The sequence below is a fragment of the Chionomys nivalis genome, chromosome 15, assembly GCF_950005125.1.
Source record: "Chionomys nivalis chromosome 15, mChiNiv1.1, whole genome shotgun sequence".
NCBI classification, from domain to species: domain Eukaryota; kingdom Metazoa; phylum Chordata; class Mammalia; order Rodentia; family Cricetidae; genus Chionomys; species Chionomys nivalis.
Window position 1 is genome coordinate 27,419,866 of NC_080100.1, and position 72,089 is coordinate 27,491,954.

General features: G+C 37.6%; 1 pseudogene; it reads right to left on the minus strand.

Annotated features, from left to right (window-relative positions):
* Window positions 1-32,042: 32,042 nt before the first annotated feature.
* On the minus strand, window positions 32,043-51,006 carry LOC130887132 (mediator of RNA polymerase II transcription subunit 27-like; annotated as a pseudogene).
* Window positions 51,007-72,089: the final 21,083 nt, after the last annotated feature.

A 72,089-nucleotide genomic window follows, 5' to 3' on the forward strand; every position in this document is an offset into this window, starting at 1 on the left:
AAATTAAAATGATATAATAAATGTAAAAAAAGCTCATAGTAAAAAGACAAACCCGAGTTGGAAATAAAGAATAGCTTCAACCACTTACTAATCTTTCCACCTTTTCCTTACTGTGGACGAACAGGCCATGACATTCATACTAAAGACTTTTTTATGCACAGAACATTTTTATGACCCTGGTTCAGTGTTTTACAAACATCTTATGTAGATGTAGACTTAGCAGTACAGTCAGTTATGACATTGATATTGTCTCAAAAATTCTACCCTTACTCTACATTTAAAAATTGATGTTTGACACACTAGATTATAAACTTTCTTAACTACTAATTAATTAATACAATTAATGAAATATTTTAAATATAATAACTTCCTAAGAATTCTTCGTAGGATTTGGGGGCATTTTGATTTTTTTTCTGTACTGTTTAATGTAGATTATTTGAAAATTTCCAGACAACCAGGTTCTGAAGTTTCATGTAATTGATATTTTTCAGATCTTTAAAGAGGAAATTTAGTTGCTATTTTCCATCATAAGTGACAATCAGCCCACTTGTCATTTTTTATACGTTCTTATTCATGATGTTTTGTTTTGCGCGTGTAGCTTTATACTGCTTATATTTTCATATGACCTGATATAAAGTATTCTTTCTATTTCTTCCATGGGGCCATTTAGAATTATACTGTACTTACCATCAGAAAGGAAAAGTAAAAAAAAAAAAAAAAATAAAAAAAAAAAAAAAAAAAAAGTAAAAAAAAAAAAAAAAAAAAAAAAAGAAAGGAAAAGTAAATGTTAAGCCCACAATAAACTATAAATATTAAAGGTTAGAAAGTGAGATATGCAATCAGAATCAGGAAATACTATTGTTCGTACTTTTCAGGCTAAGTTTAGCATTAATCTTCTAACAGCTAAGGCATGAAAGGAGATGTGATGAGGTTCTGGCCTTTTCAGAATAAAGGGATAAATCTGGAACCATCTCATGGGATTTATCTTTTCCTTTGCTTCAGCTGACACAAAAGACAAATATGCTGCTAATGATTCATTATAATAAAAATATATTACAAGAGCTAAAATGTGATGTAGTGTACAAATGTCCCAATATCAACCATAGGCAGCCCCAGTACCAATATCAGCCATAGGCAGCCCCAGTGCAGGGACTCAGTTTCTCGGCCAGTGACTTCAGAGCTCCTGTTCCTACTCTCTCCGGCATGAGTTTATGTTGTGTGATCCATCTCTACTTACATCCTCTTTTCCACTTGTACCCATGACTCCTGTTTTTGTCCATTGAGGGCCACTGTCTACCAGCTTCTGTCTGGGATGCTGATTTTGTACTTCCCCGTCCTGTCTCTTCTACATTTAAAAATTGTCATTTGAGTTGCATTCCAGGAGAGGCAGAGCTGGCCAGATTTCTCTTCCAATGCCCCGACAGTTGTCTTGCCCCCTGTAGATCTGACTTAGACCTTGGCACCTTTGAGACCAATGTTAGTTCTGAATCCACTCAGTGACCTAAATTGTAGAGTAATAGGGGTATGTGTTTCTTCTTCCCTTTGTACTAGGTGAAAAGGTTTATACCTGGGTTGAAGGACTACTTCTGATTGTGTAACCTTACTCTCTGAACACAAGTTTCATGAGTAATATTGTCAACTGTTATCTGTGGCATAATGTTATGAATTATTATAACTTGCTTCAGTTACTTTTCATAACTGAAAATCGTTCTATTAAAACGTGAGTTTATGTCTACATATAAACATAATGTATGTCACCCACTTTATTGTACAGCAGCAGTGTTTTTTTGTGCAATGCATACTTTTTATACAAGATATTAAAATTTTACATGCTCATAGGTTTAGTTTAAAAAATAATTTATCTGGATGACTCATAAAGCACATTTTTAAACTGAAGCTGACTGACAGTTTTCCTGAGAGAGCATGACACTAAAGGACGAAAATGCTGTTTACAAATTCAGGTGAGGCACTTGATTCATGGAGCACTGTCAGGTTTAATCTACCCCCAATTTTGCACCATCCATTCAAATGCTAACATAGAGAAAAAGATAAAAAGCTTCTTGGTTTTTTTTTTCTTATAAAAATGCTTTTAACCAAAACTGTTCTAAGGCTCTCTGAGGTATGAGACATTGTACTTTTTTGAGCTAATAAATTAGGCTGTACATGACAGCTTCATAAAATACACAGCATTGAAACACAATTCAATTAGAAGCAATGAAAGGAAAATAACCAACTGTATTTGACTAGACAGTGAATTATGCCATACATAGAACTTGACTGTGGAGAATTCTCGAAATTCAAATAGATGCAAAATTTGCCTACAGACTCCACAAGATGAATGTCTGGATTACAGGTTAAAATGTTCTCACTGGAAACTGTGACTCTCATGGTCTAATGATTTTTATCTTTCTCAATTTCCTTCCAGCTTGCCTTTGTTGGTTTTAATAAAAATTTAAATCTCAGTATTTCATAAAATGGACTTTGAAGGATGCTTCATCATGATGACTGTTTTGTTCCATTTGCTTTTGGAGAACTGACTTTAAGAAAGAGATATATTTTCTTCTGTGTTCACCTCACTTCTCTGTGATCCCCATACTGAGCAATCGCCCTGCTCTGTCCCTGCTTCCCACCCCAGCCATATTTACTAGGAAAGATCAGATCTTCATTCCCACAAAATCACACTTCCTGTCAACACTGAACCTGCATCCACATGCTTCATTTCTCTGGATCATCCACCATTCCACCTCAATGCTGAAATCCAAATAACAAGCTTGAGTGAGTAACATTTTTCTTTCTCTAAAACTTACATTTATTTACACATGTGTGTAGATGCGTGCATGTGCATGCGCACGCACACACACACACATATAGTCCAAGTGTGCAGTTCAAATAACAACTTTTGAAAGACTCCTTCCCCCTTCTTCTACACATTCTCATGAAGTTCCAGATAGCCTCAAAACTGCTATACACCCACCAATGACCACAAATTACTGGTCTTCTTGCCTAACCAAAGAACTGGAACTACAGCCATGTACCTTCCTTCATGAAACACTCTTAAAGGGGCTAAGTAGTTGACTCTGTCAGTAAGGTGCCTATGACAGAAGTGTGAGGACCTGAGTCTGTATCCACAGAACCCAGGTAAAATCCAGGCATGGCAGTGTGCTTCAACGATGTCAGCATGGGGGTGAAAGTGTGTAGTAGGGGGCTACTTGTTTGTTTCCCCACTGCCTTGACTCCTGGAATAACCACACAGAAACTGTATTAATAAAACCACTGCTTGGCCCATTAGTTCTGGCTTCTAATTGGCTAACTCTTATATGTTAATTTAACCCATTTCTGTTAATCTGTGTATCACCACAAGGCTGTGACTTACCAGGTAAAGTTCCGGAATCTGTTTCCAGCGGGCTACATGACTTCTCTCTGACTCCACCTCCTTTCTCCCAGAATTCAGTTTAGTTTTTCCTGCCTAGTTCTACTCTACCCTATCACGGGCCTAAGGCAGTTTCTTTATTAACCAGTTGTATTCACAGCATACAGAGGGGAATCCCACATTACCTCCCCTTTTCTGTTTAAATAAAAAGGAAGGTTTTAACTTTAACATAGTGAAATTACATATAACAAAATAGGTATCAAGCAAGAATTACAGTTACAATGTTTATATTTACTTTATTTTTATCATAACTAAGAAAAACTATAAATATACTATAAATTTTTCAAATCTATCAAAGACTCCAGAAGAATAAAATATTACCTAAATAAACAGAAAGTGCCTTGTAGGCAACTTCCAAAACTTAGAATTGACAGACATATCCTGCTGTCTGGACAGTCACCCAAATTTCTTCTGTAACGTTGCAGGCACCCATCTTCAGCCTAGAGGTTAATAGTATTTTGCAGACTTTTCCATGAAGCAGGAAATTTCAAAGACAGTTCCACCTATATTGGCAGTTCATCAGTCACTTTCTTCCGTATCCTTCACAATGTCTGGCAATCTCTTTCATGAAGCAGATACCCCAAATAATCATCTCACCTTTAGGCAAGTTTAGCAGTCATTTCTCTGTGGGTCCTGCATGTCCAGTTCACATAGACTACCGTAAAGCAGTCCAGTTAAGAGCAGTTTTTGCCCAAGTGGATAGCAAGCTCCATAAGGAGCTTCTTTGATGCCCATCATCCTCTTGAAGTAGATTGGTGCTACCAGGAGCAGATGTGTCTCATTGTCATGAAAAGTTATCACTTTTTAAATGCCATTTTCTGATGGTCTCTGAAAGATTTGAAGAATATCTAACTGAAATGTATCTCTATATATCTAGAAAACCTAACTAACATGACTAGAAGCTTGACTATTTTAGATGACTATTAACCTATATTTCTTAATTATGCATTACATTTTTAAATGAACTGCACAAACACAATACATTAATCAAGAGCAGAAATAAACATATAACAAAATTGACCTTAAATTTGTATAAATAGAGCAAGATCCATACCAATGCAAATCTTTATAGAATATCTCCTTTAAATATAAACAAACATTTATGAACAATTTTGGGAATTTGGACGTAGTTCTCTCCAAACTGCTTCCTGATTTTTGTTAGGTAAAGTAATTTTTGGGGGTGTTCATGACGACCTTTTGAGGGGGGCATTCTTGGTCCATCAAACCACATTATTCTGGAAGGATTCCACAGGTTCTCATCCTCTATGAAAAGAAAAGAAGAACCTCTTTTCCAAAGCAACATATCCTTAGATTGATATTTTGAAATCAAGATACCTTTAAAGTATATATGTTGGTTAAGCTTAGCAATCCTCAGAATCAAATGTCTCTCTGTAGTCAAAAATTTCAAAGAAAACACAACAGTATACATAATCCAGACTCTCTGTGTATATTCCATCTTTATGTGGCTTATTTGTTTTTATTCTATTACTTTTTCTATAAGTTTAATGTTTATTTTATTATCTTTACTTCTTTAATCTATGACTGTCTTTACTCTTTTATATTACAATTCCTGTCTCTTTACTCTTTTTCTTCTCTCTCTCAAGCCTACCTACATTTTTTTAAACACATTGTGTCTCATTTAGAGGTATTTTATGTCTGAATCTGTCCTTATTGCGTATCTGCAATCCTTTTCTGAGCAGGACTGCTTCTTACAATGCTAAGCGACAGCACAACAAGTACCAAGGCTGCTTTGCCTTTTGGCTCTGCCCAGTCGAGCATGGCAGAGGCATATTCAATGCCTCTGTAAGCCAAGCACACGCTCCAGTTCCAAGTATGCAGCAGGTCTATGTTGAGCCATTAAGCACTCTGCACACAAACCCTATTTAAATTCTCGGTCTCCTGAAAGAGCTAGAGTTCATGCTGGCAGTATGGCTCAGGAAGCCACCTTTTCAAAACCATGTGGCTTTTTTCTGCTACCACTAAATTAGGAAGATCTGTCTTAAAGGAGCTACAGCATGCTGCCAGCAAAATGCTGACCACCAAGAAGCCATGCTTAACTCTGTTCTTTTGTGTCTAGAATAACTTTTTGAGCTTTCTCAGGTTTTATGTGGATATAGTTGACCACATTGGTGTGGCAATTTGTAGTAGAAGGCCACTTGTTCATTTCCCAGCCACCCAGACTCCTGAAATAACCACACAGAAATTGTATTAATTAAATCCCTGCTTGGTCCATTAGCTCTGGCTTCTTATTGACTAACACTTACATCTGAATTTAACCCATTTCTATTAATTGCCACGAGACTGTGGCTTACTAGGTAAAGTTCTGGCATCTGTCTCTGATGGGCTACATGGCTTCTCTCTGACTCTGCCTCATTTCTCCTAGCATTCAGTTTAGTTTTCCCTGCCTAGCTCTATTCTACCTTATCACAAGCCCAAGACAGTTTCTTTATTAATCAATGGTATTCACAGCATACAGAGGGGAATCCCACATCAGAGATGGGAGCAAGGACAAGCAGATCCCTGAGCTCATTGCACAGCCAGTCAACCTGAATCTATGAACTTCAGGCTAAGTGAAACAATCTGTCTCAAAAATAAAGGTGTAGAGTGATTGAGGAAAGAGATTGATGCTGATACTGGGCCTCCCCATGCATTTGTACTCATGTGCACATGAATAAGTATAAACACCATACACATAAACATACACATAAAAGAAATGCTTAGCATGTAAGGACTGATTTGGGAACTCCTATAGCCAATAACCTATAAGATACTGGCCCACTTTGGGTGTGGTCTCAAGTACTATAAGTTCAGATGAAAAGCATGCATGGTTCCTTTTTATTTTGACTGGATTCAGTTCCAGTTCCCAGTGCATGCAGAAGACTGTGTATTGTTACTCTTACTATGAGTTTATCTCCAAATAAGTAAACCTTTGTTATATTACATTCCAGGCTATTGTGGAACTCTGATACTATTACAATTTGGTGCCCAACATGGATGGTGGTGATACACACACTTAACCCTGGCACTTGGGAAACAGAGGCAGATATATCTATGAGTTCAAGGTCAGCCTGGTCTACAGAGTGAGTTCCAGGACAGCCAAGGCTACATAGAGAAAACCTGTATCAAAAGGCAACATGGAATATGGTAGCCTTTAAATAAAATCCCAAGTTTGCAGAAATGGAGTAAAACTAAATTTGAGACATCATTAAATGTTTCATGGAAATGCAGAATTTGACCATAGCCTGAAGAGCTGCACCAATCATGCATGAGTGATGAAAATCAAGCAAAATCTAGACAAATGGCTGGAACATCAAGGGTGTTCTGGGAAGAAGGTGTCATTTCCAAAGCACAGCACTCAATTCATAGCAACATACAGTAAGTATGTGCTGAATGAAAGATGAAAGTCAAAATTAATTTTTGCACAGGAAGAATAGTGGTAGGATTATTTGCCTGATGCTGTCAAAATTGTGTGAGTTTCTTATTTCAACATAAAAAATTTAACTGTTAAACTGTTTCTGTTCTGGTTTCCAGTGTTCTTTTGCAAAAATTCCTATTTTGCAATTTTGAAACTTTGCCATGTTCCAAGAGTTTTGGGTCAGACACACTTAATGTGGTACCTTGGGAAACATATCCCCTAGGCATAATTTTTAAAGTTTCATTTGGTATGAAGCAAATTTAGGATTTCTGAGTTTATAAAAACACACGAGTCAAGTGTTTCACCACAACCCCAAGAGAACCCTCATTGCTCAGTCACCTCTTAAAGGCCCCACTTCATCATGCCATCACTTTTGTGATTAAGTTTCAACTCATGAACATGGAAAGACAATCACATCACATAGAACATATGTAATCCAAGGCCTGGAAGTAAATGTGATTGATGGCATTTTAGTTTACCTGAGGTATCTAAGTGAGAGAAGGACCTGGGAGGCAATTCTTCTTTAAAAACAACAAAAAAGCCAAGCAAACAAACAAACGAAACATTGAATATGGTAGCCAACAAGAGAGAAGCATCTGGAAATGTCTAAGGATCACTTGGACCCAGTTTTAGGAAACCATGTGAAAGACTGTCAAGGCAAATCTTGTGAGATGTTCAGCATATCCAGCTGGTGTAGGGATTGAAACATTCTCTAGAATGTGGCTGGATATACAGTCTTATTTTTCTAATTGTATACAAACCTTGTCCCACTAGAAAAGTCAATAACCTAAATATTGAAAGTTGCATCTGGGAATGGGTAATTTGAAAAAGTTTTTTTTTTTTTTCCAGAGATTTGAATGCCATACTTAGAACTATCCAGGAATGATCAACTGGGGGCATTGGATATAAATAGGATACTTAGCCAATCTTATTCATTTGTCTTGGAGAGTGATCTGGATTGGGTTCCCCAATGGAAAAAAAAATGAAGTTCAGGATCATTTGGATGGCTTCCTAAGGAACTTGGTAAAAGACATGAATGAAGCTCAGTCTAGGGAACATTGAATGCAGTCAGACAGTGGCTACAAAGCTCTAAGTCTGGATGTTTCTGTGTTAAGGGACTGAACCAGGTGGAAGAAGCAAAGGAAGAGGCCAGTGTATACATTCCACCTTACAATTTCTTTTGGATAGCAACAGGAAAGAAAAGGTCACTTTGTCAGTTCATGTTGGACAAGGACCTTCTCTGTGGCCGATGCAGCAGGAATTCTGTAGCAATGGCCAGTAATAACACTAGTGTAAATTGAACTACCTTCAAATTCCATGCTTGATCCTGGGCTTCAGACACCGGGAAAGCTAAAGGAACAGTAAAATCTTCTATACCTGGAATCTTGTTAAAGGGAAGGAAGTTTCTGTGGCGGTTACTGGGGCTGAAATTATGACCTTATTGCAGTTGTCTCAAGAAATTCAGTTCTTGTACATTCTTCTCGACATAAATATAAGTTTCTTGTCATACATTTAAATTAAAATTTAAACTAAACTTAAACTTTAATTTTTTTAAGATGATAGAAAATGTTTGTTGAAATTTCTCCCATAACTTCATGTTTCTTTGGGAACTATGGGTCATGAGGGCCTCAATGACAGACACAGGTCACTAGAAAAGAGTTCTTGAAGTTTAGCACCCTGTTCTGACCTTTCTTTCTTCATCCTGGCTTGCCATAATATGACTAGCCTCCCCTAAATGCTACCACCACAATGACCTGAGTGGTTCCTCCATGATTTTAGCCACCATGGACAGAATGGTGAGCCAAAGCAAATCTTTCTTTTCTCAAATGCTTCTATTGAGTATTGTGTTCAGTGTAGCATACAACTACATATAGTGCTCTAAAGTTGTGATACATGGTTTACAATGCAAGTTAGTCTTGGTAGAATCTTCCCACATAGATGAGCATTTATTCAACAAATATTAATTTAAAAGCTGTATCTTAAAATATCTAGTCATTAATCTTGATGAACTTCCATTTTATGTTCTAAATATATTAGACATAACATGGTTAATTTGAGGCAGATTTCTGAATATATTCTTCCAGTGGAAGCAACTTTTTCCAAATCATTGACTTGACCAAAAATCTACTAGGAAACAAGGTTAGTGTCATTTCCTTGATTTTATATAGAAACATAAAATAATGTATGTATATGCTATGTAAATGTAGAAACAGAAATGCCCAAGAGTGCTGTGGAAGCTCTTTCAGTCAATAGCCTTTAAGATATCAGCCCACGTGGGCATGGTCTCTTATACTATAAATCCAGCTGTGAAGCATGTGCTCACTCTTTTGCTTCTGGCTGCTGGATTTGGTTCCTGTTCCCCATTTGTGCAGAGGACTGTGATCTAGGACTGTGATCTGTGAGTCTACCCCTAAATAAATAGCCCTTTATTTATACGTTCTGAGCAAGTGTGGGATTATTTTTGTAACTTCCATCATCATCTGGTACCTGAACGTGGGGATCAGGGTTGGTTTGCCACCCCATAGTGCATTGGGCACTGACTCCCACCTGTGGCTCCAACCAGCACTCAGGCACAGCAGGCTACTGCTGAGTGCTCCCCAGCTTGAGTGCTCCCCAGCTCGTGACCCACTTGTTACATGCCACTGCCTGCCATCCCTGCAGCACACACAGTCCGCAACTTGCACTGATGGAAAACTTTGGGTTTTCTCTTTATCCCAGTCTCCAACTCTCAGAGTCATTTGATTGTCTTAATAATTGTTCTTAATTTGTTAAACAAAGCATATTTTTCAGTACCTAAGTAAACAACAAGTGCTGTTCACACAAATACACAGACAAAGGCATATATACACATGTGGACACACAGATAGACATATATACAGGCACAGACAAATACATAGATACACACAAGCACAAACACAGACACAAATACACATACACAGATACACATACATACCACAGAGAAACATAACAAAAATATATCTTTAAAAACTATTACATGAATTTTCCTGCATCTATGTATATAAGATATACATGAAACAAACAAAATTTTGGTTTATATTTGAGTACTATACCCAAAAATATATCAGTATCAATATTCAAATACTATAAAACTTGAAAAACCCCAAATATGGAAAACTATCACTTACAAGTATTTTCCTTCCTTGTTTATGTATGCATGTTGCGAGAGCTCCTTCGGCTCCTTCATCCAATAGCTGCTGAGATACAAGCCCATTGGGGCGTGGTCTCTCTCTTTAAAAAAAGCAGCAACTGCTCTCCGCTCTCTCTCTCTGGCTTCCGGCTCCGCTTCTGGCGTCTAGGCTCCCTTCCTGATTGCACAGAGGGCTGTTGTCTGGGACGGTGATCTGTAAGTTTTCCCCACCTTAAATAAATAACCATTCTATTGATCATAATTCCAAGTTGGTGTGGGATGGTTTGTGACTTACGCCTTCATATGCATGTATAGTATAGAGTATGTATATCCTCCTGCGAGTGGATACGTGTGTGAAGAAGTGCACAGAGGACAAAGCTACAGTGGGCATCTTCGACCGCTGTCCTCACTAAGCTTTTGAGATAGAGTCTCGCACTAAACCTAGAGGTCACTGTCAGCTTGAGTGGCTGCCAGCAAGTTCCAACATCAGGGCTGGAGTGGCAGATGCATGCTGCCATGCCCAGCTTTTCCCAGATGGGTGTTGAAGATCTAAATTCAAGGTTCCTGTTTATACAGCAAGCAATACACTGAGCCCTCTCACCAGTATTTTTATTTATTTATTTATTTATTTATTTATTTATTTATTTATTTAAGATTTCTGCCTCCTCCCCGACACCACCTCCCATTTCCCTCCCCCTCCCCCAGTCAAGTTCCCGTCCCTCGTCAGCCTGAAGAGCAATCAGGGTTCCCTGCCCTGTGGGAAGTCCAAGGACCACCCACCTCCATCCCGGTCTAGTAAGGTCTCACAAGTATTTTAAATAACATATACTACTTATCTATATCTATACTTGTGTGTACATATATATTTACTTACAGATTTCAACATATGATGTCATTAAAAATATGACTGTAAGATTTAGAGCAGGAATCAATCCAAAATATCTGTATTGGGTAGTCTTATGTCAACTTGTCAACACAAACTAGAGTTATTTGAATGGACAGAACCTTAATTGAGAAAATGCCTCTATAAGGTGTAAGACATTTTCTTACTTAGTTATTGATAGGGGAGTGCCCGCTCCATTGTGGATGGTATCATCCCTGGGCTGGTGGTTCTGGATTCTATAAAAATCAACCCCCTATGTCATCTGCATCAGCTCCTGCCTCCTGGTTCCTGCCCTGTTTGCATTACTATCCTGACTTTCTTCAATGATGTACAGCAATATAGAAGTGTGAGCCAAATAAACCCTTTCCTTCTAACTTGCTTTTTGGTCATGGTGTTTTATAGCAGCAATAGAAATTAAATTAAAACAATAACTTGATAAAATTAGGTTTATTTCTGAGATGTAAATATATATCAATTATGAAATAATTAATGATAAAATTCACACTAGAATAAAAGAATAATAAAATAGTTTGTGGAAATAGAAGACATTAAGTTCATGTGAACTTACAAAGGCAAAGAATGGCTATCATATTTCATAGGAGGATGGCCATGGAGAAATAAATATTAGTATCACTTATAAAGCTTCATAAATTAAAACCATGTTAAACTGGCATCAGATTATACAAAATAACCAATGAGATAGAGAAGAACAGCCCTGAAAACCTTACACAAAATCTGCATACACAATGTATACATGTATGCAGATACTGTGTTAATACTGAGGGAGACATGAAAGAATAAACTTTGTTTTATGTAGATTGCCCTGGGGCAATTGAAGTTCTCTAAGGGAAAAATAACTCAACTCCAATCTTACACCATAGAAAAGCAATTTTGAACTAGAATTAAAAATGAGGGCAGTATAGGGAAATAGTTTCATTAAATCAAGGTTAGGAGATACTTGTAGTGAAACATTAATGTCAGAATAAAACACTTATAAACTTGCTCACAGTAAAAATTGAATTATCTTCTCATCAAAAGAGAGCAAGCGGCACCATAAGAGTACTATGAGAAACGAGACAATGGGAGAGGATATGGGCTGCGTACGTAATTCACAGACTTCTGTCAAGCAGCATTCTTACAAACCAACGAGACAGAGTCACTAAGTAAAAACATAGAAAAATATATCAGGGACTCACAAGGCATTTCCTAAAGTAGAAAAACAAAATAACCTAAACATACATGGAAAAGTGCTTAGATGAGGAGACCAAAGATTACAACTGATCAAGTCATGAAAACGTAGTTAGTATGAAGAGGCCGAAGAAGTGACCAAGAGAGATAAGAAAGAATGTATATGGAGGCATTGTTCATAAAGTTACAATCATTATCAAATGTAGCGCACAACACCTGTCTGTGCTCTATGCACTACCATACAGGTCCTGGGCTTCCTGGCAAGGGGCTGGAGACTGAAACACATAAAGACACACAGAAAGAGGCACGAACCTCTAGACACTGATAAGAAGCCCTTGATTGACTAGCGCCACCGAGGCTTATATACTCAACACAGTCAGGTGGGCCAGCAGGTGAAAACCGTATCCTCTGATCCTCGAGGCAAGGCAACGCGTGCCCGGGAAGGAGGGCTGGTAAACAACTTTGACACAGCTTTCAGTAACTCAGATCAGAAAGAAAGTAAAGGTCACTAGCAAAGAAGAGCAGCTGGAGGCCAGGACTCCAAATGGTCCCAACAATCAAAAGTGCTACCGTCCTTTAGAAGTGCAATGCATAGATGCATTTTGGCAATTGACTTCTGTTTAGTAAAGATACATGAAATATGGATATAACATGCATGATATGAGAGAAGATAAGTGAGCACAAAGGACAATTCCATTTAGCTAAAGTTTAAGTAATAGTAGACAAAACAGATTAAGGATTAATATTCCAGGGATAAAGAGTTAGAGAATAATAAACAGTATGACAAACATGGAGGCAAATTTTCTCCTATTTGTCTGCAGAACAAATCACTAAAACTCTCATCCTCATTTATTAAATCAGATTTAAAACTCTCCTTATCTTAAAGCTGGCACAACAGTGAAGTGGGATTAATAAAGATGAAATCTGAGCAAAGAAGAGTCTGGTGTTAGAAGCTTAGTACACAGGGGTTATTTTGACCACTGGATCTCATAACTCCAAACTAAGTAACCTCAGAAAGAAGTGAAAACATGATTACTGCGAAATCTCATAAGCATGGCTAAACCCACAATAAATCTAGCCTTTTGAGATAGATGATGATAGATAGATAGATAGATAGATAGATAGATAGATAGATAGATGGATGGATGGATGGATGGATGGATGGATGGATGGATGGGTAAGTGGGTGGGTGGGTGGGTGGGTGGACGGACGGACAGACAGACAGAAAGAATTTAAAGAGCCAGTCTTGAAGTGTTTAGTGTCTTGAGAGTGGGGACAGAAAACTTCAGAACACATATTTTGACATCTTTAGTTCATCTAGAAACAGACACCAAACAAATAGATCAGAATATTTGTATTCAAATACAGTAGACCTGCTCATTCCACAGGGGACTGAAATATCATTTAGTCTCCATACATAAACAAGAGGGAAGTTTTCCCAAATACCTAAGAAGTAGTTAAGACTCAAATGATACTGTAACAGCTGTGGTAATACAAGTATTGGTCACACTCAGCTGATCCATTCTTAAAATTTATTTATTTTTATTTTATGTGCATTGGTGTTTTGCCTGCATGTATCTATGTATGTGTGAGGATGTCATATTCCTTGGAACTGGACTGGTACTGACAGTTGTGAGCTGCCATGTGAGTGCTGGAAATTGAACCTTGATCCTCTGGAAGAACAGACAAATGTTTCTAACTGCTGAGTCATCTCTCCAGCCCCAATGATTTTTACAATTAAAATATCATACCCACTCAATAAAAGACTTGTAAATTATAGCTTTGTAATCAATTTAAAAAACATGGAAGGAGCCAAATGGACAAAGTGTTTCACAAGCACGGATGTTCTAATCATAACTTAAGAAAGAACTCTTTGCACAATCAATCAGTGTGAATAGTCAGTCATCTGCAGCTACAATGGAAGAATTCTGAGGAGTCCTACTGAAAAGTGTATCCTGATTCCTTGTCTAACAGCATTTTGTGTGTGTGTGTGTGAGTGTGTGTGAGTGTGTGTGTGTGTGTGTGTGTGTGTGTGCCTAAGTTTTCTCTAACACCCTTTCCATTTCTGTGGGCTGGAGAAATATTCCTTTTAGCTTATGAGTCCCACCAGTGTCTATAAAAGTAGCCACTGTCTTAGGAAACAAAATAGAGAATTGGGCACAGAGTAGTGATGAGCCTGTAGCTGGAAACGAATGAGAAGTGTGGGTAGGAAAGTTCTAGAATGTTGGGAAATGGCTTCTTGGAAATATGTAAAGTGTGCTGCCCAGGAGAAGATCTGTCAGGGTATCTAGGGTAAACAGAAAACAGCCTGTACTTCATGGGTAGGCCAAGGGTTATTCCCACTTTGACCTATTAGCTTTTAAAGCTCTGATGTTTTAAATCTGCACACAGACAATCAATACTTCATGGATATGAAGTGGTGCAGCTTATTGCTTCTCTGGTTTATGGCTCTTTGCTGGGAAGACTGTAGAACCCTGCAGAGCATCTACCTCAGAAAAGCTTAATGTAAGGACAGAGTAGAGCACGTGTCTATTGTTAAGTCATTTCCTTTATATCTGAGCTCTGTCTTCATGTTTTCTTCAGTTTTGCCCTTAAGAACAACTTACCAAACTCTACAGACCCAGGAATCGAACCAACAAACTCTCTGATGAGCATGATTATAATTTCTGAAACTTGGACAAGTGTGAGAAGAGTGCTTGCTTCAAGCAGAACGAGCATTTTGAAATATAGAGAACAGGTTTAAATTCAAAAGGAAATAGAAAATAGAAAGATACTTTTACCTGGTACATATATTTCACTCAAATGATAGACACAAGAATGAAAATGATAACTTCAAGAGAGGAAAATAAAATCCACGTTCCAACAACTGAGCCAAAAGCTGAATGTGCTAGACACACACTATGTAAAACTTCAACCATCTTTTCTTTAAGGGAAAAATTTCCGTGCTTGGCACAGAATGGGTTCACACAGCAGGGTGCTTCCCTACTATGTACTGTGATGCGAAGTGAGACCAGACATCTCCCTGGAATAAAATGAGTCCTTGCCTCTGCTCATAGCTTACTCAAATCAATGCTCCATTCCCTAGCCTCAGCTGGTAGAGGATCTTGTATAGTGGTTAGCTCCACATCCAGACCACCATCAGCTCCAACTGGCCGGAAATACAGCACTGGTTATGACATCACTTAAGACTGCATAGCTAAAAGTGAGTTGTCTTCCTTATATAGCACACAAGAAGCTATGTCCTTTGGGCCCTCATAATTTTCTGTTAAGATTATCCCAGACTGGGTGAGAGTGTTTCATTTGCTTTCCAGGCCAGGTTTCTCGGTGGAGAATCCACTACTCTGCTACTCACTAGAAAGCCTTTCAGTTCACCAGAGGCAGAGGTCCAGACAGGCTTCTTTCCTTCAGTCTTCCCTTCAGGGGCTGCTCCGCAAAATGGCACTTTGTACTTGCTATCTGGAGATAAATGGAAACAAATACATGGTTGCAACAAATATTACAGATGCAATTCAGGAAATTCACTCTTTCATGGTTTTAAAAACAGATGTAACTGCATTTGACATAAGTGTAAGATAAAGCATGAGAACAATTTTATCAGTTGTATGTGGACACCTAACAGAAAACTCTATGGTTAAAGCAACAGGAGACATAAAGTTTCGAATTTAACAATACGAACAGTTGTTTCTTTGGGGGGGTCTTAGAACAACATCTGATGAGATCTGAGTTTTTCCTCTTATAAGAATCAGGAGGGAGAGAAAGTATCCTGTAAATTATAGACAACATGGTAAACACTATCACAATTCAGATTTTGAAGTCTCTTTTTAATGGTATTTATGCTGTATGAAAAATTTTCATTTACAACACAATATATTACATTAATAATTAGAAAAATAAGTGTATTGGTATGACTTGGTGGTAGAGTGTTCAGTTCACTTTCATAAGGCTTGTGTTAAACCGCCCACATTGCAAAAGCAAGTTAATTAATACAATGGATGAAATAAAATGCATTTATCGAGACCTAACACAGATAATTTTTTTGTTAAGAGTCTTTAACAATTAAATTATAACAGGGGAATGCTTACACAACATTATTTTTTTAATTGATTTTATTGAGGTCTACATTTTTCTCTGCTTCCCTCCCTTCCTCTCCCATCCCCTTCAACCCTCTCTCATGGTCCCCATGCTCCCAATTTACTCAGGAGATCTTGTCTGTATTTACTTCCCATGTAGGTTAGATACATGTATATTTCTTTTAGGCTCCTCACTGACACAGCACTGCTTTTGTCCTCAGGAATACAGCCACCCTACTTCAGATGTTCCATTTTGAGAAAAAAAAACCTATTTGACTTTCCAGTTCACCACCACCTCTGGTGACTTCTATATTTGATTTTCTGGGGCATTTTTACTTCATTTTGGACATTTCAAAGCTCTTCTTTTTGTAGTATTGCCACTCACAGTTAGACAGATATTTGTCAGGTCATAAGTTCCTGAAAGTGAAGCCGTCTTTCATCTGCAAGCTGGTTGAGGGGCTAAAATCAGTCTTACGGTACATGAAAGACTTTCTTCTATAAGTCACGTGACTACTTTCAGGACACCACAGCTTCCATCTCTTAGGCTTTTAAGCACAGAACACATTCTCGAGCATCAGCAAATGCTGGGGATGAAATTGAGATACATGGGTAAAAGGAAACTCGTTTGAATGATTACAACACAATATTCTGAGAATTCAGTGAGCACATAGTCTATCAGCTAATTGCTCCATTGGCTTGAGAGCAAAGCATTTTGACTAACCCTCCGAGAAGAGGATGCTGGATATGTTTTCAAATGGTCAATGGGTATCATGGTCAAATCCACATGGCTAGCACAGAGGATAAAAACAATGGCTATAGATCTTAAATGTCAGCAATAAAATCCTGATTGTCATGTGCTAGCTATATGAACACAGATGTTCAGTTTCATGAGGATAATGCCTGTACCTGCCTCATGTACTGGTCATGAAGCATAGTCATTACATGTACCTGTGTATAAAATATCTGATATACAAGAAAATGTGCTACAAAACATTTGACTGCATTTTAAATGCATATTTTCAAATAACAAATCTAAAAAAAAAATACTTGAACAAAATGAGAAAAGAATATACTATATTTGTAAGAAGCAGAGCAAAAGGGACATCATCCATATAATTAGAAGAATGCTGGGAATAATGTCCTATAGGAACCAGAGAAAATATCCAGAAATCTGCTTAGGATGCCCCCAATGAACTGTGGTGTGTAGCATATTCCATCAGAGCAGGTGCTTCTGCCTCGTTCTGACTATGAGTAACCCCAAGCATAAAGCTACTGTATCTAACCAAGCAGGGGACAAGAAGCATGAATATCCAATGGAGTACCATGGATGTTGTAGAAATAAACACGAGGGAATATCCCCAGGGAATCTTAGAGACACTATGGGACTCAGGATCAGGAATCTTATAGGAATTCATAGATACTTATTTACCAAGGGTCGCTGCCAGAAATAGTTGGATCCAGGTTCTTATATAAATCATTTGCACTCAGATTAATAAACCCTTAGAACATTGGATTGCCTGAAGGTCAACATCACAGATTTTTTTAAAGTATCTTTCATTGTTTTACTTTATGGTCACTAACTTTCACATTTTATTTTACTCTTGTTCTCTGAGGTATCAATAATCATAACTAGAATTAGGTGCCGTTATAAAAATGGCTCCAAGATTATTAAATACATTCTCAAAGTAAGCATAGAACTATTCCTGGTCTCTCATTCTCATCAGGAAATGTGCTCCATTTCCATCAAGAAGTGGTGCTATCCTCTGTCATCACCTCCACCGTTTGGAAGCTAGACTGGCTTTTGTGGTTGCCTTGATAAACAGAATAAAACAAATGCAGCACTGTGTGATTCCTCAGGCTGCAGCAGAAGCAGAAAAGGCTTCTCTTGAGCTCTACCTCTGCATGTGTCTGTGGAATTGCCTGCCATGTTACAGGGAAATGGAAGCACCTGAAAAAAGGCACAAACAGACATTATAGTCACGAGCTGCAATTTAAGTCTCAGTTGGCAGTCAGTGTCAACTGCCAGGCGTGTGTGAGGAAACCCGTGGGTGATGCCACTTACACCAAGAACAACCATCTTTGTAAGGCCTCGCTCAAATTGCAGGTTCACGAACAAAAAATACTGGGAACACGCAGCTTTGAAATCCTTTTATGATGCATACAATGAGCAGAAATCAGTCATTTGATTGACTGGAAATCTGTGATTAAATCAATTTATAGAAGGGAAAGTATTGGTCTTCTAACACATGCCAGCTCTAAGCTTAGCAATCTTTCTACTTAGTCACTTTAGAATTTAATATGTATGCCACTTATTGGTACTTGACATATATGTGATATGTGGAGGCTGATTATTTTATTTGTAGGCATTTATTTTTATATTTCTTCGGTTATATTTTTTCTTTCTTTGAGGGGAGAAACAATTACTCCTTACCTTATAACATGTTATCTGGATCCATTTTTTAAATTCATAACAGATCTTCCCTGGTTCCCTGCCATAGACATGTATGACCTACTAATACACCACCTAATTTACTTAGTATTTACTAAGTATCTCATCATAGTATAAGCTTAATAGGCACAGGAGTCTTGGAATATTCATTGATGTAGTTTTACATACCAACAGAGTGCTTGGTGAATATTAGACACTCAATATAGGTATAATAAATAAATTGCTGGACTTTTCTTTATCAAGAAGGTCATTCTCAAATTCATGGCCTCTTTTTTCACCGATGGTTACATACCTAAATACACAAGTACTAACTGCCTAGTCTGTATCATTTTCTTGTACGTGTGTTTTCACAGATGACCATTTGGTATGAGATGTTGTGTGCTCTCCTGCTGTCAGCATGTCTTAATCCTTTGTGTAGGGTTGAGATTCCTGGGCTTTGCCCTGTCCACTTTAGCATGTCTATTATTGTTGTCTGTATGTAGCTCGTGTTTAGGCAGTTATGAACAAGACTTTATAGATGTAGCTTCTGCAGTTCTTACAATGGTCTTTTAGCCTTAGATGTGAGACGTGAAAGCTCCCCAACTCTGCACTTTGATTGGCTGTGGTTTTCTAAAACTTGTCTGTTGCAAAGACAGGTTTTCTTGATGAGGAGTAAGAACTACTTTTCTGTTAGCATGAGAACAAATATTTAGTATGTACTTAAGGATTATGATTGCTTAGGAAAAGCGATGGTTGTAGGCTCTCCTCCAAGATCCATAACTTCGCGAACCCTAGGTACTTGGCTCAAACTCATAACCGGGCACGATTTCTTTCCTGTTGAGTGGGTCCTAAGTTCAGTTAGATAACTGTTGATTACCATAAGATATGTTGTACCACTACTGAGCCCTGAGAGTTATAATGTGGTTAAATCAAGATTTGAGATTTAGCCAATAAGAGGCTAGAGATAATGAGCCAAGCAGTAATTTAATGAATACAGTTTTTGTGTGATTATTTTGGGTGTAAGCTAGCCCGGCGGCTGGAACAAACAAAGGGCCCCGCTCTCCCTATAATAATAATGTGCTGTGCTGATCATTGTGGTTCATAGTTATCTAACAAGAGCCTTTGGGGTCCAGCCTCAAGACTCTTCAGGGTTCAGAACGGACACAAGAGCAAATGAAAGAACTTAGCTCATCTGAGGGCAAATGAACTCTCTCACCATGGGCTTTCCCAAATCACTCTCTTTATTGTTCTCTCTTTATTCTTCTGTTGTTCTGCATAATTTTCAGTTTACACACACACACACACACACACAAAATCAGCAATTCTCTGGCAATAGCAAGATTACAAGATCATAAAACAGAGCCGCCCAAAGCAACAGTTATCAGCTTATTTAATAGCTCAAGGAAGTTGTGGCTTATAAAATACCCCCGGCAACGGCGAAAGGGTCAATTAAGGACCTTTAAATTTTAAGAAGGGAAAAGGGGAGTTTGTGCGCTATATTACATTCCTCAGTGTGACTAATTAAACTAGAAGTTTGTAATTGATAAACGTTGTTGAGACTAATTGAGTCCTGGCTTTCAGCTGCTCTTCCCTGTCTAGCGCCTTCTAATGAAAGTTACTAGAAGCTGTGCTTTGCCTAGAGTATCAGAGGATGGGATTTTCACCTGTTGGCCATTGACTGCAGGGTATTTAAGCCTCCATGGTGCTATTAAAGAGGGGCTTTTTGGTGCCAGTGTTGGAAGGTCTGTGTGTCGGTCTGTCTCTGCCTGTGTATTCTCAACCTCCAGTCCCTTGCCCAAAGCTCGTGAACTGGGTTCTAGCGCATAGAGCGCAGATGGGGGCCGTAGTGCGCAGCAAAACCTAAAAAGAGGGGAAAATGCAGCAACACTGTCTCACTCTTGGTTCTCGCTTGGCTCATAGGGAACTGTAGTTCTGAGAACAGCATCAGGGTAGCCATTCTAACTGGTGTAAAACTGCAGAGGGGAAACATGCGGTGTTTGTTCCGCATTATCATTTTCGCCAAATGTTAGCTGGCTAAAGGGGACCTTGCAGATCTAAGAATTACATCTTTTGCTCTACGCAATTAGAACAAAGAGGAGGCCTATAGTTGCATATCATGAAATCTGGAATCTGACACTTTCCAGCTGCCCAGGCTAAACGGTGGTATTTATTTCCATGGTGTCTCTTTGAAAAGGATTCCCTTTCTCTGGAGCTGGTTAAATGATCAATAGCCTTTTCCTGTTATCTCTCAGGGTTAAGACACAAACAGTTAATCTCCTAGACTTGTATCCATAAACCGAGATGAAAGTAAGTACAGAGTATTAACAGCCTGTTAAGGTGAGAGCGGGTTAACTGAGGTTACACTTCCCTGTATCGGCTGAGGGTGAATCCAGGGCACCCAGTCCTCCTTATCTGAGAGGGTTAGAAATCAACAAACTCAGATATGCTGTATTTTGTCCTTGTGCCTATATGGGAGGTCCCATTTGTGATCTATTTGCAAGACTCTTTGTCTTGCCAAATGCCCTGCCATAAAAGATCATTGTAGGGAACTGATTTCTTCACTTATATCAGGGGATGGAGTAGAGATTTAACTATAGGAACAAAGGTTTTTGACCGTGAGACTTACTTTCTCACCAGAGTCCCACAGTGTACCAGTGCATGGTCAAAATTGTGCCCAACAGTTGATTAATACACTGTTGAAGCTTTTGGGATGACTGCTTCTATAGAGTGGGAGCGCTATGGCGTCACAAGGAATCTTACAGCAAGAACAGCCACTATTCAAAGGGCAGTATTCCGACACCTTGCATCTAAGCTCGTCTCCATCAGAATGCATATTTCTGGTGGGTGACCTTCGAAATTGTCAACTGAAATCTCACTGCATGATCCTTCAGACCACGCAGCTATCATAGCGGGGCAGGACTGTTGGCTGCTCTCCTCCTTGGAAGCTTGCATGCCACTTTCTGGTACATTAAAGAAACGCATAAGGCAGGAGGCTGTTGGGTCAGTTCCATGTCAGGGGCCTCTGAGCCCTAGGTCTGAAGTGCATGGTGTCTTCAGCATTAGGGACTTAGCTTCCATCTTCTGGGTACAACCAAGGGCAATGCCAATAGCCTGTACTATTTGGGAAGTCCCTTGAACAACACTGACCAACTACTCAAAATAGGATTTCTCATGCCTTGCTGTTGGAGTTTGGGTTAGAGGGCTTTGGCTCTGGAAAGGAACATTGCCAGTTCATATAGAAAAATTTAATTTAAACTATACATGAATACTTGTAGATCAATTTACTTGTATTATAGGTACTTTTAGGTAGAGTGTTAATATTATGGCTCCTAATGACTTTTCAGGCATGTTTATAGTTATTTTACCTTTCTCTACTCTTCTTCTGTATTTATCTTTCTGCTTCCTCCTTTTAATAAAGGAATGAGCTCCCAACCGATTTCGAGAAAATGCTTTTTAAAGTTTTTCTGACTATTTGCCTTTTTCTCTTGAGAATTTCATGTTCAGATCCATAGCCCTCTTTTTAAAAAAAAAAAAAAACTGTTGTTTTCTACATGTTCAGTTTATTTTGATTCTTTATATATTTAAATAATAATCCCGTGTTAGTATATCTAGTAAATCACTTGCCATGTTCTTTTTCTCTATAGAAACTTCCGTCTCATGAAATCCATTTTATCATTTGCTGGTTTTATTTCAGAAAGTCCTGGCCTATATCTGTAAGTTGAAATGTGCTTTCACTTTTTCACTTTTTTAGGATGTAATATCGTATATGGAGGCCTTTGATCCACTTGTAGCTGATTTTTGTATAAAGTGAGACATAAGCACCTAATTTCCTATTTCTACATGTTTAAGTCCATGTTTCCCAATACCATTTGTTGATTTTTTTTCTCTAGTGTGTATTTTGATATCTTTACCAAGAGCAGGTAATTGTAGTTTTGTGAACTTACTGCTGAGTCTTCTGTTCTATTCCACTGATTTATATGTCTGTTTTCTGTGCCAGTACCTCACTGTTTTTATTACTCTGGTTCTGCAGTATAATACCTTCTTTCTATTGTACTCCTTTTATTACTCTGGTTCTGCAGTATAATACCTTCTTTCTATTGTACTCCTTTTATTCAGGATTGTTTTGTCTGTCTTTGGCCTTCAGTGCTTCTACATAGTTTTTGGACTTTTAAAATATCTTCGAGGAAAAGTTCTGGTAGTTTGATTGGGATCCAATACACGTTTTAATGCAAAGTGTTTTCTTAAAATCTAAGACTTTAAGACATTGACAATCAGCATTAAAATAAGCACCAAGCTCTCCAAGCACAGGTGTGCAAACATGGGGGCCTGTATCCATGAGCTGTCTGTTTCTGTTGGCAACTCATTTAATCTATTCTAAAATTTCACTTGACATTCACCATATGAAACAGCCAGCAAGAGAGGTAAATACAAACATGATCAAAAATCCAATTTTCCCCCATAGTAACACCTAACAAAATATTATTGAGACTTACATTATAATTTTAAAAACAATGTGTTCACCAAAGTGTAAGACGTTGCAAGAAAAAGTGTTTCTCATATCTACTCATTGGTAAATGTTTAGAAATAAATGCAATATATGGGTCAGGGGTGGGAAAAATGTGTGTTCACCCCATATTCCCAGCTATCAGTTGAAAGGAGCCTAGTTAACATGTGTGGACACATTTCATAGATAATGTATTCCTCTAAAGATTCTTCCTCTCAAGAAATCAAGAATTCTTGTTTTCCCTTGTATAAAAATTAGATCAGAATACAGTTTTTACTAAAGAAGAAAGAATATTTGGGAAATAGAAACATGTAAGACAAGATTTATAACCATAAGAAGTCATTCTGTAAGACAGTGTTTCATGACAAGCAGAGTTTCTTAATTAATCATTGGCATTTTACTGTTTAATTGGATACAATTAATTGTATGAAACAGACAGTAAATAAGTTATATTTTGAGTTCTTGTATTTGTTTTCATCCTAATTAGTGCATTTTGTGGTTAGTTCTTCCATTAATCATTTATTTTGTACCATCCAAGGCTTACATTTCTTCTTTTTAAAAGCACAAAGTTTTAGCTAGTTGAGTTCTGAAAACTCACCTACCTCTGATGAGATTCTGAATTGCTTATTGCTAGCACACTGCCTGCAAACTCTTTAGTGGGAGGTTTCAGGATATACAAGGTAAACCACCACTCCCGACTACACAGTTAATCATCATGATGGGAAAGCGGAAAGGCAGAAAATAATCGTATCACAAGACCACTACCAGGTTCTAAATATCTAATTCTAAAATCCACAAAATCGTTTTACCAAAAAACTACAGCATCTCTCGAGGTTTGAATATGTGATCAAATTGATGAATTGAAATATATACCACAAGTTAATCAATCCCCTTAAGAATTAGAGGTCCATGTTAAGAGCTTAAAGAGGTGATTTAAGACAGTATATAATGAGAGTCTGTATCTTCTGTTACCATGACACCCAAATAATGCTCAGAGACAATATTGCCTTTCAAACTAGCATTCTTGCTATCAGGTCTAATTGACTGATAGCATGGACACAATGTCCGATCACACTTATCTTCCTCAGTGACTATTGCAGTATCATGGCTTTTAGACAAAATTCTAGCTTCCTTAATTCATGTTTTTAAAATCTTTTGTCTGGCTGTTTTTGCAACATTGCATCTGCTTTCATCTTATATATTTGGCTCAGCAGATTGCATTGAGGTTATAATGCTTTCATTTATCTTTTAATAAACATTGAAAATAAGAATGATTAAAAAGCAGATTTAAATGGGGGCATAAAATACAACCAGCCCAGCTGAAATCGTGTTAGTGTGGCTTTAACGTGATTTAAAAAGGTCTCCTGCATGGTCTTTGTACCCAATTTCCTGGATAGCCTAAAATGAGACTTTAAATAATGTGCCCAAGTAGAGATCATAATTTATGGCTGACCTAGTAAACCTGTGAGCAGAAAGGTAACAATAGGTGGTAAGCAATATCCTAACTTCAAAATAATCCAGGGCATATTTTATAATAAAAAATGTGCATAAAAGGGTTCCCAAATGATCCGTCTTTACCACTGAGTAGAAATCCTAAAGGGTTAAAATCAGTTTAGTATAGAGATCACAGCCATGGTTACTGCAGCACTGTAGACAATCGTTCACTTAAGGAATCAGCTTAAGTGATAGTCAAGAGATGAGTGGATAAAAAATGGAGTTTTTTTTTTATTTAGGCACAAAAATAGATGAAATTATATCATTTTCAGGAAAATAGATATAACTAGAAATCATCACTTAAGTGAAGTAGCCAGAAAGATGAATGTACATCACAAAATATAGAATTTGGAGAGGAAAAAATAGGGCACATGAATAAAAGAAAAACTATAATGGAAGGAATAGTGGGAAGGGAACATTAGGGTGGAAAAGAGAGGGGTGAACGTGATTAAATGTATTATCTGCAGGTATAAAATATTGCAACGGGAGTTGTCAGTTTGTAAAGTGAAATACACCAACTAAGCACGTGGACTTGACAAAAGATTTAAAATAGCACTCCTCTAATAATCTGTAACTAGAAGTATTCACTGTCTTGCTAGTCCCATGGACCAGTTTCTCTCTGTCCACCTGTTTCCAAATAGTCACTCAGAGGCTTAATGGCTTAGGCTATTACTGGCTAGTTCTCTCTCTAAATTCATTTCTATTAGTTTATATTTTACCATGAGGCTCATGACTTGTTACCTCACATCTTGCTTTTTGTGCAGCTACATGGCATCTCCCCAGCTCAGTCTACCCTCTGTATCTTTGTTTGAACTTCCCATCTAGCTTTACTCTGCTAAGTTGTTAGCTGAAACAACTTTATTCATCAACTAATAAAGTGACACATATACAGAAGGACATCCCACATCATCTCCCCATTTTAAAAAGGAAGGTTTTAACTTTAACATAGTAAGATTACATATAACAAAACAGTTATCAAGCAAGAATTACAATTACAACATTTAATATATTTGTATTATGCAAAATTAAAGAAAATACTCTATCACCCGTCTTATCTCTGTGAGTCTAAGATTTTATATCTAATTTATCTTTTATGATAACTAAAAAAAACTATAACTAATCAACTATGAAATATTATAATCCAGATGCCATTGGTTTGGCTGCAAATAAAATAGACCTTGGGGAGGAGATTTGCAAACTTGTGGGGAGTGTTTTCAGCAAGCATAACCATGTATTTATGAGGAAAGAAAGATCAGGAATGGAGAGAAACTGAACTATAAGAACTGAGTTGTTTGCCCAATATCTGCCGACAGTACATTGGACTTTTGGTAGTATCTACAGTTTCCTTATAGTCTAAGACTAAAGAGAAATATGTTGACCTCTTGATTATCGGATTGTGTTCTGAATATAATAAAAGCTGGAATGATAAATTCTAAAATTATTTTCTATTAGATTATACAAAAGTAGAGTCTCTATTGGTTTAGAGGTTTGAGTTGTCAGAGTCCTTCGTAATGTATACAAGTGACTAATCAAGAGGTCTTAAGCAGTAGATGGGATCTAGATGAATCTTACTGTGATTTAATATGCTTCTGCATTGGAGACTAACTTTCTCCGTGCAATAAATATAAACCAGTCAGTCAGTTTTCTGTCTTTTAAATTTTTAAAATTTTAATTAAAATATACTTACATCATTTCTTCCTTCTCTTTCCTCCCTCTAACCTTCTTATATTCTCTCCCTCCAACCACTCCTATGTTCAATCCCTTATTTCCTCTCAAATTCATGGGCTGTTTTTCTTATTGTTAATATCACTATAAATATATGCAAACACAGAAGCAGAAACACATATATGCGAATAAATATACAAATGCAGCCTACTGAGCCCATTTAGTGTTCCTTGTTGAATTTATGATTTCAAGACTCATTCCTTGGTGTTGAATGACCTATTAATAATTTTTCTTTTAACTGCTTGAAGGCATTATAGAGATTTAAAAGCACCAAATACTTAGAACACCATTTCCCCAGAAAGAAGTTCAGAGAAGTCAATACAGAATATGACTCTGTTCTTCCAGAGGATTTATACACAGAACTAAGGGCTTTTCCAATATCTTGGCAGCCTCAAGATACAGGGAAAAAAGATGAAAATCAAGTTCTGTTAAGAAGAAGCTCTGAAAAGTATACCAGCTGTTCTGTTGAGTCTCCAAAAGGCATAACACAAGGGATAAATAAAAGTGATCAACATCCATGAAGGCCAACACCCAGGTACAAGCTTTGCCATTCCTTGTTATTCATTGCTGCAGTGAACTGAACTGTAACTCACTATGTGGAAGAAACATGGCCCATTAAATCACTTGCTTGTTTCATACATGTGTTTATTACGCCAAAAGGTTGGGACTATGTTAAAATATATTTGATAGAGTTAAAATTTTCAGAAATGTCAGGGAATGAAAGGGAAAATTTACAGCTTGACTTCCCATCAGTCATAGCATTGTGCTGCAAGTTCGGTTTTAAATGTCTTCAGTTTGATTAGAGAAACAGAAAAATAGAGATTTCTGTTTGCTCAAGACTACACATGTCAGAAGAAGACTGTCACACTTAACAAATAAAAATTCAACTAGTTTGAATTTCAGATTAACAACAGATTACAATACAGAATTTAAAATTAGGAAAATCTAATACTTCTCTCATTGCATAGCTTTTGGAAAATTTCCTTTTATAAATGAAAGGATGGTTTTAGAAACAATAAAATGATAGTAAATAATAATATTGGCTCATACTTACTAAGGACTTTTATGTTCATAGGACAAGCAGCAATGCCAACTTCTTCATATTCATCATTTAAAATACCTTCATGGGGATGGAGCGATGGCTCAGCAGTAAAGAGGGCATACTTCTCTTGCAGAAGAACCAGCTTCCTGTCGAGTGGCTTATAATTTATTGCCTGTAAGTACAGCTCCAGGAAGATCATTGCCCTGGCCTCCGCAAGCACCCACACTCAAATGCATGCCACTACACATACACATAATTAAAAATAATATGAACCTTTAAAAAATGTCCCCTATAGGTTCAGATGTTTGAATACTTGGTTCCCCGTTGGTGACACTGTTTGATTAAATTTAGGAGGTATGACCTTGCTGGAGGAAAGTATGTTGCTGGAGACAGCCTTTGAGGTTTCAAAAGCCATAACCATTCCTACTTTGCTCTCTGTGTTTTCAGTTCATAATATAAAACCAGGCCACAGCTTTTACCTTTTCGCTCCAGTTACCACGTGTAGCATTATACCACTATGGACCCTAACCTTCAGGAGCTATAAGCTCAAGTAAACCCATTCTTTGATAAACTGCCATGGTCATGAAGTTTTATCACAGAGGTAGAAAATTAACTAAAACATTCCTCAAACCTATGACATTGTATTACTGTCCAGATGAGGACTCAATAGGAGAGGTTAATATGTTGCAAGGGAAAAAATGTTCATTATCTAGAGTAGCTTTCAAAATGGCGTCATATACCAATAGTTATAAAGTAAATTTTTTGTTTTGATGTTTCAGGATGGGGATTCTCTGTGTAGCCTTGGCTGTCCTGGAACTCACTATGTAGACCAGGCTGACCTCATAATCAGAGATCCACCTGTCTCTGCCTCCTGAGTGCTGGAATTTAAGAGTGTGCCACCACCACCTCACTGATAATAAATTTTTGTTTAATCATACAAAAGCTGTTAAATCTGTCTGGATTCCGTATCATGCAAAGCAATATTTTCAGTTAGGACAGACTTTTGAAGACCCAATAACGTAAAAGCATTGCAGTCCTTGTGATGCAGTTCAGTGGTAAAACGATTGCCTTGCATGTACAAGGCCTCGAGTTCAAGTCTCTACACCACAAAAACCAAACAAAACTTAGAAACCATTTAGTTGCTGCTAATGATAGATCACCTTCAGAGCTGAGTCTGAAAATGAGCAAACCAACAACCACTTGGGGAAGATTATTTGGAGAGCTAAAAACTGTACTCTCCATGACTTTTTTAAAATTCAAACTCTGTTAAATAAATAAAAATTTTGATCATTTCTAGAAATATGTTGGGAGCCAATAGTTATTGTCACTAACAATTTGCTTTAAAAATCAATTGTCTCTCAGTTCTATGAAATCTCAGTTTTTTCTCAATGACTCACTTGGTTGAGGTCATTGCCCAAAGCAATAGATTTGTAGTGAAGACACATCAGGATTTAGCTGAGGTTCAAACTGGTGGTGTCATTTCTTGTTTATTAACAGTGCATCAGAGTCTCCTGGGAGCTTGAGAACATGGCTACTAAGAAGAACATAGGAGGCACCATGAAGAGACATTTTAATCAGATGATATTCTGAAAAATATCATTCTAGAGAACATTCAAAGAACATCTTTCTTAAAATTGGGGGGGGGGGATAAAGATGCACCTAGCAATGTCTTCCATTTAGAGGAACAGAGAAATGAGGATTTCTGTTTGTTAAAGCCCACATTTGGAAGAAAGCACTGCTAGATTTATTGCATAAAAATGCTAAATCCAGTTAAACCGAATTTTAAATTAACAATGGATAAGATTTATTGCTCAGATTTCTCAAGCACAGAGACACCTGCGGGGTGGGGGAAATCCTTTAACAGAAAGTCAAATACTGAGTATACAGTATTTTTCCCTCTGAAAGAGCTGTGACAGAGAAGGCAATGAGGCAATTCCATGTGTTTCAAGGTTGGGTTCATATTTGCCTTGGATTCCTTGGAATTTAACCTTTTTGAAATTAAAAATTTTGAAATTAAAATATAAAATTACACCATTTTTCCCCTTCCCTGTCCCCCCTCCAACCCTTCCGATACCTTCTCCTTTTCAAGCTCTCCCATGCATCTTTTCACTCACAATCTCTTAAATTGATGCTCTTTTTGTATTATGATACATGTCATAAATATATATTATATATACATATTTCATATATAAATACAACGTGCTGAGTCCGTTCAATGTGGCTTGTGTGTATAGGATTTCAGGAATACTTTGTGTTGAATAAACAATTAGGGGACTAATCCCTGAGAGAGTTTGAGCTGTTTAAATTCCCCCCCTCTACCTCTTGTTCTCTTTTACTCTCTCAGCAGTCATTGGTTGCCTGTAACTCTTGGTCTAGGGATGGTACCCTGGGATAATTCTCCTTCTTCATTAATATGTCTATTGATATGAGTACTGTTCAGACCTTGCGTAGGCAACAATATTATAAAAATTCCCAAGATGAAATAAGAAAATACCCAAACCAAAACCAAATACATTCCATAACTGCAGACAAGTTTTAGGTGTTTTCTTCTGGGTAAGTGTAGTTCAGTGTGAAAAAGGTCACTAAAAGAGAATCCACTAGCTTATTCCATAATTTGTAGGATGGTCTGTTTCCCGAACCAGTTCTTGCTGCCCATCTCATCACCAGCGCTGCCAAAATGAGATCGTGAAAAAGAGAATGGAATGTATTTCAAATAGTAAATTTTATAGATACTTATTTTCTGGGTTAAAAATGTAAAAATACTACGTAATTTTGATACTAAACTTTGAACCAATTGCATCACCTATTAAACAGTTGTAAATTCACAATTAAAGGGGTGGGGGTAATTCTAGGAGATATCTGGGGTACCTCTGACCTATTGACATGGGACTCAGAGAAAACTCACTCTTCTTGTCTTTGAAAATGTGGTCATGATTTGCTCTGGTCTGTGAATTAGATACAGCAGTTGGATGTTGCCTAACCACAAGACTCCAATGCCCTGGAGAATTGAAGTAAAGCGTACAAATCTGCAGGCTAAAAAAAAAAAAAAAAAGGCCATCCCAGGCCATTCTTTCCCAATGTGTGTGCCAAACGCTTCCCACACATTGAGGCATGTTTTAATGTGGTCAAGATACTTGTTTATTAGAAGTAGGTGACCCCAGACTATCACTGTTCTTACTGTATTTATATGAGATGATTCCTGGGGAGATGTTAGCAGATGTATATTCATCAGAAAGGACATCAGTGAAAGACCAACTTAATAAGTCCAAATTCCAACTTGGAAAACCAATGTGTTCATTGGGCTACTTACAGAAACATGGAGGACACAAAGGCAGCTGCATCACTGGAGACTCTACCTCAGCCTAGGTAACGACGAACAAAACCTACATCCTGGAGTTCTCTGCAGAGCATGCAAGCATTTTGAAAGGCATCAATGATTATATAACCTTACGGAGGACAATTATGAATCTTGTCAGTTTCAGGAACTTCCTGAGGCATGCAAGAACTTCCTGAGATTATGTATGCAATGATATATGTATATAACTATATATATAATATATTTGTGTGTATGTATATAATTATGCTCATACAAATAAACACACACAATTTAGAATAGTTTTCTGATTATACAAAGTACTAAAACATATATGGGAAGCAAAGACACTTATGATTTATATATCAGCATAGACTTCCTATTTATCTTTCAAACTACTCTCTTATTTACAACAAAGGAAAAATTATGCCTCAGTCGAACAAGTATTTGTCTTGGAAACTAGAGGGAATGGAGACCCAAATATGTTACTATTTATTGTTTCCCCAGAATATACAAGGTTTCTGTGTTAGAGGAAAGGGAATTTATTACTCACTGTAGAGCAAGCCATACACCATCAGAATATCTGCCAGCTCCCCTTGTCTCTGTGTCTCATGGAGTCCAAGTAGTTGCTACCCATGCAGAGGATTTGTATCACAGCTAAGGATCACAGAGCTTGAGAGCTCATCACTGTGTAACAAATGGAAACCAGGACTGATCTTTGCCTTGAAATCACTGTCTAACCCTCCAAGGCTGCTGGCTGCAAATACAGTTGCAGTAAATGTTAGGCAATAAGTATTGGTATTTTTGTACACCTAGAATGCCCACCAAAAGTATGATGAGATATTAAGGATTCACAGTCATTTCCTTTCTGAACAGTGACAGTGTGCCCTGACCTGTACCAAAAGGTCATTCTCAAAAGCAGGATGCATCCAGAATTGGTGGCACTGTAGAAACAATACTTATGTGATAAAATATTATATGTTATTAGTATAAATATATGTATATATATATGGCATATGAAAACTGATACTATATAGGAATCCCCTTTCATGTGATAACTTTCTTTTCAGGGTAGAAAAAATTTATTGTTTGCAAAAATAAGTTACAAAACTCAGTCAAACAACCCCAACATGAAGAATAAAGGACTCATCCTAGTCAGCTTAAGAAAACAATAGACCCAGGTAGGAGTGGGGTGGCAACTCACAGGGATGCTGATACACACGGGAGAAGATCATGTGACAGACCATTCTGTGATGTACAGCTAAAAGGTGACAGTTTTGCCTGCAGGGATGGGGAGAAGGAGAATGCCCTACAGACATCTGTGGAAAGGTGTTGGGGCTATGAGCAGGACAATTGCTGGGCTGTGGTCACTGCTGGCAGGTATTTGGAAGGTTTCCAGAGCTCAAGAAGTCTCTCCATGACTGGGTGGAAAGTCATCTTGCAGAAACTTCCTGTAGCATTGGCATGGGCCTGAAACAGCTTTATGCAGCCTCCCACAAAGGGCCTGCCTGAACACAATGTCTAGCACCTTGGGTAGGTGATAGTGGATCCAGGCAGTGGTGGCATGGTCTGTCACCTTCTGGAATTCTTGATAGTTGCATTTGGACCACATGTCAAGCTTGCCATCTTCTGTGCACTTGTCATCACATCCCTTCAGTACTGGGCAGCTGGTGCCCAGCTCTCCACAGTGATGATCACTTCGGACACCTTTCCTAAGGTCCTCAGAGGCTTTGCTGAAGTGTCCTGGGGTCTGGAGAAGTGGATGGACTTTTCCAGAAACATCATATCAATGTGGCTGATCACATCATTTTTGTACTGAGGCCATAGAGCCAGAGTGGTGGGCGGAGCCTCCAGTCAATGCTTGGCAGACAAGCCCATCTGCTTTGCAGAGCTCTTCCAGGACCGTTGGTTCAAAAGGCTAGATGCTAGGCCTGCGTGGTACTGCGGTTTCTTGGGCCATTTGTATGTGTGCAGAAGTTGGCTATAAGAGTTTTGTCCTGCACAAGATTTTGGCTCAACAGCCCAGAGTTGTGAATTGTGTATTCTCTGATGGCTTGTCTACTAAGCTGCTAAGATGTTCCAGCTTCTTTATTTCCTGGTTCATTGAATGAAAGCTGTCCTGGAAGTGCATGATGAAGACTTTCTTCTGGTCCTCCATTGTCTCTTGTGCTTGCCATCCGTCAGGCTGTCTAACACCCTACTCTTATTGGAGCAGAGTGCTTCTACGACACTAATGGCCTGCAAAAAGGCCTTCGGATTCACTCCAATGCTTAGAATAACTACCTTGTGGTTTGCAGCCACTCAAGTGATATCTTAGTCACTCCCTAAGGGGCACTTTATTGCATGCCCTACATTATTCTAAATCATTTGTGCACATTTTATTCAACAACTTATGGTTCCGTGTTATTATTAATATGCTAGAAATGACATTATATAATCGAGGCTCATGACTTAGGAGAAATCAAATCATTTACTCAGCTATAAGGTAAGAGACATGGGGGCTGTTGGGAGAGATTCCAAGTCTCTGCATATGACTGTGATCTGCATCATTATGAGCTTGGAAGGGCTTGCAGTGGGCAGAAGGGGGGCAGATGGAAAGAGAGCGCAATGCAGGAGACAGATGGAAAAGGCATTACAAAGATGAATTGAGAGAACTGGGAACAGGGTGGACTTGAGGAGCTAAAAGAAGTTGGCAGGATCCACTCTGAAGTTTGAAGCTGTGTGAGCAGAGAATGATGACAACAATGACAGGCCTGAGAACATTCAGTGAGAGACAGAACACATGCAAGAGAGCAAGTGAGCCACTCGGGGCAGAAGAGGAGGGGTAGGGGATCTCAGAATCAGGCATGCCCTACCTGGGCCTCCTCATCCCAGACAGCCAGAGAGACCGCAGGGCCATCCCTGGGCACAGATGCGGAGGAGAGAATCAAGTGTTGCAACAGAAAAGAATTGGAAGGAATGAAAAACATCAGGTTTAAATTTCCCCAGTCTTGAGTTTTGAGGGCTTTTTCTTGCAGAAAACCACTTCAATTGTGTTTACTGATGACTGGTGTGAGGGTGGGGTGTGAATTATATTGGCTCACCACTTCCCAGTCAAACTTTATCTTTTGAGCGCAGACACCCACTTTTCTCCCAAGAAAAAGGCAAAACAACTAAATCACAAAACATCCAAGAAAAATAAGCCTCTATTCTATTAGTTTTCTTAGTCATCAAAAATAAAGGGAACTTAGCATTTTCTTTGTCTTGTTTCTGGTTTGTTTAATGATATGTTTAATGTAATTTTGTTCTTATGTTGTAAAAGGACCTTGTGACCAATAGCAGCATTTTCAGACTGTTTGGTCACAAAACCAATTGAGTTCTCCCTTGTAATTTTTTTCTGTCTGAATGTTTGCACAAAACTACTTATAACTAATTCAGATTTACACGAGGGGAAAAGATAGCATTTGATGAACTTTCAAAGCTTCAGTTCAGGCATCGGAAAGTGCTGAGACTAAACATCTGGATTTACAGGCCTTTCACCTCCTCACCTAAGCTTGCTGACATTCCTGCCTTCTGCTGTCTGATCTGTCTTTGCTTCCTTCACCTGTGATAACTAAGGCTTGTTTGTGTGTTGTTTTCTTTTACTTAATTGATACTTTGTGGTATTTTAAAGGAATTCCCCTGAAAGAGACTGGTGTAAGGTCTTTATGATTATCTACTGATAAATGGTGAATAGCAATGACTGAGCTGGCGTTAAAGTACTAAAAGTTCCAACACATAAGAGGGACAAAAATAATCATTCCCAGCTTTATTTGAGGAGACTTTTAAGCGTCACCTCTAAACTAGCATTATCATTATCACTCAGAAAACTTACTAGAAATGCGGCTTCTTGAGGGTCACTCTAGGCTCACTGTATCAGCAACATCAGGGAAAAGAGGGACTTAGTCCACCAATTCACTTTTTAATAAGTCCTATAATATTTACACACACTGACATTTGAGAACCATTAGATAACTTAATTTACTAAGCACAGAAGACTAATGAGACAAAATTAATATAGTTTTGACTCAGATGGGGTTTTCTGGGATTTTCATTAGGAGAATTGGTGTCCTTTCCAGTGGCCAAAGTTGGGTACATGTGGGCAAACTCCTCAACATACTTGGGTCCTATTTTTCTAGTCTGTAAAAGTAGTACCTAAAATTGTGTAATCACCATGGTTTCCTAACAATGCTAGATTTTGTTCCGTCGATTTCTCTTGTGGCTAATAGCATTTATTTATAGGAAGGAAGAAGCTGGAGTGATCATCATGAGGGAATGCTAACATATGTACATGGCAATGAGGCCAACATCTGTGTCCTATTTAGTTGAACGTCAAGCACACTTTGTACCAAAAAAATAACAGAACAAAAAATAAATAAATAAATACAAGTCACACATCTAAAATTAAGGTAAACTTGTGTGTGTGTGTGTGTGTGTGTGTGCTATGTATGTAAAAGGCCATGTAATGAACATTTTAGACTTAGAGGCCATTAGTCTCTGTCATTATTACTCAAATCTTGCCACTGTAATATTAAAAACTGCAATAAATAATATGTAAGGCAACTCAGCTAACATCCTTTGTTTCCAAAACCAGATGGCAGATTGGATGCAGTATATAAGCCATAGCTTGTCAATCTCCAGTTAATAATATTTCCATTTGTTTTTATATTAAAACAAGGGCCTTAAATATTTTCTGGTTGATTATTTACTCATTTATCAAATATTTAGTAGCTAATATTCTGACAGCCCATTAACTGATTGCAATCTTCAAAGTTCCTAAAGCTCAAACTTCCTTGTGTTAATCTATAAACAATCAATCAAAACACAATCTTGGTCAGATCCATCTCCATGCATGGGTTTCCTCCTTAATGTCCAGAGGAAGACAGCGTTGTACTTTTACCAGTATACTTTTAATAGTTTAGGTTAGACATTCCTATTGCCCCAGTGCACACCAAAGAAGAAAACATTGTCTCCAAATGTATTGCTAATATAGCAATCATTGTAACTGTACAATAAACACTTCTTCCATATATCCTTGTCTGAAGGTTATCTCTTTAAAGTAAGGGCATAGAAAAATGAAACCGTTCGGTTAGTTCTATAAAACAATGGTGAGCATTGGTTACTAAAACATACATGAAACTTTCTCCCCATCAGTGAACAGCAGCTCTGTGTCTCCTAATTTGATTTTGTTCTGTACTTTCTACTTAGAGATGATTTTGTACCCCACAAAGTCAAGGCTCAGCCTCCAATACTTCCCCACTAGTTCATACCGCAGTCACAAGAATGGGCCTCTAACTTCTTGACTAAACACCAAAGTTCCTGGCCACCCTGCTTAGGTATAATAAGTTTACTGGAGTGATTCACAGAAATCAGGAAACTATTTATCTTCCATGGCAATGGATGTCTCAAAGGGCACAGGCAGGTGGAAGAGATGCACACGACAAGGGATGTGGAGAGGGCTGCAAAGCTTCCATGTTTTCTCTGAAGTACCACATCCCAGGAACCTCCATGTGTTCGGATATCAGAACACTCCATCTTCCCTAATCCACTCCCTTTTGATTTCTTTTCATTAAAATTCAAAGTCTTTAGGCATGATTTATTTGTTCACAGTCAGTTAGCAATCAGTTCAGTCTTGAGCAGGGCTCCCCTCCCCAGAGACTGATGGGTTTGGCAGAACATTCCAACCCTCTACATATGCCTTGGTTATTCCCCTGACTCGACTTCATTCTAAAGCTACCATGGGATGGCCTTCCATCAGGTGACTCAACTCATTAACAACATTAACAAGCAGGGGCCTCTCTTAGGACTCTAGAGCCTTCAAAGTTTCCAGGACCTTTATATCAGAAATGGATATAAAAGAAAATTACATATATATATACACACACATACATATATATTACCCAACATATTCTCTTATTGTAATTGGAAAAAGACCTAGTGGGTTTTTTTTGTTTTCTTTTCTTTTTCCCACTTAGGAGCCAGATGTGTGTGTTGTGCAGTTGCAACCACATAGTAAAAAATTAAACATTGTCGGGAGACCATTGTGTTTCTCCAACCAGACTACTATTGGGGGGTATTGATCAGGTAAGGCTGATGTTAATATTCTAGTGTTCTGGCCTGTCCCACCATGTGAGGCATGTTTATGTGTGTATGTATGTCACAAAATCATAGTAGATCACTGATACTCTATTATATGCAAAGCTATCTTTAATAGTCCTCCTTTATTTAATGTCTTAACTGGGCGGATTAAAAGGTCATTGCATTTTTGTTGTAACATATTATCATGTGTAAACAATTTGAAATGATTCAACATGTCTTATATCTTTCCATAAATTAGTAAGGTTTGATGTCCCCAAACAATGTCTGAAGTTTTTTCTGTGCGGTTTCAACCCAGCAACATATACAACTGGCTCTTAAGTGGGAAAAGAAAAGAAAAACAATCACTAGACTTCTTTCCAATTACAATAAGAAAACATGTTGGGTAATTTTGAAATTTCCCACCCTTCATTCTGGTCCCAAGTGAAAGCATATGCCAGAGTAATAATCTGAACTGACTCTGAACTTCGAGCTCGATTCAGGCTAATTTTCCTTATTATCATTCGCCTTCCACTCATATTATCCTCCGGTGCCTGCCCATGTTAGATTCGTACTCAACTGATTTTTGAAGAATGAAAACATGAAGTGAGCCAAGTCTCGATTGTTGATGGCTCCAGCAACTCCATAAACATCTTGTCCTTGTGCACTGAGTGAAGGGCCGACACCATGGAGATGATGATCTGCTGTGTTTTGAAATGACTTACAACAGACCCCATTGAAATATAAAGAATGAGATGAGACTGGAATGGTGGGAATTTTTGTATGTGCCTCTTCATATGCTGAAAGGTGTCTGAGGCCTATCTCCTGTGGCCTGAGGATGTAAAATAGTTTATCACTTTACTCCTTTAAGGATATTTCATTGGGTAAATATGACTTTTCAGTTTCATGATTCATGGGTGGTTACTATTACTATTATGAGAGATGCAACAGTGGTCATCACTCATATTCCCTTTATACTCATTATTCATGCCAACATCATTCTACTACAGCAAGCAGTCATGTGACTTATACTCATGCTTGGGTTGGTTGATGATGTTGTCTACATCTCTTAAGATAAGATAGTAATCAAGTAAGGTTGATGCCAATATCCTAGCTTTTTGGCTTGCCATATGTGATAAAAACCAGTTGTGATTTGTACTAGATTCTCAAATAAACGAAGTTCCAGTTGCTCACAGAATAGCCTGCTTGATCATACACTTTCTCTACATGCTGGTCTTTCTATTTATCTCCCTATTAATGATACCCTTTGTGGTCACCTACAAAACAAACAAACAAAAACAAACAAACAAAACCAAAACACAAAAACAAAAACAAGACCTTTTTCTCATATATGTTTCTGGGGAAATCCATCTTAAAGAAATCTTTTACTTGTTGCTACTGGCATCCAACAAATCCAAGGGTGACTTTCTTTGATCTTTCTATCAGTGAGATAAACTGAGAAGATTATGGGGTTTAGAGGCCATAAATGAGTTCCCTAAAGAACTCTCAAAGCTCTGTCTGCAGAATGTTACAAATCAAGATAGATATATTGATACTGGGGATAATTTCTATCTTTGGGGAAAAACTTTGATTTCCAGTTTATATATCTGATAGGACTGGGCACTTTAAAAAAAAGTGTGTGGGGGGAAACAAGTCAGATTCCTGGAATTATTTTTGGATCTTTTCCCTACAACTGAATCTTCTTGGCTAAAAATAAGAAGTAGGAAGTCTCAGTATTAAAATTTAAGTCCACTTACGTTTATCAAAACTAGGGAGGGTAATTATTCTGAAACATAGGGAATTTGTTTTATGTTCCAGAGTCTTGTTTGAATAAAAATTATCAAAATACAAAACTAATAGATGAGCACTCCCAGGATCTTAGAAATTTGCTGAAGTAGATACAGGGAATAGAACTTCATCTTTTTGGTTTTCCTGTAGTCTCAATGTAAAAAATCTTCTTCCTATTATCGCATATTTGGAATCTTTTCTGCCACAGTTCTGATATCCCAAGTGGATTAAACCACACAAACAATGTGCCGTCTTTGTAGGACTTTTTCCAGATCTGTTGCAGCTTACAGAAGTGCACTGCCAATGAAGTCCCCACTTTTGACAACAGATGGCTTTTAATAATTTCACTATAAAACAGCCTCTACATAGAGTCTATAGATCATTGTACTCACTCAGTGACACGGGGGGAAAAGTCTTAGAAATAGCCTGTCTGTCCCATAACATAATTGTTTGCTCTTGAATGATTGTCGAATAGTTTATGTCTGTCAAAACCTGAAATAAGCCAAAGTAAAAATTTACAATTCTAGATGTGACCTCACTTGATTACATTTACCCCCCAGAGTCTCAGAGGCATAGAGAATAAGGCCATTTCTATTTCTAGCATGCCCCAAACTCACAGTTGTTTGGTCTTTTCTTGTTTGGGTTTCAGATTGCGGAATTCAGTCCTTGTGCACGCTTATGAATGTTTTGGAGCAATATTCTTTACCAGGTGTCTTTTTTCATTGGAATATTTGTGGTGTGTAGGGTTGTTTTTTTCCAAGTGCATTAGTAAACGGATTTCAATTTATTCTATTCTGCCAAGGACACTTGTCTGTACCTCATGGGCTCAAGCTGCTTGTTGGTTCAGCTGCAGGCTTTGCTCTCTGACTATTACACTGTTTTCCAGCAGCTCAATTACGAGCACTTTCAGTGAAAGTGGCTTGCACACTGCCTTCTCAGAAACCTAACTAACCTCAGGCTACTAGAATTGTGTGCTGCATTTGTGTCCTGTTGTTTGTAGAAATTCTCCTTTTTATGTCTCAGGATAAGCTTGCATGGAGGTGATTTCATTACTTAGACTTGCCATGTGGGGTTTTTGGGTTGTTCGTATTTATTTTTGTTTTCAAAATCTCCTAAAAAGATAAAAACTGAATGAAGGCTCAGTTCAGGGACAAATGATGACAGAGCAAGCTGCCTATCCTGTCCTTCAGTATGACTGTAACATTCTCTATGTCTCTCTGTGCTATATCAAGTTCCCACCATAAGGAAGGGGATGACCTAACTCTAATTTGATGTGAAGGCAATGACTTGATTCTTCCTTGGGGTGCTTTACCCTTCAGGGGACATTTGATAGTGTCTGGGCACATTTTTGGTTGCCATAACTTAGGGCGAGGGTTACTGTTAACATCTACTAACTAGAGAACAGTGAGGTTGCCAAACTCCCCACAATCTTACTGTGCACAGATAATTTCCCTCAGCAGAGGAATAATCTGCTCAGATATATTAGTGATGTTGCCTTGAACTTACATTTTTTAAGATATAAATTGAACACAAGGCCCAAGTGCTTTCATAGCTTCAAACATAATCAAAGATTTCTATAACTGCTCGTGCAATCCCTGACTCTTACCTCCAACACACATGCGCTAGAGTTTCAACCCCATGAGAGGGTGGGAACAAGAATCTGTGACTACCACCTAATATCTGAGTTCTCCTCTTTGCACTTAGAAACACTTCCTCCCAGCCCCAAAAGAAACTACCACTTCCTCTCACCCGGATGGAGAAAATTCATCATAAATCAAGAATTTATGCAATAAACTATGTACCAACTATCATTTTTATATTAAAAGATCGTGAAAGTCTGTGTTTTTCTTTAAAAAAAGTTTAAAATAAGTGGCAAATTTGTGGTTCCTCTCTCAAATGCTTAGTGTTTGTTATTGAGCTCATGATAACAGTTATAACCTCTGCTAGAGATGCAGATGTCTGTAACAATCCAAAAATGAGGCTTTGGCTCTTATTTTTCCCGATTCGTTCCTATCCTGATGATTATGATGGGAGAAAAACTTTACCGCCATCATTTGGTGAAAAAAATGTAAAAAAATTAAAAATCATTAAATATGTTCTTTAATAACAAAACACACTGCACAAATTTACCTCTAATTTTGTTCACAGACTACCACAAAGGGTATTTAATCTCATGCTATTTCTTCTTGTCTAATGTCACCTAATGTCCATCTGCCCCCAGTGACTGTTGTTCCAAATTGCTCCAGGCTCTCTAACATTATCTGTCAGGGTTGGGGTCTGGATGAGATGCCCATCTCTCGCCTGCAGATCTTACTCTTCTCAATTACCCAAATTAAAGATCCCATTCAAGAGCAGAGAGCCTCCTGCCTGTAAGACTGATTCCTTCATTTTCACAGATAAAGAGTGAAAAAAATTACTGCTCAAATTCGGGCCTTATCATAAAAGTAGCTGCCAGATGATCCTGGCTGTTGAGGCTGTGCTTTCCCTCTGACATCCAGAGACCTCTAGATCGCCATTATCTTCTAAGCAGTTACTCATTCCCGTCATGATAAAGGCAGTTTCAGTCTCCCTCTCTCTCTCTCTCTCTCTCTCTCTCTCTCTCTCTCTCTCTCTCTCTCTCTCTCTCTCTCACACACACACACACACACACACAATGGGAAATAAACCAAACCAGCAAAAGAGAAGAAGGGGATAATGAAACTCTCACTGCTTACAGTGGAAGGACTCCCCTCCGAGTACTCTTATCTTATCATAGACCCAACTCCATTACCAATCTTTTCTTTTAAAGGAGAACTTCAATTTTCAATTGTCATATTTCACAGAAGTTTTAATTTTTTAAATACTTCTTCTATGCACCTTAAACACCACACACATACACACAAGTATATTTCTCAACTTCAATCATTCCCCAGAGATTTAAAGTATCACGCAGAACACTCAACCCAGTGTTTACAGCTCCACTTTTCTAAAATTAAAAACATCATAAAAATGATTTTTCTCATCACACAATTGTTTCTCTCACAGTGGCTTCTAGCCCTCTTCCTCCAGTTCTTGTGTATGGTTCGAGATAGTCTGTGGCACACAAGCAAATTTCAAATGCTAGTCTGATGTCCTCTGAAGAAATAAAATGAAGTGGCAAAAAATAAATGTAATGCCTTCAGGTAATTTCGTTATACCTAGCACAGAATTCTCTTCCCCTTACATGGGTAAGAAGCTTTCAGAAGTAGAAGACATCTAGATAGGACTAGTAAAAACGTTCCTTGCTGGGTAATATTAGACGGTAACGAAGTCATTTCTACATAATATGCTCTATTCTTTTTAGTTGTTGTCTTTACCCACAGTGATTTCATAGTTCTTCCACTTAAAGTATTAGTGATTGTTTATTTCTCATTTTATTATCCAGAAAAGGAGGGTGGACGTATCTTAAAGTTAAGGTGTAGACTAAGTTTCTGAATGGCCTGTGTTCAACAGATAGCCTGGAAACTATGTTAAGTGCCAGGGTCTGTGGGAAGAAAAGATATTTTTGTTTTATTTGTTTGGTTTCACTTTCTGAAATTCCAGTGGCTTAGCTTTCCAAAGCCAGAAGGAAACTGGAAGCTAGACTATAAAGTTTCAAAAATAAACAGTAAAATTGAAGTATTTACAGGATGATAATGTTACCTATTCTCTTGCCCAAACAAAAATCAATTAAAAACAGGATACGGGGAATTAAAGGAGATATACAGAAGATTTGTATTCTATAGTCAGCACCCACAAGAGAGAAGAGGAAGGGTAAACATAGCTTTTCTAGTTTATCTTGATCATGCAGGAAACAGATGTCCAAATGCAATTGGATGTGAAAGAGGTTTAATAGGGGAAAATTTTAGTGAGGTATAGAGAAGATGCCAAGAGGGTCAGACTATGATGAATACTGAGAAAGAAGGTCAGAGGAGATGGAGATGGAGCAGGAAGGGGGAAGGGAGGAGAGGACCTATGTGAGAGGAAGGGGTCTTCACAAAGTGACACATGGCAGTGTGACAGAATGTTCAAAGAGCTGATTAGGAAGGACAGGAGTCGGAGGCAATATGAATACAACACTAAATGATCCGGCGACCACAGGCACCGGCAAAGGCCAATTAATTACCAAAGTGAGGACAGTGTTGAAAGACCAGGCACGACAAGACACATTTAAGAAGGTATCAGAGTGCATAACACAACATGCAGGATTGAGAATGAATCAGACCAGAGAAAAGGCCAATATGGAGAGTAGGTACTGCAGCGCTTGTCCCAGTAAGTGCTCAGTGAGTGAGTGTGGAGGGTAGGGAAGCTACACCGATGGTTTCATTTGGTGCACATCTGTATTCTTGATGGTTTTTCCTAATCTTGAACCAAAATGAGTGTTAACCAGTTATTGGAGAAGAATTTAAATGCACAAGTCACATTTTTGAAAACTCTTACATTGCTATACTAATCATGCTTTGTATATATCTAAGTCATCAGAATGTTAAGTTCAGAAGGCTCATCTGGTGTCTTTAGAAAACCATCAAGGACTGAATTGAAACATTTATTTGCTTTTTTATATTATATGAAATTACTTAAGAATTATTTTGATGGCATTATATCTAAATTATTCATAAGTTGTTAATATAAATTTGATTTGAAGAAAAAAACAATTTCAATAGAAGAGTCAAAGGTTTGCAAAAGTTAAGCGTTAATCCTATTGCCAAAATGCTCTGTTTCAGAAAACAGAGAATGATTTTTGACATTTCAGGCATTGCCAAAACAATGGGAAATAATAGGAAATGGAGAGACCACAGCTGAAAGAATGACAGTCTCAAAGATGCTGGTGTTTTATAGAATCTAGAAAACTATGATAGAAGTTAGTAAAGAAAGTGGTTTTCCACGTGCATTAAGTGTGTGCTTTTCTTATCTACAATCTTTTCTTTTATAAGATGTAAAACCACATTTCACAATAGATACACGAGTAAAATTATCCTACTTCTGTCTTTATTTACATATAATGTTTGAAAGGAACAGATTAGAAGTAGGTAAACTGTAACTACAAGTCCACTGCCTTCCTACAAAATACAGCTGCCCTCTTAGGAAGTGTCCTTTTTTATTTTCGGGCGGGTCTACAAGTCTTCCTGGAACAAACTAAGGAATACCAGAGATCCACATCGTTTCTTTGCTATCTGGAGATTTCCCTTGTGAAAGATTTCATTGTTGCTAAGTCAAAGCAGATTTACACCGGTGTCTGAATCCATCCCAGTGGATCTTTGAGGTGACAATGAGATCACAGGCATCATTCACAGATGCCGGAGCGCAGTTAAGGATCAGAAACATGACTAAATCATTAAATTTTATACAATCTGCCATTGGATTCATCACTCAGCTACTGTTTTTCTTACATTGTAGCCTTCAAACGTGCCTGCTGATAATAAACCCAAAACCACAGCAGCTGCAAAGAAGGCAGCAAAGACAGAGGACAGTGGAAAAAATGGTTCCAAGGTATAAAGAGGCACTTTTTATAAATTCTGAACACCAGGCTCATTATGTGTGTTCTTTTGCATCTTGATAAAATCTATAGATAAATTTTGTTCCGTTCATTGTAATTGTGTCAGCCCTGGGCTTAAACAGAGGGAGGGTGACTGTTCATTATCATCACACAGCAGATCAGTTTTTAGGTCTACAAGGCAGCATTGCCTTCCTTCTAACTGTATTCTTGGAAAAAAAAAACAATACTCAAACAAAAAAAATGAACTTATTGCCTTACATAAAAGCATTTACAAAATTTGCAATAAAAATATCTCAAAGACTAACTTCAGTACTTAAATGTTGTAACTTCAGAAAATCTAAGACTAAAATAAAAGATACTACTGTGTTTTGTACTTTCCCTCTGAGACTGTTTTTGGTGCATCTTTGCTCAAAAGCCAGTTCTAAAAGAGTGACTTTAATTGAGGCATATTTTAATTAAAGGCAGTTTTTATTTTAGCTGATTGGATAAAATTTAAGACTAGTTCAGAAATAACTTTTCTCAACAAAGACTTTATAAGCCCAAATTTTTATAGTTTTATTATCATGAAGAGTAGAACCCTTCAGGGAGATACATAGGAGTCTCAACAGATGAGTAACCCAAGAGATGCAACTTAAGCTCCCTGGAAAATATCTCAGTGGGTCCAGAATGACACTGAACAAGGGGATAGGAAAGGTGGAGGGGGCTCTGTAACTTTCTTTTTATAAGAAAAAAGATCTCTCTTCTAGTGCCCTATTTCTAGACTCTCCTTTCTTCCCAGCTTCCTCCCTTTTTTCTTAATCATCCATTCTTTTCTCTCTTCTTCTTCTTCTTCTTCTTCTTCTTCTTCTTCTTCTTCTTCTTCTTCTTCTTCTTCTTCTTCTTCTTCTTCCTCCTCCTCCTCCTCCTCCTCCTCCTCCTCCTCCTCCTCCTCCTCTTCCTCTTCTTTTCTTCTTCTTCTTCCTTTTCTTTTTTCAAATGGTATGTGTGTTCATTCTTTGTTTTATTTTTTGTACTCATCTGTTTCCTTTTCCTCCACAATTTTCTTAACATCTTCAGTATTTTCAGAAATCCTCTTAACTCTTTCTAAAAAATATTATATACTCATAGAATTTTGTTGTTAGACTTGGTGTAGGAAGCCCTAATCTTCCTTCTATTCTTCTCAAACGGAATTTTTAAAATAATTTCCTAACTATAGTCTAAGTCTTTCATCTTATGATGGTAGCCTAGAAGCCATCTTTGTTCTTTATGGCTAAAGATGGAACATTTCTAACACAATGATCTTCCTTTATGAAAGTAGTAAACTCAATTCCCAATTTTACACACTCTCAAGAGTACAAATTCTTTACATATAATGCAAATTTAATCAAGTCTACAAACTAATAAGGGAGAGATGTAATTTTGTAGAATGTGTTTATTCTTTTATTTATTTTCTTTTCTAGCCAGTGTATACACAAACTCTAACATCATGTCAAAATGATAAAAAAAATTTATGAGTAAAATGATAAAATAGTTAAAATTCTATGGTTTGGAAGTCTACAATTTCTAACTCAGAGCAAAACCCTAAAAAATTTGAAACTCAAAAGACATTAAATTAGATAACCAGTCTGAAAATAATTGGTTCCATATGTTATTTGTTAATATTTCTCTGTTTTCAACTGTAATGAAAAGAATGTAAATTCAAAAACATATATTGTATTACATCACTTATCAAGAATATCAAGAATATATAATCAATGAACTTTTTAAATTGTTTTTATTGAGCTACATATTTTTTTCTACTCCTCTCTTTTACTTTCCCCTCCTCTTCTACCCTCTCCCATGGTCTCCATGCTCCTAATTCACTCAGGAGTTCTACTTCCCATGTAGATTAGATTCATATATGTCTCTCTTAGGGTCCTCATTGTTTTCTAGGTTCTCTGGGGTTGTGAATTGTAGGCTCATTTCTTTGCTTTATGTCTAAAAGCCACTTATGAGTGAGTACATATGATATTTGTCTTCCAGGGTCTGGGCAACCTCACTCAATATGATGCTTTCTAGAGCCATCCATTTGCCCGTAAATTTCAAGATGTTGTTATTTTTTTCCTGATTTGTAGTACTCCATTGTATAAATGTACCACATTTTCCTTATTCATTCTTTGGTCAAGGGGTATTTAGATTGTTTTCAGTTTCTGGCTATGACAAACAATGCTTATATGAACATAGTTGAACACATGTCCTTGTGGTACGATTGAGCATCATTTGGGTATATACCCAAAAGTGGTATTGCTGGATCTTGAGGTAAGTTGTTTCCTAATTTTCTGAGGAATTGCCACACTGATATCCAAAGGGGCTGTACCAGCTTGCACTCCCACCAGCAATGCAGGAATGTTCCCTTTACCCGACATCCTTTCCAGCATAAGCTGTCATTAGTGTTTTTGATCTAGGCAATCCTTACAGGTGTAAAATGGAATTTCAGAGTTGTTTAATTAATGAGCTCTTAATTGTTTGATTACCCCCCAAATTTCATATTCCCCTACTCATTCTTCCATCTTTCCCACAAACTGAAACTTTTTGAAAAACAGTTTAAAATAAATTATCACAAAATAGTTATCTATAAGTTAAAAGAAATTCAATTCAATCTTTACTTCACGCCAAACACAAAATCAATCACAAATTGGCTAGAGCTCTATTTTATTTTATTTTTGTGGTGCAAGGGATAGTACCTAGGGTCTTGCACATGTTAAGTAAATACTCTGACACTTAGTCCCTAAAGGCCCAAGTTCAAGAGCAAAACTATACTTTAAAGAAATATTGTAAAAATTTGTCTTTATGTCTCCCTGGTATAGACAGATTTCATAAACAGAGTAAAATTTGCAAACCATGAAGAAACAGTGGTCAAATTTAGCTGTATTAAAATTAAGACATTGCTCATAAAACAACATTGAGAAGTATAAATATAAATCATGTAAAAGAAGGTAAATATTTCTATCAATATAATCAATAATGAATAGTAATATTCTAAGAAAGTCTAAAGAAAAAAATAAATCAATCCTAAAAGGACAGTAAGACCAATCCTTTTATATTAGCAGAAGTCTACCAGAGATATTTCATGAAATAAAATATATGAAGAGCCAAAACTATATTTTAAACAGTCTAATATCAACTACATATTCTAGAAAGTGAAAACAAAACAAAACTGTGAATGTAGCTAAAATCTGAAAGTCAGCTATATCAAGGACTATCAAACACATAAAGCATCAGAAACTTCATTATCGTAGTGGTTGGCTGGAAACACTTGAACTTACTGAATGAATGCCTAAATTTTTCCGTTACATAAGCAATCCCACACCTATATTTGTAGTCACAGTAAGAGAGACTCTTAAAAACCAGGAGGTTGGTATAATATCTACATACCTGTTTTAAAATTGCATAAAGCTAAAAACAGTAGATTGGACATAGTGTATTATAGTCATGCAGTGGCACACTGTGCAGCATTGCAAACAGATGAACTACAGAGATTCATATTAAATTGGGTGTCTCAAATATATTCAAGGATAGGTAAGAATGAATATTTATATGAATATTAATATTTCCAGATTAATTTTTATAAAATGCAAAAGCAGTCAAAACTTACTATTTAAGGATACATTAAGAAGTAAGGGCATTCTGGTATTAAAGTTAATGGCAGCTGTTACAGGGAGAAAAAGCAAATTGTTAATGGGGAAGAAAGGAAACACTGGGGATTTATTGAACACCATAAAAGTTCTATGTCTTGGCATAAGAGTTCACATCAGATATATATTTAAAGTGGTAGAGATATAGGTTATACACACTTACATGTTTTATAGTATGTGTCATTAAAATAATAACTTAAAATGTGAATTAATAGAAAATATATATGCTAATTCTTTTCAGTTAATTGTAGCCATAACTCTTATAATTAAAAATATTTAATTGGGCTGGCTTATAATTTCAGAGGTTTAGTCCATTATCATCATGGTGCAACATGATAACATGAAGTCAGACATGGTACTCAAGGAGTTGAGATTCTCACATCTTGACCTGTTAGAAACAGGAAGTAGTCTGAGACAATGGACATGATTTGAGCATATAGGAAACCTCAAAGCCCACTCACACAGTGACAGACTTTCTCCAACAAGGCTATACCTACTCCAACAAGCCACAGCTCCTAATAGTGCCACTCTCTTTGAGTTTATGGGGGCCAATTACATTCACACTACCACAAAGACAACGGCTGAAAGGTTAGCTGTTGTTTGTACAATGAGAGTGAAGACTACATTAAATAATGTAACCACAAGCTAAACAGAACCTACATGCAACAGTGATATGGAACCCTTCTGTATGTTGTAAATATGTTTAATTACTATTGGTTAATAAAGAAGCAACTTTGGTCTATGGCAGGGCAGAATATAGGTAGGTGGGAAAATTTACTGACTGCAAGAAAAAAGAAGGCAGAGTCAGGTAGATGCCAAGTAGCTGCAGAAGGAGAAAGATGCCAGAACCTTAATGGTAAGCCACAGCCTAGTGGTAATTCACAGATTAATAAAAATGGGTTAATTTAAGATATAAGAGCTAGCTAGGAATACTCCTGAGCCGTTGGGCAAGCAGTTTATAATTAATATAAGCCTCTGTGTGTTTCTTTGGGACTGAATGGCTGCAGAACTAGGTGGGTCAGAAACTTCCATCTGCACAACAACATTTCAAGAGTGCATATGAAATGTTGGCCTAGTACTTCTTGTCTCTAGGAGTATCCTAAACAAGCAAATAATCATTAAGATTATGCTATCTGAAATTTTGCCAGGCACATGGACAGCCTAATTCTACATGGATCACAGATAAAAGTATAATATTAAATTTTTCAGTTCATACTGTGCTTTGATTTTTCTTACTTGGCACTATTTACCTGTTTTAATATAATTGTCCTTCTTCTTCAGGCATATGCATTCACATATATACACAGAAAAATGAAACTATATAAGGTTATAGATTAATTTTCTTTGAACGTTTAACAAATTCAGAGATGAAAATATCCAGAAAGTCTGTCTTTTAAACTAAGTTATATATGAGAGTCATCTGGAAAGTTTTAAAAAGTAGATTAATGTCTGAGTCATATCTAAAGCAATTCTAACATAGGGCAAAACTGAGACATAGTGTTTTTATAGCTTCTAGGAATATAAGAAAGTGATCTGGAAATTATGGGATATACCAAATAAGTACAAGAGCCAAGTTGGAGCAGCTTTCAGTAAGCAAATCTGGAGTGAACGGATGAAGATATTAATGATGATTTAGGTAATAAAATGCATGTGTCCATGTTAATATAAACAAATACTTTTAAAAAATTGAACACCTAGGGACAATTCTATAAAATAAAATCCCAAATAGTAAACATATAAAGATAATAGTGAGGAGGTCTACTATGTGATAATAATGGTGGTCAACAAGAATCACAAATGGATATGAAAACAGTGGGGAAGTATAATAAGAATGAGTATATCTCTACATGTCTCTTAGTATCTCACCAATATAAAAAAAACAATGACATCTTCTGGGAGAAGACATTAAGTGATCAAAGTTTGCCTTGTCACATAGTGTTGTATCAACATCATGTACCTCTTGATATGATGCATTGGTCAGGACAAGTTATCCTTTTAGGAAATCTTATTTTAAAATGTACCCTCTATTTGAACTGTAAAGAAACTACTGAACCACTCCAAATTAAGGAGCATTCTACAAAACAATTGGCCGGTACTGTTCAAATGTGCCAAGGACCTAAAACATAAAGACAAAGGGACTCCTCTCTATGTCAAAAAGACAGATAAAAATTAAATGAAAAATTGTGACCTGGATTGAATACTGAATCACAGAGAACTGTAGCGGGTAAGTGGACAAAGCATGAACAATGCTTATTGGTTAGTTTAAAATATCATATTGTCTTAGTCAATGTTCTATTGCTGGGAAGAGGCACCATGGCCAAATCAACTCTTAGAAGAAAAAGCATTTAAATGGGGCTTTCAGAGGTTTCGTTCATTGTCATCACGGTGAGCATGTTTGCATGCAGGTAGATATTATGTTGGAGAGGTAGCTGAGAATTCTACATTCTACATCCAGATCTGCAGATATCAGGAAAAAAGAGAGATTGGGCCTGTCATGGACTTCTGAAATTTTAAAACCCACTCCCAGTAACATACTTCCTCCAACAAAGCTGCACCTCCTTGATCTTCTCAAGTAGTGCCACTCCCTGAAAAGACTTCGCTCCTCCATCTTCCCTGCCTCTCCATCATCTCTTCATTCATCTTATTCATCTTAGTGCCATTGGAAGCTGCGGTGTGCCACACTGTTACCCTTTTGTCCAAACAGCCTTACCTGAAACAGTTCTGACTTCTGATATACCACCAGTACTGAACCCTCATCAAAACTCCCCAGATACCCTGCTGTTGCCCTAGTCATGGAGATCTTGTGGCTATGTTTTCATAAGACCAGTCCGCACATGCTCCAGCAGACAGCAGGTGGGGTAGACGTTGGCATGGGCCAACTCAAAGCACAGGATGTGGGTCTGGATGGTAGTTGAGTTGGTCAGTCTGGGCCTCCACTGCGACTCCTCTGCAGCCAAAAGGCAAGGAGCAGAGCCAGCTCTTCTGTGCCAACACCATTTGGGTCAGCTCTCCCATGCTGTGGTGAGGGATGGGGCCAGCTCTCCCAGGGCTGGGGCCATCAGGACCAGGTCTCCCACTGCAACAGCCAGCAAGGGGCAGGACCAGATCTCCCAGGGCCAGTCAAGGGTAGGCCTGGCTCAGTCGGCCTTCAGATTTCAACATACATGGTTCACATTGTCTCCTGTGGTAACCAGGCCACAGACAATAAGACAGACCTCGGCTGTAGCAGGATCTTGGACCCAGACATGGCCCTTGGCAGCAGCTTGGGCCCAGATGTCATCATGCTCTCTGGTAGCAGCACAGGTCACTCTGATCAGTATGGCTCCAGTTGGCAACATGACCCTCAGACACCAACATGACATGAGGAACATTCTTATTCAAACCACCACACATATCAATGGCAATTCCTTTTTTGGGTACTGACAGTATAATTAGATAAGAATTTTTGACATTTTGGGGAAATCTATACCTTTTAAGGCAAGATCTAAAAAAAGTAATTGATAAACTACATTTTGTTTTAAAGCTACAGATGTATGCTCCCTGATTTTCCACCAGGAGCATGTTTGTGGTTAATGCTTTAAAGTGCTGATGCAGGTCTTTTGTCTCAATCCATCAGTTACCCTTTCTTTTTACTGAGTATGACTTTTTCCTTATACAAATGTCTTACTTTGATTTACTTATTCTTGTTTATTTTTATTTTTGTTATCTGTGCTTTATGTGAGATACTTGCCAATGCCAATATTAAGAAACCTTCCTTTGGTTTGCTTTGAAGGATTATACAGTCTCCAGTCTTCTATCTAGAGCTAATACACTTTGAAGTGACTTTTCTGCCTACTAGAAGTCCCAAGTTTCTTGATTTTATTGGGACTCCCAATTTTCTTAGAACCATTTATTGAAGAAATTATCATTTTTCTCTTTTCATATTTTAGGAAATTGGCAGAAAAGTTAAAAATTAATTGGTCATATTTATTGGTGGGTCCCTGCTATGCTATGCTGAGTGTGCCTCTTTGCCTTTATTTCTATGCTACTAAAATACAGTTTTCATTACTATTGCTTCATAACATGAATTTACATGAAGCAGTGTGATTTTTTAGGTTTCTACATCATCATACTATGATCATTCTACATCAGCACCCATTATCTAGGAAGACATTATCTAAAATGGCTTTGAGATAAATCGGAGACATCAGATTATGAAAACCTATCAGTATATTAGTATGTGTCTGGAGAGTATGGGCCCCTGAAATTTATAGTTTTATTACCAAATCTGAAAAAAAGAATAGCAACAACAAACAAGGTACCGTTGCTGAGCAGGAAAGCTTTGAAGGCTAGACACATGCAGAGAGTTACAACACAGGAGTGATGTGGTAATGTAGTGAGCAGGGTACAAACCAGCCACGAGAATTCTGGGAAAGGAAGAACATTTCCAGACACGAAGAACAGCTCACCCAGGGGAAAGGATTAGCATTCGGGAGATTTTACAACTATTTAGTTTTGGTTTTTCTCAGAAAAGTGATTCTGAAATAGTACACAGGAGGACATTCCTCTTGTACTTAAGGCTTTTGTGTTCTGTCCTTTTCCCTGGTAAAAGAAAGGATTTAACTTTGATAGAAGCAAAGAAGCTCTGCTTACACATCTTAGATAAATTCTAACCACTCATTGCATCTTGGTTCTGTTTTGTTCCCAATATAAATATATTTTACTTTCCCTAGAATCTAGAATCATCTTCAGGCACTCATGGAGTACCTTTGAATTGCTTGCTTGGGGTAAAGGCTTCTAGAATTAAGTAATGCCAAGGTCCCTAATACCTTCCAGCCTCTCTTTATCTCTGAGTGGCTTATTTAAATACACAATTAAAAATTTATCAACTTGAAAAGATTTTTTTTCCTCAATAATTTTGTCATAGGTCAGAATGGTAGGTCAGAATGCATGAGAAAAACACAAATGAATAACCTATTCCAGCAGGGTAGTGATGATTATATAGTATGTAGAATAAGGAAATGAAAAACAAGAGCTCACACTTGGCTAAACAAATTAATAAGCATACTAACATAAAACATCCTCGACATGATACGTCACATTTCTATGGTAACTCTGCCCAAACGCATCAGCTTACAGAAGAACCTTTGACAACAGTACCCATCAGTGTCAGAACAGTCAAAGAATGGTACCACGTGAGAATTCTGAGTGTCTGTGAGAAATCTCCAAGACAACAAGTGTCTTGTGAACTCAGTTTTTTCAAAACACAGACTCCTGGAATGTGTTTTCTTGTTCCTCCCAGGTGTAGCAGATAGGAATGGGTTATTCACATGCCTCCATAAACAAACATGTTTTTGTCACATGTGGTTTGTCCTTGAGATTGCATAGTTTAGGCAGGTGACTCCTCTTAACCCTCAGACTATAAACTGCCTGGTGTTCTGAATAAAGTTGGCCATTGCATGAGACTTTACCTCACTTTTAGGCCCCGCTTTCCCAGGTTCATGCCACCAAATAGAGTGGTATAGTAATACTCCAGTATTTCTCAGTCATGAAAGGCAAAACAAACAAAAAACAAAGCAAAACAACAACAACAATAACAACAACAAAAACAGTGTAGGTTTTATGGCAGATTAGAGACCGGAGACACATTGTGACAAAGAGATTCTGATTGTATCCTAGAAAAGGCTCTAAATTGAAGAATTGGAAAAGCAGGGAAGTGACCTATAACCTAGTTATGTTATTATATCGATACTCTTTTACTGTTATCCAATGGAAGAAAACACAATGAAAATTACAATATTTTCTGCAGTATTTTCCAATTTTTCTGTAAGTCTAAAATTAATTTAAAATAAAAGGTTAAACAGGTTTTTTACATTTATCTGCTTTTATTTTGTGTGTATGAGCATTTGCCTGAATTTATGTCTGCGCAATGCATGTGTACAATGTCCATGGAAGCCAGAAGAAGGCTTCAGATCCTGAGGCTGGAGTTACATACTGTTCTGAGCCACCATGCCAGTGTTTTGTCCGCTGGAAAGAGTAGTCCATGCTATTAACCATTGAGCCAGCTCTCCAACCCAAAATATTATTTCTGAAAATGTCCTATTAGGCCTTTAGTATACCTTGGCATGTGTAAATCTTATAGACACCTTTATTTTAAACAGATAAAAATCAGTCGTATTCAGACACAACTGGCATGATAAGCAGTGGAAGTATTCTTTTTAATTTAATTAGTGTTTTTTTTATTTATTTTACATGCAGACCACAGTTTCCCTTCCCTCCTCTCTTCCCATTACTCCCCCAAACTCCCATCTATCCCCATCTCCATCCACTCTTTCTCTGTCTCCATTCAGAAAGGGAGAGACCTCCCATGGGTTTGAACAAAGCATGGCACATCAAAATGAGGTAGGACCAAGCTCCTCCCCTTACATAAAGGCTGAGCAAGGTAATCCAGCATGGGAAGCAAGTTCCCCAAAACCTGGAGACAGAAATTGGGGTTCAACCCAAAAAACAGAAAAGCAAAGCAGCCAAGCCACTAGAGAAGTATTACCTCTACCAAGGATGAGCGACCACAGACTATGTGTACATATGTGTGTAGGCGTGTATAGTTTAGTTCTCATAGTATCCACAGGCAAGCACAGCTGGTCCTCAGCAACGGTGTAGTTAGATAAGTTCACATTTGCTATTGTAATCCTCAGTTCCATGGTTTCCTCCTTATATAGCGTTCCCCATCAATCATTCCTTTTTTACACAAGCAGCTCGCCCCCATCAAAGCAGAAAGAAATCCAATAGCCTTAATTATACTGACAATATAATGAATACCTGTCACACTTAAAATGGTCATCACTTTCCATTCATGAATGGTCTGGAGAATTTCACGTGGTGTTGTGTTCTACCAACCCCACTGAGCAGTAAATGTTCTAGGCCAGTCAAGAGCTTCAGTGGGAAGATGGCGAGTTCAAATATACAGCTTTCAAACAGGACCCCAACTTGGCAGATTATTGAAAATGTCTATCTTCAGAGCCCAGTCCCCCACTACCCGAGCCTCTCATAGACATAGCAGAGCAGGGAGACAATTGGGCTTGCTTCATTCAGCTGTCAGATAGAGATGTGGAAACATTCAAAGAGAGGACTTTATAAGACATTGATACTCGACCGTTTCCAATCTTGGTCAGCTATCTTTATTCTTATGGCTGTGAAAACAATGTTCAGCGATCACTCATCTTGTTAATGAAGAGAAAGATAGTTTTACAGCAACAACTGGAATGCCATGCACATACTGAATTTTTCACAACTCATTTCTATCAAGAAGTTCTCATGGATCTCCCCCCCATAGACAAAATACTGTAAAATGACAACACTGTTTATTTACATTTCACGTTTCACCATTAATGTCCTGTTCCTTTCACTCGATAAGCTCTTTACATATAGTTATCATAAGCCTTTGGATTCCATCTTCCTCTGTACCCTAGTAAAATACTCATGGATGAAATGGGCCTATTAGGGTCTCCTTCAAGAAAGTGATATACTACAGATAAACAGGGACCTCGAATATTGCACAGCCCTGCTTGTCCCCAACCTCCACCCACTCTCCTGGAAGAATAGAGCAGACATCAAGAGCATCTAAAAACTCTGACATCTATGCACAAGATACATTTATTGTTTTACATTTTATCTTTAAATGTTTTAGATGCCCAATATTTGCCTCAAATTATGCATGATTACTATTTTAATTCAGAGAGTTCTCCAAAACTTGTGCCCACACTAACATACCGCAAGAGTCCTCGCGTTGGCTCTGGGTATAAAGTGTCATTCGTCACTATTCTCCTGCAAGGTTCAGTCTGAGAGACAGGCACTGTCTCTAGCCACCGCCTACCACTGTTCCTTTGAGTAAACATTTTCCAAATGACAAGCAACTGACTTAAAAAACAAACTTTTGGCCCCTAATCCATCTATAAATTGGGAGCTGTTTATGCTAATACAAATGCTTTCGGTCCTTGCTGGAGGATTCTTTTTAAAGAAAAATTTTCTTTCAATTTCTATGGAAACAACCATGTCTTCAAGTTATATGGCTGATTTTTCCTCTAGATTTCTAGCTGGCTTCCAGCAAATTTCACAGTATGCATATATAGCTGGGAACACAGCCTACCAGCAACAACAATGGATGAATGAGAAGGCAAGATTGAACGGAACTCATTTTTACGTAAGAGCCTTTGATTTGGGGCTTTGTTCCTTGGCTTTAGAATTCAGTTTCCCTGCTTAATTTTCTGCTGTTCAAATGAGGCAGTCATTTGTGGGCTTGTATATGACTTGGTTGGCTCCTGTGCTGAGAGCGACAATGTTGGCAAAAGACTTGGAAGAAGCCGACTCCTTCTTGTTCTCTGTCAAGGTTCTTTGTACCTTCAAAGCCATCGAAAGCACTTGCAGGTGAAAAGCAGAATGTGCCCAGTGGATGCTGTGAAGGAGATACTCTGGGTGTTTTTTTTTTTTGTTTGTGGGGGACAGTTTTAGGTGAAGGGAGGAAGATCAGTGGCATTGTATAAACAAATCCTAGAGGTCATTGGTGTCAAACTTTGGGCAGCCTAGCTTCATTTTAGACTGAGGCCTGTGGCTTTATTGATTCTGTCTGTGGCAACCTCTCCCAGAAGTCAAAATCCTTTTTTAAAAAATCTCAGAAGATTATCTCTATTCTTGCTGCTATCCACCATTCAGATGTCAGGCATAGAGTGGAGAAACATCTTTGTCATAGCAAATGAAGACAATAGAGGATGAGGAGCAGCGCAGGAGGGGAAAAACCCATGGTCAGCCCCTCACAGAGAAGTTGTAGGGAGATATGTGCAGATAAGGCCCTGAAGTGACTTTCTTGTCTCTTTCTCTCTACTTATGGCTGGGATAATTAGATGCCTTAGGAAGTCTGAAGGCTGGCCTGGAGAGATGGCTTAGTGGTTAAGAGCACTGGCTGCTCTTCCAGAGGTTCTGAGTTCAATTCCAAGCAAACACATGATGGTTCATAATTATCTATAATGAGATCTGATTCTCTCTTCTGTTGTGTATGAAGACATAGGGTATATATATATATATATATATATATATATATATATATATATATATATAAAATCTTTACAGAAAGAAGTTTCAAGGTCTCTTATGCTTATAGATACCCATTTGAAAGTGAACTCAACTCTTGTCAAAATAAACTCCATGTCACTCATAGGAAGGCCCAGTAGTGAGCTTTTCATTTTCATTTACAGACCTACAAACTACAACCCTCAAACTAAATCTGCCTCACTGACTACTGTTTTGTTTTGGGTTTTTCTTTTGCTTTGTTTCTATCTATTCATTAATTTTTTAAAAGTTCAAATGTTTGGAAAATACAAAATGAAGGGAATATATACAGATCGTTTAAATTATTTAAACTTCAGTTTTCGTTGTACACAATACAAATGTGTTTATCCATCAATGGAGCTGAGCATCTGCAAACAGCAACTATAACCTTTGATATTTTGAATGTTTTATTTCCCTCTATCAAAAATATTTTAACACCTACCCCATGTATACTGCAAATTCATGGTGTTCCAGTGATGAACATGAACACTAGTTTCATTCCTGTGTTCAAGGACCAGTGAAGCAGAAAGAAACCAAAAGCAGCAAGAAGAAGGCACTTTCAAAGACATTATGACTTGTCTGAAAGCTAGAGATGTTTGTTTGCTCTTCAGAATTTAAGCACATATTATGTCTCTTTTAATAAAAAGAATCAAAAGTTCACTAATAGCTGACCAAGAACCTGTGTAGTGGCTCAATGTGTTGGGAAGCCTGTGATACAAGACTGATGGCCTGAGGTCATACGTATATCACACATGGATGATGATGTTGAGGATGCTGAAAGGCAAAATAGAATATAGAGTCAGGGATGGAATAGGTACGGCTAATGCCTTTCTTTTCTCTACCACTGAGTTTTGTTTCTCATTCCACTATCTCCTGGGTATCATTTGAGATGAGAAGAGGGAAGGAGAGGAAATTATAGACAGGGTAGATGACTTGGAGGGTAATTCCTCTAACAGAAGAGGACAGAGAATAAGTTTAGAACTAAGTCAGTTCTGAGTAGTAAAGAACAAAGCTGAAACAGAAGTGGAAAGAGAGAGAAAGGAGCAGAGCTAGTGAGAGAGGCTTTGTGAGAAAGCTTTAAGTTATACCTGGACTTGTCGTTTCTTCATTTCATAACGTAAACTTTCTGAAAGGGGGCACACAAACATTTGTTGATTGATGGGAAGAGACATAAGATGGCAGACTGATATATTGACAAATTAGAATAGAGACCAGAATAATCGGGAGACAGAAAGATCCTGGAGGGAGACAGGGCATGAAAAATTAGTTTTTTTTTTTGCACTTTCGCCATTAGTGTTTTATAAATAAAAACTTAAACATAATCTTACTATATAGAAGATGTAAAGTCATTGCAGCTGTCCTGTCCTTCAGCCATGTACACATCTCCTCTTTCCCCAGAATTTTCCTCAGAGTGTTTTCCAAGGTCCCTCTCCTGCACTTGGAAATAATAACTGTCACATTCTCATTCAAGTGGAGAAAATCATTCTGATTTTAGGGGTGCCATTTTGAGTATAAGTGCAAGGAGAGAGGAGGACATAAAAAGGCAGCCATTTGCATACCTGCTTTGAATAGTTTGTAGTGATTGATCCCACTGCAAATAGCATAGCTGAACTGACCACTAACCCCTTCAAGCTGAACTGACCACTAACCCCTTCAAGCTATGTTGTAGTTCTTCTAAGTGTTATCTCACAATGCCTGTGCATTGGGTTCATCTGGTGTGATGCTGGGCAACTCTTCCAGGTTAAGGTGACATTTATTCATGTTAAAACGTTAGCTGTACAAAGACTAGTTGATTAGAATTTGTGTGGAACTCAAATGAGTATGAACATTAAGGATTAATTTACTGACAAGATGACCAAGATAACCCTTGTTTTTATGTAAAGAATTTTTGATCCTTTTTGACTCTTTGCCCCATAGGTCAAGGTTTTAGAAGACTGGGGTTTTCTACGCCATGTTCATTGTTTATTTGTTTAAATAACTGGAATCAATCACATTATGAAGCATGTGCACAAAACATGCCAATCATATCTTCCTTTCTTTCTGTAATATTAGCAGCCAACGTCCCTAAGAGAACATAGCATGACATAAGCTCATGGACTATCACAACTACATCAAAATGCCCCAAATAACCCAATGAAGAAAGACTGAAGGCTGGAAAGATGATTCAGTGGGTAAGAGCACCTTGTGTGCAAGCATGAGAACCTGAGTCCGGATGCCAGCATCCATATCAAAAGCTAGGCATAGCCATGCATGCCTGTAACTGCAGTGCTGGGGGCCTAGGGGCAGTAGTGGGCGTAGGAGTAACTGGAGCTTGCTAGCTATCAGTTTAGCCCCATGCTCCTTTATCAAAGGAATAAGGCCATTGCAATGGAGCTGGATATCCAATGCCCTCACCTGACTTCTATGAACACACACGTGTGTGCCTCAACACACGCACACTACACATACTGTTGGGGTTTGGATGAGAATTGTCCCCCATGGGCTCATAGATTTGTGTACTTCATCTCCTATTGGCAGTAGTGTTTGGGGGGACTTGTGGAAGTTTTAGGACATGGACCCTTACTGGAAGAAGCACTGTCACTGGGGACAGGCTTGAAGGGCTTACACTAGTTTCCTGTTTTTGCTGTCTGGTGCCTTATACCTCCTACCATTATGACCTCTCCCTCTGGAACCCGAAACTAAAATAAGTCCATTCGATAAGTTGCTTTTGGTCGTGGTATTTTATCACATTAGGTAATACACACAAAAGAAAATGACAGACATGTTGTTTCTTATTTAGACTTGGAAAACTGTGCTAGCAGTCTTTGTATTTTAAGCAGAATGATCTACTGTCTTGAGACATAGACCCAGATGTGATCAGTAGGGCAAATAAAACCATCTTTCTTCAGTCGTCTCTCTAACTGTGGGCTAAAGGGAGCCTTTCATTTTCCATTAGCTCCACTCCAAAAGCAATACCAAAAAAAAAAAAAAAAAAAGCTAATTCCAAGGTACCAGTTGGTTGTATTCACATGCAGAAGAATTCCTTAAGTATCCTGTGGCATCCAGTGTGAGTTCTTCAAAAGTAGGCTACATGCTCTGTGATCGAGATTTCCTACAAATCAAGATGTTCAACTGTGAACAGAGAATGACTACTGCATGCTGAACATAAGACATGTGTAATTGTTTCCTGTGTTCTAAAATCACAGAGCTCACAGAATATTCTGCTAAATCAGTTAAGGCAGTGATAAGCATTGTGAGGTTTGTGGCTTCTGAATGGCTCTTCTGTATAAAAGACAGGAATTAGAGAGGGAAATTATTTCTATTGTACAGGTTGTTAAAACTGGACAAATGTGTGAGGATAATGTGAAATGACTGCTTTTATTCTGCAGAAGTTTTATCCAAATCAAGAGTGTACTTCAGGGCAGTAGCACACGTGTCCTCCTGGTTTTTTTCCATCAGAATCACAAACTACTGTCAGATGGTTGTGCCTCTCATGGACGCTGAGTTCCCTTTCCTTGAAGTGATCTGCAGAGGGATTTGTGTGTGCTCTGCTCCAGCTTGTGAAGAAACTGGACTCTGTGTTCCTACAGGAAAGTATGTGAAGGTCAGAGAAATAGCATCGGATTAAATGTCTTTTAATTCTGGAAATGAATTATAGAGATAAAGAAATGCTTTAGTGTCTCCTGATTCTTTTGCAGTTTATGGCTGGTTTGGGATAGGATGAGGAAGGCATTTGTATGTTTGATTTGGGGAGGAGGGAAGAAGCTTGAATGGTATGAAGTTAACTAATATGTTGAAAACTGGTGTGAAAAATGATTTAGTGAGTCATCAAAATTATGCTGATGGGGCAGGGCATGGAGGTGATGTCATTAATCCCAGGACCAAGGAACCAGAGGCAAGCAGTGAGTTCCAGGCTAGCCTGGTCTACATAATGAGCAACCAGGGTGCTTCATAATGAGGCTCAGGCTCTGCTTCAGAGAGAGAGAGAGAGAGAGAGAGAGAGAGAGAGAGAGAGAGAGAGAGAGAGAGAGAGAGAGAGAGAGAAAGCCATTGGGATAGGTAGGGAAGCTTGAATCTAATGGAAATGGATGGTATAGTTAACAGCAGGCTCCTGCCTGGATGCCTGACAACTCCAAACAAGACACCAGTAATTGCCTGGGGCTATCTGGGAAAGCCTTCATGGCAATGCTGCTTGGTGGACATCACTTTCAGAACACAAACTACAAGTCTAATCATGAGGGAAGTGCCAGGAGATAGAAAAAAATACAAGGAATTCAAGTATTATATTAGTGCACAGGGTTTATTCACAAGAGCTACTCAATGAAGCAAAATCATATATAAACTATATGGACTATGTTGTACCAATGATCTGAAGCTAGGATCTATATAACAAAGGATCAACAGCAGCCATAGATCAGATATTCAAATGAGATGGATTAAAATCACTGAGACAGACATCAAAGGAACAATTTGAGGAAACTCTTCAAGAGTCCACATAGTGAGCCAGAGACTCTTCTCAGTGCACCTGGGAGGGGAAACAAAACTGCTTAGGTGGAGATTTTGCATTTTTGTTTTCATTTTCACATATAGTAAAAAGCACATGACATGTGCTATGGACTAAATACTTGCACTTCTAAACTCATATTTTAAAACTGCAATAGTTTTTAAACTACTATGTAAACAGAGGTGGGACTTCTGAGAAGACCCAAATTATGAGATAAGTGCCCTTTGAGAATAGACAAAAGAAGCCTTGCTTCCTTTCTTTCTGACATGTAAAGATCCAAAGGGAGGACACAAGGCGTGCTGAAATCTTGATTCCAGATAGCAGAGTACGCAGCTGCGTACACACAGAGCAGACAAGACACAGCAAGGAGAGCAATTGTGTAATTTAGAACAGGTTATTAGTCACTGCTGTAACCTGCCATCATTTGCAGAATGAAGACGTAAAATCTCAGCAGTGTCTATCAGCCCTCACATTTACAGTTTTTGATATTAAGTTCTTGAGCCTCAAAATTGGCTCTGACACATATGATGAGGATATCTAGGTTCTTGGCTGTCCGTACTGAAAAGGCTTGGCGTTTGAAGAGCTTATGAGATTAGTGAAGTCTAACACAATAATCCCTCATCTGTTCTTATCAAGGGTTTTCCCACTGAGTGTCTATCCATGCACATTTCCACAGGCTCCCAGGCTGCCTAAACTTGCTGAGCCATACCCATGCCTACAAACCATATTCCTATCAGTTAGATATTTCTACAAAGCAAACTATTCCTACTCCTAACAGCTTAAGTTTTAAGCCTTGCAATAACCAGTTATTTATTTTCTCACGCACTATAAATAGGTTGGGCATAGCAGTTGATCTGGAATGACATAAACTGATCTCAGCTAGGCTTACTTATAATTCTCTAATCAATTAGCTGATGTGTGCATTTATATTCTTATTTAGTTTGTAACACTTTTTTTTTTTTGCTGGAGACCCAGTCCATTTCTTCATTAGTGAGCATCAAACTAGTATCAGTTAATGGATGGATAAAAACCATCATTTTTTAAAACATAAAAAACATCCTAAAATGTCATTTGTAGGAACTAGAATTCTCAAAATATAGAGGTTGAACTTCTCTGAAATGATGTTATCATATAAATCTATGGTTCATTTTCCATATGGATTAAGACAAAGAAGGTTTGCTGTAGGAAGTCTTACAGTTAGTCGTTACCTGCCCACTGGGGTGTGGCCTCTTATACTATATATGTTGATGTAGAGCATTGCTGTCCAGTCTCTTTTTTTCCAGCTGTGGGATTCAGTTTCTGATCTCCATCCAGGTAAAGGATTCTGATTTGTGAGTCTACTCCTAAATAAATAACTATCTATTTCTCAATTCTGAGCTAGTGCGGGATTTCTTTTAAGCATCCTTCTTCATAGGTTATCTTTTCTCCTTTCACTGGATGCTTTTTGGGATATTATATACCACGAAAAGATAACTGTTGTGGTTCCCTATGTGTGCATCTCTGTTGCCCCCATGATAGTGTTAAAATCTTACACATTATTTAGAATTATGCTGAATGCCTGAATTCCCAGAAATTGATAGGGAGAGGCAGGAGAATTAGGAGTTTAGGGTGACTCTTGGTAATACCATAAGTTCAAAGCCAGACAAGGTTACACAAGGCCCTGTGTGATGGCTAATATTCATTATCATCCTAGTAAGATCTAGAATCATCTAAGGACAAGCTTGTAGGCACACCTGTGAGGGACTGTCTTGGTTAAGCTAGCCACTGGCCAGGCCAGGCCTGTGCAATTGTCTTGATTAGGTTAACTAAAGTAGGGAAATTCATTCTAAAAGTGGATGGTACTATTTTCTGAACCTGTGTCCTAGACCGCACCAAAAGAAGACAGTGAGCTGAGATGCACAATCATCTCTGCTTCCCATGTGTGGATGCAAGGGGACCAGTTACCTCAAGTGCCTGCTGCCATGCATTTTTTGCTATGGTGGATGGTGCCCTCACACTATGAGCCAAATAGATCATTTATTCCTTAAGTTACATTTGTCATCATATTTTTATCAAAGAAAAAGCAACTAAATAACAGCGACAGCAAAAAGTCTTTGTTATTCACCAGCTGGTTCTTACTGTCAAGAATTGAATCAGTTAAGGCTTGCTTACTGTCTTCTTTTCAATATGTTAGGAATTATTCTCAAAGGAGGGCAGAACATTGAGCCATGTTGAAAAACTCAGTCATTCTTAATTAGAGAATCTCTATACAAAAGAGTAATATCTACAGCAACTTTATTTCCCATTATTTTTGCAATAAATGTTTCTCCAAGGAACAATTGAAACACTGGAACAAATTTGTTTATGGTTAACATTGACAGTTGCTTAGAGTTAGTTCTGTTAGTTCTCTTCTGTTCTCTTTGTGAACAGAAATCCTAACAACTCGTTCAGTGGAATATCTGTCAGAGCTAAATCAACTAATTCAAGTGAATTTTAACTGCAGTGTCTGAATAACAGAAACTAATCATCACCACTGGCTCTGGGAATTTGATTCATTGGTTAGTCATTGCTCTAGCACAAAATGGGCTGGGATGTTCTCTCTCCACATGTGATGACGCTGTGTTCTCACCAAGCATGGAGATAGGTACTATCATTAATCATAATAATATTAATAATTGTTACTAGAAAACAAAGAGTCCCTTTATCCAAAGACTTACCTAGTTAAAAGGAGTCTAAAACATATTAATACCACCATTACCTAAAACATGAATATTTAATCTCTATGAAAAAAGATTTTGATGGAACTGGAGATTTCTCTTTTGCCTACCAGTTCCCGAAAATAACCACTTGTAAAAAAATCATTAAGAGGCTTAATATTAATTTTAATTGTTTGTTCAATGGCTCATCCTTCTTGCTGGATAGCTCTACATATAAATTATTGACTGAGATATTCTGTCCTGCCTGGTTCCCACAGTTGTTAAGTGCCAAAGAAATCACACAGAGGTCTACATTATCTATAAACTGATTAGCCTAGTATCTCAGGCTTCTTATTAACTCTTACAACTTATATTAGCCCATTATTCTCATCTGTGTTAGCCACATGGCTCAGTACCTTTTTCAGCAAGGCAATCACATCTTGCTTCTTCTGTGGCTGGGCCAGGACTGCAAAAAGTGCTTCCTTCTTTCCAGAATTCTCCTGTTCTCATTGACCCTCCTCTACTTCTTATCTGGTTGTCTCGCCTATCATTCTTGCCTTGCTACTGGCCAATTCGCGTTTATTTAAAATACAATTTACAGAATACAGTCATTGTTCCACATCAATAAATTAACCCATTTTTAGTAATCTGTGTATCATCATGTACTCTGTGGCTTACCAGTCATGCTCTGGCATCTTAATCCTTCAGCTGTTGGCCTCTCCCTGACTCTTCCTTCTTTCTCTCTGTCTCTCTGCTTAGGTTTCCTGCCTGGCTTCGTTCTGCCTGGTTATTGGCCGAATCAACTTCTTTATTAACCAATGGTAATAAAACATTACAGCAATAAGAGGGACATCCTACATCATTTTGAGGATAAATTTCAGCATCCAAAAGATGTTGACGATCCCAAAAAGGCATGGAATTGATTGGCAAGGCAAAATTGGGTATTATTATTAAATAAATGTGTGTATAAACCTATGTTTATCATATTGCACTAAAAATACATTTTATTAAATAAAACCTATATCCCAAGAATGAAAACACATATTTAAATTGTTTGAGTTAAAGTATAAGAGAATTTTATGTGAACCAAAGATACCATATGAAAGGTGCCATAGATAAATTTTATGGATCATTGCTGGAGAAAAGATACCCTTCTGCATAGATGTTAATTGATTATTATACCAGAATATTTATAAATGAATTAGGAAAATGTGTATCTCTTTGGGAAGTGCCAAAGGAATGGTATTCAGAAAAGTCAATGGTCACTAAATATTAGACAGTACATTATACTTCTATAGTACATATTTAAAACAATGGCAGTCCATAACACTCCTCAGCCTCACAAATGTTGAAGTCCAGAAAAATCAACAGTAAATAATTGAGAACATGAGTATTTGCTGAATGGGATAAGAATTGGTATCATCTTGTGAGTCCTTTATCATATCTATAAAATGTAACACATTCAGTCTCTCAATCTCTTTAACCTTGATATAACAATGCCCACTAAATGCTCAGAAAAAATGAGTCTTGTGTGGAATATTCCTTTATATTGTGTGAATGTATGTCACTGTGATTGGGTTAATAAAGAAGCTGACTGGCCTGGATAATAGCTGGACAGGTAGAGGTTAGGTAGAACTTGCAGACCAGGAGGATGGTGAGAAGAAGAAGGGCAGAGTCTGAGGAGTCTCTAGTGAGATGCAGATGAAGCAGGAGATAACCATGCCATGATGAAAGATGATACCACTAGGTGGCAGAGGGTATATAAAAATATAAGTTAATTTGAGTTTTAAGAGTTAGCTAGTAATAAGTCTAAACTATCAAACAAGCATTTATAATTAATAAGGAGCTTCCATGTGATTATTTAGGAACTGACTGCCAGGAAAAAATAGTTCGTCAAAAGGATCCCCTACCTCTATCTGAAGAGCTATTGACAGTTGATGGCTTCTGGGGAAGAGTCAATTTTCTTTGTGGGGATATGGCCCTCGTAGGTTAGCTACTCTCCAGTGGATAGCCATACACTCTTTAATATGTGGACAATACAAACTGGACTCAGTGGGTCAAAAGATAAAATAAAAGAGGGCATGAATTTGGGAGGGGTGAAGAGGTGAGAAGAGTTAGGGACATGCATATGATCAAAATACATTGTACACATGTATGAAATTCTCAAGAACAAAAATCTTATATCAAAAGGAGAGTCAGTTGTTCCCATAATGTATTTAAAGACAATTCCTTAGATAAATATAATAAAATGAGAGAATTTTATAGACTCTATTTGGCATATTTCTCTCTCTCTTTCTCTGTGTGTGTGTGTGTACATGTCATAAAAATTACGTTTAAATGACAATTTTGCACCCTGAAATAATAGTAATAAAAAAGGAAAACTCATCTAGGAATCTCTAAATAATCAATGCATATGACACTTTGCTTTTTCGGCTGCCATATGAACTCACTTTTATTGTTCCTACAAAAAATCCTCAAATATTACTTACATTTTACTGGATTTTTGCTTATAAGTCTCTTCGAAAGTAATAAGCATAATATTAATAGAAAACTAAACAGTGGTAACAATATGTTTAAATTATAGCTGGGTTGTAAGCATTCCCTTATAATTAGAGTTTGGAGGCAGGAGAGTCTTATGAATACAAGGTTAGCCTTGGAGACATAGTCAAGTCCAAGCTAACCCAAACTTCATAGCAAGGTACCATCTCAGAAACAAAAGCACAAAAACAATGCATGCAAATTTGATTTTAAATGAATAATATGAAATGTATAAGTAAATCTGTAAAATCCTATAATATTATACCAAATGATATAACATTGTTGATTATGATATCAAATGATCAATAACATTTGCCATCTTGTTTGGTAGACGCCAACCTTTCCACTTTTTAGAATAAAAGCACTGAAAATTTTAACTTCTAAATTTTTGAAAGAACAGGCTTTCTTTCTGCTGTAATAAAAGCTCTAACAAAAAGTTTAACACTAATTGGAAATTATTGCATAACATAAAGCCAGAAGCTTTTTGAAGGTACAGACCATGTCATCCCTTTAGATTCAAGTTGGTACTTTTATGTGAACAGTTTCCCAGGGAGTGAGTGTGATTGAAAGTAGCTATCAGTGAAGCCAAGGGGAAAGGTTGGTCTCACAGATCAAGAAGTAATGAGAAAATTTCTTCTGTACAGATTTACTCCCTGAATGTTAATATACCTATGAAACTTCAACACAAGAATAAACATAAAGATGTGCCACAACATAGTTTTATAAATATTATTTCTCACCTCAAATTGTAGTCTTCCTAATTTAACAGAAGTCACATTAATGAGCAGAAAGGAGAGGTAATGGGCCATGTAACAGCATGCAGATTAATATAAATGGGTTAATTTAAGTTTTAAGAGCTAGGGGAGAACAAGTCTAAGCCAACAAGAAGTCGCCATGTTGTTATTTGGGAGCTGATGTTTGAAAAGAAAATCTGACTATATTCCACTTATTTCAGTGTTTCAAGAATATATAAGAAAACATCAACGTTAAAGTGTAAATAAGGCCACTAGAAGATAAATATTTCACTTGTGAGTTAAACAGACTGGTAGGTAGAGATTTGAGGAATGCCTGATATTCAGTTACTGTGTGAAGCTCTCAAGTGGAAGGAAATGAAGTAGTTTGAGGGAAGCAGAGCTAAAGATGAGGTATCACAGGATTCTCAGATGGCTGAAAGTAGCCTTCCTGGCTATTTTGATTATAAAAAATAAAAGTGCCGGTTGTGTGGCTCAGTGTTCATAATTTCAGCACTCTTAGGATGTGGAGGCAGGAGGATCATCAACCGTGGATAACTAGTGTGTTCTAGGCTAACCTGGACAAGGAGATCCTGTCTCAATAAAATAATAAAATAAAATGTGAAAAAAGTAGCCTTGTTGTTGGAAACTAAAAAAAAAATACACAGTAAACACAGACACAGAGAAAATATTTGTCAAAAATGTGACGATATCTGGTTAAGAACTTGGTCTCAGTTCACAGACAATTAGCAAGAGGTAGTTTGATTCTGAACTTTGAATAAATATGTAGCACAGTGTTAAGTGTGCCCTGATAGGTCAGCCCATCTGATGAGGTAACACAATGAGGGTTCCTGATGCATATGATCTCATGGCGAGGAGTAGGACCTTTCCTTGCTTGCCTCTTATCCAGGGCCACCACATCACCATGGTTCCTTGGTCTGCAAGAAAGTAGTGAGAAATGCCGGGCGGTGGTGGCGCACGCCTTTAATCCCAGCACTTGGGAGGCAGAGGCAGGTGGATCTCTGTGAGTTCGAGACCAGCCTGGTCTACAAGAGCTAGTTCCAGGACAGGCTCCAAAACCACAGAGAAACCCTGTCTCAAAAAACCAAAAAAAAAAAAAAAAAAAAAAAAAAGTAGTGAGAAGCAACAATCAGAGTCCTGGAAGAGTTCATAAAACATATTTTAAGCAGACGCAAGGGAATTGTTATTCTCAATAAGTACTTCTCAGGAATAACAAAATATTAAGAATTCAAAAAAACCTACTTTGAGTCAACAAGGCACTGGCCATCACTGTAGTCAAAATGAGTCAGAGAATGCAGTTACAAACTATGAAAGTGGCAGTAGTGAGTTCTCTTCTAGGGTCTATGACCTCGCCAGCCAAAGGTTCTCTTCTAGGGTCTATGACCTCACCAGCCAAAGGTTTCTCACCTTATCCTGAACTTCTTCCTATACCTGTATCTGGTACAAGTATATAATTGTTTATAAGTTTCAGCATTTTAGGTTTCATATTGAAGTCTTTGGTGCATTTAGAGCTAATTTTTGTGCAGAATGATGAATAAAATTCTATTTCCAGTCTTCTATTTATGGATATCCAGTTTTCCTAGCATCATTTATCAATATGTTGCCTTTTCACCCATGTGTATTATGGACATCTCTGTCAAACATCAGATGGCTATAGTTACATGTAACCATATTTGGGTTTTCCATTTTGTGCCATTGACCCACCTCTCTTTTTTGTGACGGTGCCATGGTGTTCATATTTCTGTAAGTCCACAATATAACTTCAAATATGGTATAACCCCTACAAAATTCTTTTTGATAGGGTTGATTTGGCTATCTGAAGTTTTTTTATAGTTCTGCATGAATTTTAAGTCTTTCTATTTCTGTGAAAAATATCCTGGGGGTTGAATCTGCACATTGCTTTCTGTGCGATGGTCATTCTCATAATGTTGATTCTATCAATCTATGGATGGACATGGAATGTCTTTCCAACTTCTAGTGTCTTAAATCTTTTTTTTCCCAAGAAATTTAAATATTTCACTGTTGAAGGCTTTCACCACCTTGGTTAGGTTTATTCTTAGATTTTTTTAAAAAAAGATAATTATGATTGGGAGTGTTTCCATGATCTCCCTCTCAGAGTGCTTATTGTTGGTGTATAAAAAGATTACTCAATTTTGTAAGTTGATCTGGTATACTGACACTTTGTTGGGCATTAATAATTTCTAGAAGTTTTCCAGTGGAATTTTTGGGATCTCTTATGCATAAAATAATATCATCTGCAATAGAGATATCTGTCTTCTTTCCATATTCATTTATTTTCAATTTTCTTCTCTTGCTTTATTGTTCTAGCTAGTGTTTCAAGCACTCTATTGAAAAAGAGTTAGGATAGTGGACAACTGTCTCACTTTTTTTAATCTAATGAGATTGCTTTATGTTTTTCTCCATTCGGAATGGTGCTGTGTTTATCCTACATAGCCTCTATTATGTTAAAGTATGTTTCCTTCACTTCTCTTTTTCCAGGAATTCATTAGGGCATGCATACTTACAGCTACAGCAAATATAATTCCCACCTCTTATTAATGAAGCTTCGTTTTCTAACAGACAGAGACTAGTATAAAAACCCATAACTGATCCAAATGCAAAAACCATCTATCTATGGTGTCCCTAATCACAATTGATATATCTATTGTACAATAACTATATTCAGGTCTCAGGGAACATCATAGAAGAAGTTGTTGAAAGAGGGATCAGAACTTCTGTAACAACATAGTACCATCCATATGTTTAAGGAAGCTGTAGCTATGAAATCTTAACATTCTGGTTGCCTAAGCAAGACTTGAACAAGGACTATACCAGCTGCTGTACCAGTATGGATAGAGGAAATCTCACAAGAATCTGCCCTTAGAAGAAGAGCTCCAGACAATTAATGGCTGAAAGAACAGGGGGAAATCAGTCTTCCCCATGGAAATATCTGATTCTTATCCACTCCAACGAGTCAACCCTAAACTCAAGAGATAAACATAAGAGCAACAATAATTAGACTCATCAGGTTACATATATACATACACATGTATAATCATAAATACATACACACATACACAAATACGTATATGCATGTGTTTGGAACAATTATTAGAAAAATGTTGTGAATTAGAGAGGGAATGGCAGTGACATAGAAGGAGAAAGTGGAACAAGAGTTGGAAATGATGTAAAACAGTAGTCAGGTATGAAATTCTGAAAATAATTTTTAGTTTGAAATTAAAAAACAAAACAAGTCAGATAAGTTAAATTGGTTGTTTGAATGTGACTTCACAGGAAAGTTTGGAAGTAGTAGCTGACATGAAAGAGGAATAGAAGAATAGAAAATAGAAGGTAGATTCTAACACACTGTTGGAATACCTCAAATTTCTGTGTTTCTGTTACTAGACTTTCAAGACATTTTATAAACTCTCCAGTTTTCTGGCCACTGTTACAAAAAAAAAAAAAACTTATAGCAATCTCTTATCTGTTCTTTTTACGCAATGATCTTTGCAACAGAATAATCACATTTAGAACCTTTCTACCATCATGGATGCTAGAGTATCCTGGGAAGTGACCTTGATATTTATTTCAAGTCTCCCTGACATCTTCCTGTGTTTTGTAGCAAAATGTGGGGAGCTGTTGTCTCTGTGGCTCATACATTGCTATATGCACTAGAGGCTATTCTCCAAGTTACTGAACCAGTTCCCCTGAGTTGAGTGATTCCTACTTGGAAAGATGCAATTTTTTTGTTGTTGTTGTTTTACAGACGTTAGCTCACATTAGTCACTAGGGCAGAGCACATTGTTACCAGGAACTAGTTTTGTATGTATCTTTTGATTACAAGCACCCATCTACTCAGAATGTAGTCAGTGCTGGGTGCCAAAGGCTTGTTTCTTAACCAACTGAATGGCATTTATTTCAGTGAATTTCATTCTTTAGAAATCCATTTCAGTGACTTTGTTCTCTTGCCAGCTCCAATGACAGTCATGTTGAAATATTAACATTGCCTTTGATATTGGGCAAGAGAAACATAACTTTCAGCCCCTGACTGTCCATTTGAGAGGATTCACACTGGATACAGACTTACTGTCATAACTGATTCTGTTTTTTTATGTCTTAAAAGTGTCTTAGGGATCATCTGAGTATCTGAGGTATATTAGGTATTTAGAACTAGGAAACCCAGTCTTGATTTTCAGGAGAGTATGCACTCAGCACATGCTCTCATGATGGATACTTGACTCATAATTGAAGGGAGAAGACCACAGGTAATGAATGCAAATAAGAAAAATGCAGAGAAGAAAAAATTATATATATATATATATATATATATATATATATATATATATATATATATATAGAGAGAGAGAGAGAGAGAGAGAGAGAGAGAGAGTTTAACTCCCCTGGGGTTTGGTAATTGATTTTCCCAGTGCATTTGTTACTGTTATTCTTAAACAATGATAGAAGTTTGAAAGGGTCATTGGTCTCTAACTTATCTTTTAAGTTCATAGTATATTCCTCCATCTGGGATTTTATTTGTGTGTGTGTGTGTGTGTTGTTTCCATGTATGTCTGTGCACTGTGTGTGTCCAATGTCCTTGGAGAGCAGTAGAGTGTTGTGATCCTTTTGAGCTAGAGTTGCAGATGATTGTGAGCCACTATGTGGGCGCTAGAAATTGAACTCCAGTCCTCTGAAAGAAAAGCAAGTGCTCTTAACCACTGAGACATCACCGTAGCCTCTCAAATTTTCTAAAAGAAAACAAAGGATAAGGAAAAACAAAACTAGAAAGACATGAAGACAATTCAGAAAAAAAAAAAACAAAAGTTTCAATGAATTGTATGCATATTTTTGAGCTAACTTTGACAAGTTAGACTGGCTAGTACATTCTCCTGCTT